General features: G+C 39.9%; 4 protein-coding genes across 4 annotated transcripts; 1 reads left to right on the forward strand and 3 right to left on the reverse strand. All coding sequences in view use genetic code 11, as the record gives it.

Moving 5' to 3' along the window:
* Window positions 1–10,294: 10,294 nt before the first annotated feature.
* On the reverse strand, window positions 10,295–13,979 carry EGR_02089 (hypothetical protein; the record flags this gene model as incomplete). The annotated part of the gene is made up of 4 exons (XM_024491338.1): window positions 10,295–10,305; window positions 10,861–10,934; window positions 11,946–12,262; window positions 13,902–13,979. The coding sequence occupies 4 exons, from the start codon at window positions 13,977–13,979 to the stop codon at window positions 10,295–10,297; spliced, it is 480 nt and encodes a 159-aa protein (XP_024354191.1).
* Window positions 13,980–15,329: 1,350 nt separating this feature from the next.
* On the forward strand, window positions 15,330–22,267 carry EGR_02090 (Lissencephaly-1 B; the record flags this gene model as incomplete). Its single annotated transcript, XM_024491339.1, has 8 exons — window positions 15,330–15,361; window positions 15,400–15,478; window positions 15,517–15,591; window positions 16,440–16,700; window positions 19,447–19,718; window positions 20,775–21,186; window positions 21,974–22,130; window positions 22,194–22,267. The coding sequence occupies 8 exons, from the start codon at window positions 15,330–15,332 to the stop codon at window positions 22,265–22,267; spliced, it is 1,362 nt and encodes a 453-aa protein (XP_024354192.1).
* Window positions 22,268–23,361: 1,094 nt separating this feature from the next.
* EGR_02091 (Guanine nucleotide-binding protein subunit beta-2) lies at window positions 23,362–24,936 on the reverse strand (the record flags this gene model as incomplete). Its single annotated transcript, XM_024491340.1, has 7 exons — window positions 23,362–23,412; window positions 23,515–23,681; window positions 23,877–24,114; window positions 24,193–24,463; window positions 24,537–24,646; window positions 24,677–24,813; window positions 24,843–24,936. The coding sequence occupies 7 exons, from the start codon at window positions 24,934–24,936 to the stop codon at window positions 23,362–23,364; spliced, it is 1,068 nt and encodes a 355-aa protein (XP_024354193.1).
* Window positions 24,937–28,367: 3,431 nt separating this feature from the next.
* On the reverse strand, window positions 28,368–55,664 carry EGR_02092 (Peripheral-type benzodiazepine receptor-associated protein; the record flags this gene model as incomplete). The annotated part of the gene is made up of 20 exons (XM_024491341.1): window positions 28,368–28,448; window positions 29,269–29,619; window positions 30,238–30,603; window positions 32,269–32,520; window positions 33,498–33,713; window positions 35,106–35,351; window positions 36,838–37,040; window positions 39,329–39,736; window positions 40,712–40,784; window positions 41,120–41,893; window positions 43,549–43,758; window positions 45,115–45,590; window positions 47,523–47,708; window positions 48,169–48,327; window positions 50,396–50,636; window positions 52,436–52,632; window positions 53,012–53,119; window positions 53,599–53,836; window positions 55,244–55,303; window positions 55,602–55,664. The coding sequence occupies 20 exons, from the start codon at window positions 55,662–55,664 to the stop codon at window positions 28,368–28,370; spliced, it is 4,908 nt and encodes a 1,635-aa protein (XP_024354194.1).
* Between the last annotated feature and the right edge of the window lie 6,202 nt (window positions 55,665–61,866).

Here is a 61,866-nt window from a genome sequence, read left to right on the forward strand (position 1 = left end):
GGGAAATCTAATCCCCATATCAGGCCAGTTTGAAGAATTTGTATGCAATGCGCAGCTGGACATGCCAAAAGAGTCCAAATTTTCCAAAGCAAAATTCTAACCCTTCAAACTAAAATAAACTCCCAATCACGGCTACAAAGAAGGGTTAAGTTAATCTCTCAAATTCACATCATTTGAAATATTTTTGGGAATTGTGAAAAGTAGGGTAAATTTCTAAACGCAGCAATACATTAATAAATCAGAATGCCCCCATGTGACTTTCAAAATGCAATGTACGATTAATTCATGATTTTGTAGAACAAAAAGACGATTTCCTGCGGTAGTGGTCATGACTTTGCTGTGAAATTGCTGAGTATTTTATGGGGCACAGAGTAGCCTTCGGTTTGCATCATAGGGGATCAAAGCCTGGTGGTGACTTCATTGTTGGTGGGGCAGGAGGGGCTTAGGGCAAATTTGCTTAGACCGAATCCCAATTGCCCGAAAAGACTTACGAATATAGGTACATAAATAAAAAGTACCATCCTAACGAACTGGTTATGCAGTTTAGCCTAAAATTTGTTATGAGCGAATTATCGTAAGGTTGTTTCATGCAGTTTTAAAAAAAGAAACATATTAGCCATATTTTAGTCTAATGTTTCCCTTTAAAAATTCACCCGATTTCACTTATTTGAGCCTAAGGTGTGGAGGACGTTCCCAGGACAGTGAATTCCCGATCCTTGAATGACGGATTCGTAAACATATTCATTTGTTTATTTCGCTTGGAATGCAGTTTACTCTTTTGATTCACTTTGACAAGAGGTAGAGGCATTCATGCAAATCACTGGCAAGAGGAATTCAGACATTTATAGGAATTTAATGGGGGGTGTATGTTCAACAAGAACAAGCAGCTTTATACAGCTGTTATCTTTACACTTTTTCACTCCAGAATGCATTCCAATATTCCCTCAGCTTAACCACCGCCTTCTTCAAAACGAAATGTGGAGCGCTGTTACATCTTTATAGCTAGAAGAATAGATTGTGCTTCACATTGCTTGTGTTGAAACTTCTTCATGCCCTCTGTACATACTGTAATAGTCAAAATCTCCTGAGTGTGCGAAATTGCCTAAAAATACCTTATGAAATTATCGTAATGACAAGGGGATTAAAGTTAGGAACACAGACGATGCGACCCAAATGTGCTAGTACGGGTCGTAACACAGTTGCCAGGATGCTTCATAATCCTACCTTGATTTGACGCGAAAATCAACATGCTACAAATAAACATATTTTTAGATATATCGAACAGCAGCGTTTTTCAAAAGGGCAAATCCACCCGGCTAGCCTTCAATGACTAGTTACCGCATTCACTCAGCCTAAGTGATGATATGGATGAAATCCCTACAACACATCAGCGACAAAACATGTAATTCGCCTATGTATGCAGCGATCCAAGTTGCGTTGAAGTTAAATGATTACTTGCAGGCAAAAAAGAAAATATTGTGAGGGTTTACGCATAATCACTTCCATGGAACAGTCGGTAGAATACTTCAAGAGAGCGGGGTCTCGACCATTTGGCTTTCGAGCATTCCAATGGTCAATAAAACACACAGCCTCGAACATTAGAATAGCAAAACAAAGCCATTTCATGCCAGGCAAATATCGCTATTCATTGAGTACTCTGAAACAATAATTCTGATGTACCATACCTAGGAAACATTTACACCTATTCGGAACTTTATGAATGCTAAATTCTTTAGGATCCTAAATTGTTTGAATCACTTTAGAAAAAAGAAATTTGGGGTTAAAATAATCCTTTACTAGATAACAGGAATATCGACAGTATTTTAATACCTACCAACACGTTGTAGCACGCTTTTTGTGTGAATAAACTGCTTAAGGGACAAACCGTCCCCCTTGGGAGGGGATCGGACTCCGATCGCCTTTAAATCTAGATAGCCTATAAACCTCCACCATACCTCTCAAATGAAAGATGTCTTCCTCTACACAATCTTTTCATTCCAAGGATAGGAAAACAGTGGTGGAAGGGAGAAGCACAGAATACGTCACAATATCATAATTACAAAGAGGTGTAAACATTACTTCTGCTCCGTCGTTAAATAAATGGCTTCTATCTAGACAACGGAAGGGTCTACAATCCATATTCGCATTTATATCATGCCGCAAATGCTATGATGTATTATATTCAGTTTAAAATAATGATGGCCTAAAAATAAGGAAAAACCTAGCCGCCAAGGCACGGTATTTGAGAATACTACTAGCCAACAGTCACAGGAATTATAGTACGCAATTATACATCACTACGTTCTCTTAACTATAACGCCTGTCGTTCCAACGAGTATAGCATCCGCTCTCCACAGTCAATTCATTGCCCACTTTCTACTGATTTGCTGGTTGCACACGTTTTCAGTAAATGGCGACGGTTACCTTCTTTTTCGCTATTGCCAGCAGCGTGCCATCCAAATAGGAGGTTCTTTGAAACGTGTAGGATGTGTTTAGTTGTCAAATATTAGAAGAAATTTGGCCATTATATCATCGCCATTACTTTAAGAGCATTTTCATCGCTCTTGGTCAATATTAATAAAATCCAAACCATTTTAACGGATAAATGCCGACGGAGTATCGTTGGCAAAATAACGGATAACGTTTGAATTTGAATTTCAGCAAGGGATTTTGTGAAGAAGCAAGTTAACACAATAGTTAATAAGTGATTACCATCAAGCAAGTACGATGGAAAGGTGTCTTTATAGCTGTGCTACTCGTAAAAATCAAAATATTTTATTTGAAAATACACTTGAATTAGACTTGTGTAATATTTTTGCATCCAGTTTCTGATCGTTAAATAAAGAAGATTGGTTAGGGGAGGAAGCCATGCACCATGGTAATGTGGGATTTTGAGAACGATAGAATTGCACTACAGATCGAGTAACTTGTTGGTGAGATTAAATTTATCACTCAAAATGAACCCTTGCCTTTAGGGTGGTGAAATTTGCGCTGTACCCTCAGAGGTGTAACGGGCCTATAGAGTCCCACTAGGCCACCTTTGTGGTTGACGTTGGGCTGGCTGAGGTTGCCATAATCCTGTATTTACGATTTCATAGGCATAGCTGTTTGCATGCGAGTAATCAGATCTTCAACCCTCTAGAGCCATGTAAGTTGATATTCACCTACACTCTCATTTCGCGGTCACTAAGCTTTTTAAAGGGTAATTTACCCATGGGTGTATGAACTACAGCCCTATGCGCGAGAACTGACCGGCTTAGGGAGGCTAGACGTCCATTAGTAGAAAGGCTGGGCAGTTTAATAAAAGTGAAATTCTTTCTTACTGCCTGTGTATTACCCTCTAGATGACCATGCGTTGTGCATGTCTCTATAAGACCCTGGAAGTTTCACAGAGTTAGCACCTTGATCGCTATAAACAGTTTCAGGAATGCTGTGTTGACAAATCCATTGGTTGAAGAAAACGGTTTCTTCCCTAAGTAGTCGGTAAATGGCCAACAATGTCAATACCTACTCTCTCTCTCTCCTGAAAATCATGTGGGAATATTCTAAAGTAGTGGAATCGCTGTATAGTGGGACATCTTGAATTTGTTGCGAATAATGCAGGCCTGGCAAAAGCTACATACGTCTTGGATTACTAAAGGCCACGAGTACCTTTTGCTTGAGGTGTCCGGCATCCTCTTCTCCTATATGGCTTAATCGCGAAGGTCAATCTTGGAGAACCGTTTGTACCAATGAGCCTGGACAATTAAGCGCTTAGGCGCTTTGATCCAACCCTAATAATTTTATGACCGCATTCCTTGAAGATAGTTTCGGCCACTCTTACCATAAACATCTGTTCATCCCATGATGACAGCATCCCTTTTACTGTTGATCCGCAAAGGGATGTAACGAAAACCCCGTACATTAAAGCCGTATCAGGGTCAGTGGTTTAGGTATTCCTTTATGACTTGATGTTAAAGGAGTCCGATGAAAAAACACATAGTTCTGTTTTCGTATTCCGTTGTTTCCATACTGCACTCATTATTAAGGTAGAAAAACTATTTTGAAAGGTACTAAAACATACAGAAATGAAGACCATCTGAAAGTTTAGTTCTGTTATTACTGGAATGTTTTATCATACCCAGCTAGTCAGTAAAGTGTCACGTAAAAATACAAAAGACAAATCGGCCACAAAACACAAATAGTGGGAAGTCACCGAAGTAAGGCGCATGGGCTGTTTAGATAAACTAATTTATTTGCTGAAAAGTTTGATTTAGAAGTCACCCAGCTTCTGGGGGAGATATAGCGACTAAGCTTGCCAACAGGCCAGAGGTCACTGAATCACGATCAGCTTTTGTGATGCATTTTATCAGGTCCTGTTTACTAAGGATGTGCCTGTTGCCAAGCCTCTCCCCATTACCCCAGACAGGATATAGTTCTCTAGCATTCAATTTAAGCTGTATGCGAGGGAGAGAGAGAGAGAGCGGTGCATTTGAAACGCGTAAATTCGTCATTAAGCAAATCAAATGATCCACACTTTAAAGAAACATCTCCTGTATTTGGTTACAGACTAGGGCATTCACACTAAGACTCTGTGGAGAATGACGTACAAAATGGTCCTCATCAGCGAGGAGTAAAGTGGGACAAGATGGGCCCATCTAAAATTTCTTACAAAGCATCTTTGGATTTCAAAAAGAGGTTGTTTTTCACTTGAGAAGAATATAACGATATGCAGCTCTGTGGTGGGCTAAAAATATCGTTCTGTGAGCATTTTATCTTAATGGCATGATTCTCCTCATTAGAGTCCAAATTTGGCTTAAAAATAAATTTGGTGCTTCTAATAATATCAGACATTCGGAAATGTTCTTCCTAGCTTTTTAACATGCAAAACCTTTTGCGGAGAAGACTAAATCAATTTTCTTTTTCGGACAATATGTGCAGAAAATACAAACTCCGATTGGCTGTAACAGTTGCATGAGGGGTCATTTAAAAACCTAAGCTTCAATCTTATTCAAAGTTTTGCCAAAGGTATTTTTACTTTGTAGCACAGTTGTGGCACATTCCATCAGATAAGACTCGAGCGCTGTATGCAATGATCATGTCTATTTGCCCCAGTCGCAGGCGACTCACTTCACGGACTACGCTGGTTATTTGACTGCGAAATCCGTAGATGCGACTGTTAAGTCTGGAAACACCACTTGCATGCACCTTGGTTACTCAAGTCACCTTTTATTTGGGCCCAATTTCTCCTCAGCTATTCAGGTCATTTAATTTTGCGGCTTAGCTCAAACTATATATATTGGAGTAAAAAGAACTTTCTTTTGCTCAAATTGCTCCTCAGTTATTCTAAAGATTTGCTTCTCCCTTTTGACATAGGCTCTGGTGGGTGCCACGTCAATATTGTAAATCCTCCTTTGATTATGACAGATTTAATAAAAACAATTTACACAATCGGTTCAAACTATAAAACCTGAGACCTTAATCTTAAAGGAGATTAGCCAGAATAAGCCTTAAATCTGGCAGAGGATAGATGAGCGACAAGTGAGAAAAAGTAACAATGTGTTCAATTCATGCAATCTTAGGTTAACTTCTTTATGCGTCTAAAAGATACGCTCCTGTTAAATTTCGGTTTAGGATTTTATTTTTTATTCTGAGCAGTCGCACGGAGAGTTCTTTTCTGTGATCTCAACTCTATTTCATTCATTCATCGCATGCCATCTAAACCGTGATTTTATTTTGTCCAGTTTTTAGTTGGCATTGCAATTTTATACTTATATTATATCCATTACTAGTGTTTGTAGAGAAGCGCCGGACAAAATAAGCAGAAACCGATTATAAAAAAGATTCCTCGAAGTTTAAGTACGGATTAATTTAAAACCGCATTCACTACTGATTGTGCAGAGGCGAATTCGATTCCATTACCAATCTTCTTGGTATAATAATCCCCTAATATCCCCAGAAAGACGAACTCATTTGGCATAAATGTTAATTATTTGTTTGCCATATTGCATTGAAGCATGCGGTCCGGTCAGGAACGTGAATTACAAAAGTTTTTCAGGCTAAAGTCGAATTAATTTAGGCACATGTACTACGGCAGATTGGAAATGACACTTTTGAGATGTTTAAAGGCAGCCATCGTCGCTGTTAGGATCAAACTCAAATCGGCTCTTTTTGAAGGGAAGTGTTTACAACTAAATATAAACTACCTGTATTCCCATTGCAGGACTAGCACAATCTAATAAACTTTAGATCTCCCTGTGAGGTGCTTTAGCCATGCACAGAGGTGGACAAAATTTTGTTTACTATACCCCTTACACTTGTTAGCTACCCCTTCTACTGCTAGCAACAAGTGCAATCTTGTGGTGATGCATGAACTACTTAGCCTTTCGTAGATCAAATGAAAGGCTAGGAAACAAACAACTCAGGCGGCAGGAGCAGGGCCCCGCACTGTTTCTCCAGTGACTTCCAAATACCTGACTAGCACTGCAAACCATGATAGTCTATGTAGATTGGCGTAAGACCTCGCAGTGCCACATCACCAGTGCGTCTAACAAAACTCGATGAAACTTATCTTCAGCTGTTCGCAATTCATGGGAGTGGGCAATTGTTTCATGTGGTAAACTTACTGCATGCTGGAATTGATTGTCTTAGGAATATCTATTTGAAAGTACAATTCGTTTAATGGGATTCGCATTTAACAGTAGCTTCCTAGAAACTTTTTATAATAATATTCTTCCTTCTCTTTTCACTGCAATTTCGATACTAACCAGGCATGGTTCTGAACTACTCTCCTAGCCTTGTGATTATTTCTCTAATAAATGGCATACCTTCATGGACTACGTGAGCCTAGTCAACATATACCACACTCCTTTACTCGCCATAATCCACGACCAGTCCTTCTGTCGAGTCTACATATTTATTCAGCAAAATTAATCATACTATGAAGTTATTTCCCACACTGCATCCGATAAGATTCTAAATGTCCCAATCTGTAAGTATCAAGGTGCAGAGGATTTGTAGGGTTCACGGTGTAGCTCGCAGCAATAACTTGCTTTGGCATAACTCGTAGGGACTTGCAAAACTCATTTGTTTGTTTGCAAGTATATATTACACACTATGGCTAAAATGCGTCAGTCCATCGGTATGACAGTCCTTATTTATGTAGAAAAAACCTGATTGACGTGACTTTATCTTGTCTCTATTACGAACAAGGTTTAGCACGGTTTCAAAGCTGCAAAAGCTTCTGGTAGTAAACATTTTTTTAGAATTTTAAGAAAGTTAGACAGTAAAAGACACTAACACGAATAAAATAGCTTAAATGAATAATTTAGCTCCCATGACGAATCGCTCAAAGATAGACGTACCACCTTTAGGAAGACCGACTATTCCCTACGAGAATAGAGGAATGCGTCACAACCGATTAAAATAGATAGATTGATAAAATTATTTGTTTGTATTTGCGTCAACCAGGAGAACCAAGGAAGCTTAGCCGAATGGCCCCACATGCATAAGTAGATGAAAATAAGTTTTGGAGCGATTTGTGATGAATAGTGGTTTTCGTATCTTCACATTGGACCCATTCACTAGACAACGTATACTTCAACGGTACGTACCACTTCACTACAAGACTACGCTAGGCTTGCTTGCGGTAAACTGTAGGTGCAATTTTTCGCTATTAATTTCTTGTTGAAGTCCAAACAACTACGCAAGGCCTCGTGGCACTTCGTCCGCGTCCCGGGATAGAGTGTCTCACCTCAGCTTCTGTATTTCCCTACCATTTATCCGCGCGGCTATCAACTGTTGTTGGCATTAGGCAATTACGACTACGGGTGGGACGGAATCGACAGATGGGGGCTAAAAAAGATGAAAACCGAAGGCGGCTAGGGATAGGATTTTGTCCGCGAAGACAAAAGATTTCATAAAAATGGTTTTTGCGAACTTGTATCTCGTTGAGAAGGCATTACAAATTGTGGTAATTTGATTTAACAAAACATTTGAGGATTTTTCTGGATTTTTGCAAGTAAAAAGCAAACAAATTTATTTGGTTACCCCAATTTTTACTACAAACCCTTATGATGATTGTAAGACCGATAGTATAAGTGGCGCCTGGGAAGCTCCCAGCCACCGCCTTGGGGATCAAACAGCGGAGATCGTAAGATCCCAGTTAACAGTTGAAACAACAATCAATCCCACAGATTCTCGTGCATTTAAAAAACCAGCGTGAATATGTTTTGGAAACATTCCAATGTACAGCACCAAACTTCATTTTATGGTCAACTGAAGTGTTTTTCATTGACCAGATCCATGATAGAAATGGAAATCATGGTAAATGTAAATAACTGTTCTCCATTTGAACCTCGAATACTACCTTGCTCACAAACCCAAGTGTAGGGGCATCGTGATGCGCGTACAGATCCACACCCATTGCAATCATTTACTAAATATTGCAGACGCCCAAGTTGTTTAAAGCAATCCGCCCGGCTGTTTGGGTGTTACTTCCTTCACCGCATGTGACAGCCAGCCCAACGTTCTACGCAGAACCGCACTGTTCCCCATTTAGAAATGGGATTTGGGAAGGTGACATAGCCAATCAGTGCTTTCAAGAGCTTCCCTTTCCCCACTTCAAGCCGTCTATAAGGCTGTAAATTCCGAAGTTCTTAACAAACGGAATCTCCAACACTTGGAATAACTGAAAACATTAGTCCTACATGCATTGTACATATACATACAATTCTATGTACCCCCTTCGCCGATGCCTTTCATAGGATTTTTCTTGGAGTTGTTTACGGAGCATTTTCGTTGAATTTACTAAAAAAATTGTAAAATTACTGCCAGTAACTTTGTTTCCATTCGGTTTGACTCCCTTTTTGCACAACACTCACTTAATTGGACTGCGTTTTTGTGGAACGTTTAGAGAATCCATTCGACATCTTGTGCTAAAACGACAATTGATTGAACACTGGCGCTGGATTACAAGTTTGTCAGGATAATCTATACCGTGTTAGGTGCTTCGCCCGGATTTGCAACGCGGCTAGGCTAGTACATAACTATTCCGTCAAATATTAAACATCTTTGTACGGATCTTCCCCCCAACCTATCACCACTTCGAAAGTTTCCGAATGCTTTAAGTACATTAAGAGTCAGTGGAGTACTCTGGTACCGCTTACTTAAATACATCTAGAAGTTCAGTACATTGTTTACTTTGACGCATTTTGCATGACGTAGAATTAGTAACCAAAAACTACCTTCTGTTCTGCTTCTATCTAATTTAACTCGTTAGTTTAGCAGCACTTTTTAATGAGCAGTGCACGAGGTTCCTGAGTAGCGCCTATGCAACGGTAGGAAATACAACTTCCCAATCAGCACTTACATGCGCAGATTTTAAGTCAATTTTTAGTTTTTTGGCCACTTCAGCATTTCTAGGTGACTCGAAATTATAATACATGATTAAGTTATTGGTCTTTCAGAAGAAACACCCAATAGCATCACGCACTGCGTTGTTTCCGTAAAAGAATCAAATTCACATCTGATGCAAAATACCTATACCAAAATTGAGATTCTTCATTTGCGCCAAAGCGCGGAAAAAATTGCACGAAAATGCTGATTTTCCTAAGCGAAAATTCACCTACAGGTAAGAACTAAGCCTTATCTTCACTTTAAAACACCCTGAAACTTGTGTGGTAGTAGCACAGATAAACTCAAGTTCATAGTTAATATTTATGGTGCTAAAATGCGAGTTTCAGGGCAGTGTTTGATGCATCACGAGAAGCGTGCATATTTACACTTTGCAAAGCATTTAAATAGAGTTTTATTTGTCAAATCAACCATAGTAGCAAAAATATGAGGGCCTTATTCCATACCCAAGCCTCCATTCTGGATCAGATAACTCTTCACGAAAATTGATTGACAGTGATAATACTTTCCAACTAATAGTGTTACTGTTCTTCTTGCGTATCTTTCAACAGAAAAATTAGACGAGCAACATGCTTTTGAGCTGATATATCATGCGACGGTGGTGTTTCCTACTCTTCAGCAGCTCCATCATTTGATTAAAAGAGGTAAATTCAGTAAGGTTTATTAATGAACCTCATTTTAAGTACACGAGGTTCCGAATCATCTTACTACGAATGGTGTGAAATGAAATAAGATAGGATGTACACCCAGCGCTGCAGTACAGGGCGCTGCGAACATTGTTTGCACTTCTATTTTATCAAAACACAGCGCGTCCATGAAGAAAAAAATAGGCAAGTTCTCATGTAAAGGATCCGGTATGAAATAGTTTCAAGAACAGTTGGACGATTTGCACAGAACAATTTCAAGTAGGACCTAAAATAGTAATGTGAAGGCGAAATAGAGTTAAGAAACCACTTACTAATATCTACTTCAGTAGCATAAAAATGTCCACTTTGAATTCCAGTAGACTCCGGTAATTCAGCTTTTAACTGACAAAAATTATTAGGTAATTAGATTTAATTTTAGTCACTGCAAGAGTGTAACTAATTTATTGTTACAAATGAACGAGGATAGAGATAAGCTAAAGATGAGTGGTTGAATAAAGAACCAAGGTGGTACACAAAGGGTAAATATATCAATTAGCCCACTGGCGCACAGGGAGTTAGTTCCGTGGCAACACCCAATCCTAGTAAGTACTATGTAATGCCAAATTGGTCAATTGATTTGTTCCCCTTTGACGCTCAAAGGTGGCTAGATGTGGAAATAGCAGTCCACTACTACACTAGTTAAGCCCATCCAATAATCCGCACTCTGAAATCCAGGTAGAGCTTTAGCGACCACGGCAGTGATAGGTTTTTAACAAGTTGTATGAAAACTAAGCCCCTGGCAGCTCTACGGCAAATAAGGTAAATGGAAGGCGCAGCATACCATAGTTTCTGCGAAACTGTGGGGAATCCAGCAATCGATTTGATTTAGGTGAGTCCTTAAAGGTGAAGCTATTCCTGTGTAAAAAAGGGAAAAGTCAAAAAGTAGTTGAATAAGTATAATGTGCTAAGACAATTTCTTCATGTAAAAAATCAGTCATAACTAAATACACTATCCCGCTTCTCGTCTAAGCAAATGATTTTGCGATGGGGAACTGTGCCAACAATGAAAGGAACTGGGAGTGACTCAACAAAACGAAGGATTAGGAAACGTTCAATCTCAACTCTAAAAGTTCGGCTCTGTTTGTTTCATGCGACTGGGTCGGCGATTACACAATGAAGGTTCGTTAATTAGCCCCTTCGAATAAGTTTCTCCGAAATCTACAAGCTTGTACCAAATTCAGGAGTCATTTTCCTGTGACATCTGATCATTAAAACACCTTCGCCTCCTAAACAAGGCGCTTTTCATGTGGATAACAGCAGTGATAAGACTTCCAAAATCAACGATATAGGTGGAACAAATCTGCACAATGTTCTACAGCATGTACGCCTCATATGCCTTAAAATATAAACCATATGTGAATTCCACATATCGCTTACTGTTTTAACATCAGCCCTATCAGTTCCCTTGTAGACGGATTGATCTCGTTCAAAGTAGGTGTTCTACATTACTGTTCCTGATTTCTCCTTCAGATTCCTATGGGTTGGGTAATTGGCAGCGATTACACATCTACTAAGGTACTCAGTCGAGCCATTTAAACGCAGCCATTCTCCAAAGCGTCAGCGAAATAGACCAAGAGCCTCTTAAAGGAAGAAAGCGTCGAGCACACTTAAAAATAACTCTCTGCGTTGCAAGGCATATAGGTGCAGAAGTAGCTTCATTTCAGCGATAGTAACGTAATTGGCAAGAACCAAATTTCATGCTAGATGACACGGAAATCGGACGGTGAGGGAATGAAGACGCCCAGAGAGCTTCAAATAAGACAGGCGTTTTGACAGTGAACGATCTGACGGGAGCTACGGGAGTAGACCACTATGAATATCGCTCTCCCTATTTTCAAGGTACTGCTTACAAATGAAGTGACACACCTAACGAGGCGTCTAGCGTAGTGGTAGGTAAGGGAAGGACGAAAATTGGGGGAAGAGGAAAAGGCGGCAGCAGTAGTCCCACCGAGATCAATACGATTACAGCGACGTCTGAGGACGCATAGAATGCAGACGCAGAGGAGGAGAAAGCCCACGAAAACGAAGATTGCGATCGCGAGGGCAAGGAAGTAAGCATAGGAAAGGTGGCAGCTGTACCAGTAGAGAGCGGAGAGGTTGGGCGGACAGGACGACCATGAAACCATGCCTAGTCGCGCCACCGGGAAGACCAAACACTTCTCTGTTGACTGGCAGTACATACACTGTACATGGATCAAAACAATATATACCATTATTCAGTCCAGGAAACGGATTCTACCAGACATCGAGAAAATGCTGGATTCTAGCTAATAAAATAGACAATGGAGAACACCAATGAACAGGCATACCCATGTTAAAAAAACAAGTAAAGTACAGAGACCCCTTGAAGTAGCCTTGATATGTTACATATTTTGTCAATAGATGCGATTGTGTCGAGAGTCAACTTTGAATCCTGTACTTCGTTCTTGGTGCATGCGGAATAAAACCTAGTGACCCTTACCATCCGTGTATATGCAGTTAAAAGCCAGTAATAGGAACACTGAACTTCTCACAATGTGCAAAATATCCAAATCTCAACGGCATCTGAGCTATGCACACCATGAAGTCTAACCAACTTCAAAAATTTTCACATATTCTTAAGTGGATCGCTTAAAAATAATCCACAATTGGCATGCGGTGCTGCACAGGTGAATACATTATTGTTGCGAAAAGTGAATGCTATGATTGAAAACAGTTTTTCCTACTGGAGAGGTTACGCGTTGAAGGGGACGATAGGAACTCAAACTTAGTGAACCTGAGTGAATGTTAGGTGAAAACAGTAGGCGGAATGGTGCGATCGGGGTGGTCAGCAATGATATATCAATACAATGATCTCTTGATCTAAAAAGCAGAGAACAAAGTTAGTGGAATTTGTCGTGTTAACGTTAGGAGAAAAATTGACAGGATAGATAAGTGTAAAATAAAATCGAAGTCGCTTTGCAATGTGACATATTTATAGTGTAAGCAAGTAAAGAGTGTTCATAAGCCTTTGTATGGAAATCTCAAATCACAATTACATGCAAAAGTGAGTGATATACTCTAAAATCTGTTTCTGGCGGATGAAATCTATTGAAATGGTTAATAGGTAAATCGAACCGAGAAGCAATCAGCATGGAGCCGATAGGGATATTGCTTGTTGTAGCATAGAGCCCTAAATAAAATGCAGTAGTTGATATGAGCATTTAACCTGGTTGATTCTGTGAATAGCCAGAGTCTACGCAGATCAAGGGATCATAGGAAGTCAAATAGATGATATGTTCGGAGATTACAGAAGAGAAGCCCAAAAATGAAGAAATCAGTGTGAATGACAACCAAAATATTAGATAATCTATGGGCCCATCTCTCGTAGAGACTAGCTGTACATCAATGATGTGCAGGTCGTCTTTGATCAATTGCGTACCGCACAATTGTATGGTGATAACGACAAAGCATTTGCACAAAAGCATGGTCAAAGAGTATCAGATTACAACACCAGAAACTTCAGCTTACATATATACTTATGGTTCAGTGTAAAATTTCTAGCAAAAGTGAGGTGTTCCCGTCTATAGTTCACAGCCATATATTAGTGCTATCTGTTTTTGAAGCATATGCTGGGTAGAAACAAGTAGAAGCGATCTCTACAGGCACTAAACTGTGATTACCATCAAGCCAACCCGAAAAAAATGAGTAAAATGTGTAGGCTACACTGAAACGATCGATTACAAAAAAACCGAAGGATGAGTACCAAAATCCACAAATCACCAATATTGGCTGACAAGTCCCATGTTGACTGATTAACAAAGGGCAGGATTTGTGAAATAAAAGTGGCAAAAGTAAACTTACCGAGGTATTGGCCAAGCATTCCTCACAACTAAAACTCCTTTCGCAAGGAAGTGCGCCTAGACCAGTTGCAGAAACCATCAGTACACTAAGGAAATCATATCAACCGCCGAGAAAATCAACGAATGGCCAGTGTCAGTCAAGCCTTGACTTCAGAAATACCTAGTCAAGTCGTGATCATCAAATCTGTTTAGTAATTTTAAGAAAAGAAAACATGAGAAAAGACGATATGGTGGCTATGTTGAGCACAAAAATGGCAAGTGAGGGCACATCCAGGAATAGACTTGACGCAACATTATATTTTACCAAATATAGTTTGTCCAACAAATTACCTAGATATATCGAATGATTGAAGCAATGTAAAAGGTGGTCTGGCCTCAAGGAAGTAAGAAAGCTGATACTGCGGCAAAACATAAACAAGATTTGCGTTCCGTTAAAGCTTCCACAGAAGGTAAATAGCCACATTAATCACAAAGCACACCGAATTTGAATATGATTTGATGTTCATACAAACGAAACTCAGGAAGAGCCAGCTTATTAAAAAAGGCAGGTGTGGCAAGGTATCCATGACAAACTCCCAAATATGTGCTTCTTATTCGCGCTAAATCTCATGCGACCATCTCGCTGAAGTATTCCAACTCGTTGCCAGATGAATGATTGGTTTTGTTCTGCACTTGTAAAATAACATACCTAAGTCTAAGGTGAGAAAACGCTTGTTCCTACTCCACCATAAGAATTCTCTATTTGGCAAAAAACCAGAGAACCTGATGTCACGTGCTTGGTATAATTCTTTGAAAATACTAATTAATCTGCTAGTTTTTCATAATTGCCTACATACTTTAGCCTTAATGATCTTGTTTGATTACTTGGAGCATTAAAATTCTTTACAATGTAAGGGGGGTTTTTTGAGTGTCCTTTCTCCACTGGAACTGAGGTACTTATGTCTTTCTCAACGTGGTTCCCAACATGATGCTCATGTTCTTACAGATTTCATGTGGATTTTATCATCAAATTTGATCTTTTTGCAAAAGTTGTCTTCATTTTGGGTCTGCATGGTATTTTTCCTTTTTCCTCATTCCGAAGTATATGCGTCCTGTTTGTAATTTTGCATTAATTCCCCTTTGACATCGCGACATAGTTATGGTTTCACTTGTATGTACTTCCTTTTTGTTTAGGTTGGAACTGAAGCCGCTTTGTTTCCTACTTTTTGTTCCGAAGGCATTTTCATTTTGCGAGAAATCCTAGCTACAATTGATAGTTATGGGTACAATTAGATCTTCCTTTGTTTTTACTTTTTGGTGTGGCTTTTTGGTCTTTTGTCTAGTACTTTCACTGGAACAGATTTAAAATTCCTTTTTTATCCTGTGCTCTTACTAACCCCAGTTTTTCCTTTTTTGGACATCAGAACTTTCAGTTACACCTCCTGGCTAAATGGTGCTGTCAGAACGTCAACGGGACGAATTGTATGTTTTTAGCTTACTTTATCCTAAAACTGATACAGGCATCAAGCGATTGCAGACTACCTTCGGTCAAATGGTTATGAACAAGCTTTGAATGAGTTCAAGCGGGAAGCTAGTTTAGTACGCTTGTCACATTCATTTAACATTCATACACTTAGAATTCTAACATTGAAGCCAAGTTCGCTGGCCTATTGGAAAAGAAATGGACTTCGGTTATTCGTCTTCAAATGAAGGTAACCATCAGCACGTATATCAAATATATGTTATTTTGAAGAGCTGTATTTAAATGTTCTATTTATGTTTATGTAAGACAGCGTAGCCATTTCCCTCCTTTTTGGATCTAATGGTAATCAATGTAATATTTTTCTTTCCAGTAAGCATTTTAAACTATTTTGATCAGACTATGGAGCTTTGTATACCTCATAAACCACTTTCTACTGACCAAGTATTTTTTAATACCTCGCACACATTCTTTAGTATTTGTAAAGTCAAATGAATCAAGCTTGACTAAGTAGCTATTTAAAGTAGATAGTACTCTTTTAGCTGGTCGGACTACAGATAATGATGCTCAAACTGGTTTTCTTTGGGGCGAACTATTTGGTAAACTGAGCGTCTGTTAAAAAATCTGATAAACGGGACTACTTGGGTGCGGTTATTTTGCCGAAAACGCAGTATCTTCATTGGTATGCTGCTAGAGGAACTCGCCCTAAAGGCAATGTATATTCTTATTTGTGCGTCCACAAAGCCAATCCGAATACTGCCTTGTCACTCTGCAAACTCAATTCGCACCATTTGTACTCATCAGAGTTTATTACAATTTTCCTCCTGCCAGGACTTTGACAAATGTAGTTTTTTAAACACGTTAAAGACCCCTAATTTCTCTTAAAAGTCGTCATTCGTATGATGAAGATCTTCACAAGGCGAGATAGTATAGTGAGTGAACTTCAATACCGTGTCTCAACGGGCCGTTTTAAAATTCATGCTTACGGCCTGACGTGCTTTTTTCGAAACGCATCAGACAGACTCTTCATCAGTCTTGAAAGGCTGACAACGGGGTCGTTGCCACTTTGCTTCCCTTCAGGTAATGGATCTGGAGTCGAAATTGGCGGAGGCGGAGCGTGAGAACAAGCAGCTGCAGACGAGTGTGGGCTACGGGCCGGTGGGTGCGGCACCGGGTTCCGGTCTGCCCGGCCGCGGCGGGGACCGTCGTGGTGGCGTCGATGCCATTCCCCGACCCCCCGCCAAGTACACCCTCACTGGGCATCGTTCCACTGTCACTCGGGTTAAACTTCACCCCCATTACAATGTTTTTGTCTCTGCCAGTGAGGACGCTACTATTAAGGTCAGTTTGGGGGCCAATTGCCCAACTTATGTTCTATCATTTTATGAGTTGTGCAAAATCCTTTTCTTTCATTTTTATGACTTGCCTCCTAGGTTAGCATGGATTAGTAAGCTCAGCGTTGCGCACTAACTTAGGATCATTTTGAACTTGATATTAGTTTATCCAGTAGGCCTACCTTAAATAATGTGCCTCTATCAGATAAAAAGTACTGGAAATTTCGCCTTGTCAATTTGGTCTATGTTGAGATATGGGATTATTATCACTCTAACGTATGGCTTATGGGTCGAATGAGGAATCTTAAGAATGATTCACTAATCCACGTCCGGTTAATTCAAAGCCTTTATTTTGTTTATGCTTCTGTTAAGATTTTTGCGTCGTCTTTTTTTCGTGAATGAGTTGGTAATAAGGCTGTGTATTTATGCCTTCGTGCATCGCTCGTTCTCAACCGCTGTAGACAGTGTGCCGGCGCACGTAGTTCAGCCGGCTCTTCGGTCACAGGCACTAGTCACTAGCCAGTGAAGACTATTTTAATGGTCTTGACGCTCTTTACAGTCATGCTGGCACTTGAGATATGATAGTTTCTTCCTTTCGTTTAATACTACTAGTTTTTCTAACTATTTTGAGCTTCCTTTTCAGTTGTTTGCTTTTACACTCTTGTACGAGTGCTTAAAATAGTACCGCATCATGCTGCAACGTTTCGCAGCATTGCAGAAGCCAGCATTGATTTACTGGCTGATTCACTGACTTACGGTTGGACTTTAAAGTATCGTCATTTTAGGGTAACCTTATAAAATGATAACAAAATACCTATGACTAAGCTTTTGGTGAGCGCGCCCAGTAATGATCTTGCATCACCTCCGTATTTCGAGTAAAGGGTTTCGTTCTGACTGGCGGTTTTTACCCTAAGTGAAAAGGATCCTTTGGAAAACTCCATTCAAAATTAGGCAACTTCTTAGCGGATGAGACATGCACTAGTTTTGGCAAATTCATTAGCTCTACGGTCATGCAGCATTTAGCTACTTGCCCTTTAAATCTATTTGGAAAAATAATGTGAGTAAACGGCTTGTCGCCCTTGAACTAGTTCATCGTGAAACAAACGGCTACTTCATGCACAGTTTGGAACGTTGATGGGTTTTTCAAATCATAGTTCGGGTAGCCTGACGATGACTTCTCTGATAATATTAAACCCTCTGGGGCAAGAATTAGTTCAACGACCTCGGCTCAGGCAAGAAACCTTTTCGATGTTTTTTTTTGGTCGATGGGAGATTTTCATGTTTTATGGGGTTTGTAAGCATTCCATTGGTACAATGATTAAGTATTGCGGCGTTTGCCATAAAAACTATGTAATTGAAATTTAGTTTACACAACATTTAGAATAAAGCTTTAACTGTTCATGGCTTGTTTGTGACGGTTTAGTACCAGGAATGAATGTGGCGCTAAATTAGTTTAAGATTTGATGAATGTGATTAGTGATAGACAGTTCCCAAGGCTAGGAGTGGAGATGCCATTCGAGCCTTATTGCTTATAAGCACTCCATCCAGATGGTGTAGTAATAATTAGCCTGCCTATTGATCAGGCTTTCCCTTTTTTATGTACGACACATATCTGCCAGTTGAGAATACGAGCAACACAAGCTAGAAACCAAACACATACCAGTAGTCTTTTGGATTGAGGTCCGTCTGGGCAATTTATCCGAGCATTTATGACTGTCAAAATGATCTGTATGAACATAGGTTTCATGCGACTTGTCTCCTTTATGCAGCAGTAGGAAAAAAATGAGGTGGTTTCTCTTCGAGCTTTTGTGGTTTGATAAAGGGATCCGAAAGTTAGGCCCAAAACTGAAGTAGCGGTGTATTTATCAAGTAATACTACCAGTAAAATATCCGTCTCACACTAGGCGTAAGTTAGTATCAAAGATTTGGCGCTATTATTCAAAAATGTTGGGCCGTCTGAAAGAAAAGTCGACAAGGTAAAGGAAATAGAAGAATTAGGCAGTCATGTTTTAGGCAAGAGGTCGTCTTGACGTTACCTTGTCAGTCTTATTGTTGGTGGTTTGTGTTCCACACCAACCCATTGACACAATGAATGGACGGGATTGAACGAAGTGCCAGAAAATTTCTCGTAATTACTTCATAAATAAGGTTTTGCTTAACTGGTGCAGATTGTCAGTTTTAGCTGGATGTTTCATAGCTTGCTATTAGTAGCCAAATCTCGGGAGGAACGAACGCAGTAGTCGATGCAATGTGCACTAGGTGGTTTCTAAGATTTACTGTTGTAGGCAATTTGATCAGTAGCGGTGTCCTCATAAGCCTGCTATATTTTTATTATCACCCAGCACACCTCCGACCCATTGCGTCAGACAAGTCGAAATATCCGCCTACAGTAGCTGAGTAGTACCGACTATTTTACTTAATGGGATGTTTTTGATTACCGGAAGTGAGTCATTTTCTATTATGCACGAGAATATTGTGGACTTGCATAGCTCACTGCCATTATTTTTACCTTGTGACGTTTACCCATTTGATTCATGCAGAAGGCGATATCCATTCAGCCATCCATGCTGACCTTATTCAAATGGCTCCAGCGTCGAGACTCAAAAGTCAACAACAGACTGAAGCAATAATGTTGCGTCTTTAAAGTACGGGTCAGTAAAAAATACCACAAGTAGTGGGGTATAAAGAGAAATTCCTATACATGGGTGGTTTTTCGCTCCATAAATGCTGTGCAATGACTTCAATTGGTGCAGGTGTGGGACTACGAGGTGGGCGAGTTTGAAGCAACGCTGAAGGGTCATACGGACGCGGTGCAAGACGTGGGTTTCGACCCCTCGGGCAACCTACTCGTCTCCTGCTCCGCCGACATGCAGGTGAAACTGTGGGACTTCACTACGTATACGTGCATCAAAACCCTCTCTGGGCACGACCATAGTGTTTCCAGTGTCTGCTTCTTACCCTCCGGTGATTTTCTCGTCAGCGCCAGTCGAGACAAGACAATTAAGGTCTGGGAGGTCGCCACCGGGTATGCCTTTATGTCCCTCATTCCCCTTCAATTTTGACATTGAAATAGGCGAAAGTAATCCCCATTGGTGTTTGATCGCAATGAGCCTATTCATCGCATAGTCACTAGCCTTAGTCTGCTTCTCTGAATCACTCCTGTTTATCCTAGCTGCGACTGTTGGGGGCTAGCCTTCTGTTGCAACGGGTCTTGCAGACACTCATGGTTTCAAAAGTGGGCTTTATTTGAATGCTCCAAAAGTTCATCGATGTGCCTTAGCATAGGTGTATTGCCTGCAGTCATTCTACAGTCTTGTGGGGATCTACTTTGCACCTCCTTTCAAAGGCGTCATTTGCCTATAGTATTAGCTTTCGGATGTCACTGCATACTTATTATTGTAATTTTCAGGTGCATCGAAACCTTCAAGTTACAGGATTTGTATTGTTGAATTTGCTGTGTTGTAATGTCCTTTAGGCTCTAATTCATCTCTTCTGAGGAGCTATAACTGTGCATTCGAAAATATCATATCGCTGTAAATGATGTCTACTTTATTTAAAGGATTTACTTATCGATGTCAATCTTCCTGTCTGGAATGGCTTCTTTTTAATACCGTGTAATTGACAGACTAGTCGAAACGTCTAATTTCCCAGAAATAACGTTAATAAATTTAAGTCAACCGCCTTATTTCATGGATAGTTTTGCATCAATTTATTGTTCTTCGTTTTTATCGAGGAGTAGTAATTTCTTGTTATTTTTAAATCACTGATTTGGTACTGTAAGGCCCATCGTTCATCCATCGCTTCGAAGTAATTTTCATAGGTGCCCATACTAGAATTATTTTTTCAATAATGTTTACTTCCCACAGAAAGCTACTCCATTTCACGATGTTCCTTTATGTATGCGCATTGATACATCTTTATATAGGGACTCCTCCAAGTGTCTAAATTTCAAGAATCTTGCTAAATGATGCATTGCTATTGTTTTAAGTTGCAGTTTTTTCCCACTTTGAGAGTTCACATATCATCGGTCTAGAACGCCAAGCATCTGGTGAGTTGAGCATTTGTCTGTACACTACCATAGGTACTGCGTGAAGACACTCACAGAACACCGCGAGTGGATCCGGTGCGTACGACCGAATCTCGATGGTAGTCTGCTGGCGAGTTGTTCCAACGACCAGGAGGTTCGGGTGTGGGCGATGGGCGGGAGCGCTCGTGACTGCAAAGCCCTCGCGGTACTGCATGGTCATGAGCACGTAGTGGAGTGCGTCGCCTGGATGGCGCCTAACAACCCCCAGGCTGCCAAAGCCATTGCTGCCGCCACCGCTAAAAGTGAAAACGGAGCCCTACAGCAACAGCAGCAGGTGAATGGTGGTGATGTTGTCTCAATTGGTGGCACTACATCTGAAGATGCTCCTATCATCTTGGCCTCTGGGGCTCGCGACAGGCAAATCTGCATCTGGGACGTTAGGGCTGCCACTTGCCTCTTCACACTGGTGTGTTCCTTTTATTGGAAAATTGCACATTCACTTCAACCTTTTTATTCACAGTTTGCGGGTGTTGAAGAACTGCTAATTTGTTCAATTGTTGCCTCCCAGATGTATTGGCCCACCTTTATTTTTGGATCATCAAACGTGACTCGTGATTTTGTATAATGTAATATGCATTGTAGTGTTTTGCCGCCATGCTTCGAAAACATTCAATCTCTCGACTACTTTAACTTCCATTTCCTTTATGATTCTTAGTTTTCTTTGTTACCCTATCGAATTTTTCCACTGTAGCTCTTCTTTATTTAGCTTATCCTCGGCTTTTTCATCTACTACTTTTCGAAATCGCTCATTAATAATCATTCGATGACGGCACCTGTTTTTAATTATTTCGAGTTCGTGAAATTATGCAAAGAATTGTGTGTTAATTTGTGCTTCAGAAAGCGGTGATGTATCCCCAATGACACCCAGAGTCTTCTAGATGAAATGCTGGGATAGATGCTAGTTAAGTATACTACCCAAAGGCATGCCATGTAGTGATTTGTTACTTCCTCTATGTTTGTAGACAGGGCCTGGGTGATGCTGTACGTGTACAGTTAGCATGAAAAATCGCGACTCACGTTGGTTTACATGCAGCGCGTGGTCTATGCAAATGACCTTGGCATCGTAGCACGCATAAGATTGGCGGAGTGCGCTCACACACAGGTATAGATGCACACAAGGTCGAGATCGATGCAGTGGCGCCCCTCTTTTCTCGCTGAAGTCACACAACTGATGCTTGTTTTTTGTCCCAAAGACTGGGCACGACAACTGGGTGCGTCAGTTGGTCTTCCATCCGCACAGCAGATACTTGCTCTCCGCATCTGACGACAAGACGGTTCGCGTGTGGGACTTGAGGAATCGTCGTTGCCACAAGACTCTCGACGCACATTCACACTTTGTCACCACGCTGGGTAGGTCTAACTGGAGACGGGCGAGGCTCATCTTCTTATTGGCTCCTTTATTTTTTGTTGCAGATATTCATCGAACGGCTCCCTTCCTCATTACGGGTAGTGTTGACCAGACGATTCGAGTGTGGGAATGCCGCTGATGTTTGCATGCTTGTGCGGGGTGTTGAGTCATTTCAGTCCTTCTCTTTCGTCTCCTCATTCGAAGCTCCCCCTCACACTCGCAGATGATTTTCACTCATTTCCACAGCAACGAGAACAAACATAACAGAGCAAAAATAAATCCCTTCTCTCCCACCTTTTAAGGAGTTGTGTGTACTGCTGTTACTACTGCGTTTGTACATCACTCAACTGCATCGTTACTTCTCAATTTCTGGTCTCATGTGCACGCGTGCGTGTTGATCAACCCACCATCCAATCCATCCACCGCACTCTGGGCTGACTTCTGTTTCGTTCAAGAGGATCGACTTCTCATTTAGTCCACCTCTATCTGCCCCCTCTCTCTCCTATCATGCCCTTTGTGAAGATCTTCGTGTACACTCTTGAGGCCAAAAGACTATCCTTGTACATTCTACGGTCCTCTGCCTCCCGTTTTTGGTTGGACTTTGCGCTGTACTCCCATAATATCCTCTCTTGCATCCTTTTTTCCTATCCCTTGCTATGTCCACTCAAACGTGTGTATGGGGAAAGTAGCCTCACTTGCCTCATGCGCGTCCTATTTTCATGAATTAACAAAGTCTTCTGTGGGTTTGTGTCTTCATCTATCTGTGCATTCATGTGTTCCTAAACTACTTCAGAGGCTTCTACTCCTAGGATTTTTGTTAGGATGTTTGGAATGGAATGTGGACCTTAGGTTCTCAACGTAATGGATTATTTATTGAAGAAAGGAATCAGTAGTTTGGTTTTTATTTATTAGCTCAGCATCTGTCAGTTACGAGACGAGGGGCTTGAAGTGTATTTATATGCCAGTTAATGAAGAAATTTGCGGATTGTCGTAGGCACGTCCTTGGGATGGCTTCCCTGCAGTACTTTATGCCCAGATCTGTAAAAAGCAAAAATCTTTGTAGTGCTCAGCGGTGACGTCTCACAATCATGCTCTCCGCAAACTTAGGGTTTTGTTCGTTCGTCAGAAGGATTTTAGTCACTCGGCCCTGTGGGCGCACTTCCCAATGTGAATTACCGTAGACACGTGTTACGGACATTTTCATGAACAGTTAGCACAAAACGTAGAGAATATTTATCCCGGGGCTCTGATGGCAAATCGCCCATTGGTGCTTTTTCCCAGCACCTACTAAACCAGGTGTCAAAAAGTGTTAAATTTTGAAGTGATTACATTACCAGTCCATGCCTTAAGAATCCCGCTCGTAAGGATTACGACTGGGGGACTCACGCGCAACGTGCTGTCCCAGCTTCCAGTGCAGATAGCATTGCCATCAGGGCTAGTACGAAGTGACGAAACACGATTTTCGTGACCGTAGAGGATGGAGACCCTTCTTACTTTTAAAGCATCCCAAACATTGAGAGAATGGTCGTTGTAGCCGCCGAATATCAGTCGACCTAGGGTCATGAAAAATTGGCAAATGTACATCCTGCTGACATTAAATCAAAAGTAGCATTGTTCATTTGCTATTGATACTGTTATCTAGTGCATCATCGTAAATTCTATTACCAGGTCTAGAAATGGTCTTTTAACAAGCAATCGTCTGAATAGCTTAACTTATATGGTTAACGGCTTTAGTGGATGAATCGTACCACTCAATGAAAAGTCAACTGCGTTACACCCGAAAATGACGCTGTCTTTCTTGTAAACACAGAGCTCACGGTCCGTCCGAAGATCAAATAACCGGATAGTTGCATCATCAGAAGCAGTTGCAAAGGCATCCCCACTTGGAAAGAATCTAACAGAATTAATATCTGATTCATGGCCCTGAAAAACCTGGACACACTGGCCACTGCGCATGTCCCAGACGTTGGCACAACGGTCACAACTCTGAAATCATTTCCAAAATCCATGAAAGGCAACAAGTGAGTATTTTTATGAAAACCCGTATCCAAAATTTGCACTCACTCCAGAAATAAAGACCTTTCCACACTCTGAAGGCGACCCATCGATGCACATAACATCACCCGAGTGACCATGGAAACTCTGAATCATTTGTGCCGATTCGACGTCCCACAGAATGCAGGAGCTATCGCCACTTCCAGTCAACAATTGATGATCAGACAAATTGAATAAACAACAAGAAAGATAGGAGCTGTGCGTAGCGACGAGCCTCTTTTTAAGAGTGGGATCTTCCTCAGACAATAACGGGTATATTGTGCATTTGTTATCTAGACCTCTGAACGATAAAATTACATGAGGTGTACTATCCTACCCGCAAGCTACAAAGCTATTAGAAGGACTGAAGGAACATGCCATGACCCACGTTGTGGGCATTGATATGCAAAGTTCCTAAAATCACTTTTAAGTATCGTAATACCTTCGACGGCGTAAATGCATCCCAGACAAAAAGTTTGCCATCCTAGGGAGTCAGGAGTAAAATACAAATTACCTGAGATGAACTGACAACATGACGTTTGTCTAAGGACCAGGCAAGGCTAAGTACTTTGCCTTGGTGACCTTTTAAAACACGCCGCACTTTGATGTTTACGGCTGGAATGATATCAAAATGCTCACTCATGAAAGTAACTAAAAATTATTTCAACAGTAACTGTTACTTTCACCATCATTTAATTTTGTTTTTTCCTCTTCAAGTCTTCTTTTAAGGTTATCAGCCTCCTTTAGAAGCTGCGGCTCAGGTGGGTCGTCCATCCAAAACGGTTCAAAAGATGCGTTAAAAATGGGTTAATTATATGGAATAATGTGTGAGTAGTATAAACAAAAACATTAGAGTCCTTAAAAGTGTAAAACTGAAAAAAATTTGACAGATCGTTTTTTGCATCAGTCATTTATTTTGTAATTATCTTACGGTTTCCTGAGCTCTTTGTGAAAAAATGTTTGGCTCACAAGTTTTAGGCAGTTGACAAGGTTCCGAGGTCACTTTACTTAGAGAAGGCATAATAGCAGAGTCCCTAAGTCACTCTTTATTAAAACCAATTGGCAAATTATCAACGTACTACACCATTCTATTCACAATTAAGCACAACTCCAGGCTTTGAAAGCAGAAAATGCATAGTAATGTTCATCTTAACGGACCAAGATGCCACACCGTCCTGTCATGAATTTTAAGTGAAGCCCTATTACACTATTTTAAGTCCAGAATAGCTCTTCGTGGACTTAGCATCTGATTGCACCCCTAGTCCAGGCTATATGCATTTCCACATTCCATCTTCGTACATATTGGTGGCGACTCATTAGAAAAATGCGTGCTCTAGAAATTACCTTTGTAAAGGTGAGGCCTCAGTATTTTTAAAACAAGTTCCTATTAAATCCTATGCTATCGTGGCTGTTGAACCACCTCTGGATAATCAATATCCCCTGCCAGTCTGAAACCATGCTCAGGAGTGTTTCGTAAGTGACGGGGATGATAATATGTGCCAGAAAGAAGCCCGTGTGGTTTAAATGAGCATCGTTTTTTAACACGCCTCCTCTCTTCTTGTAGTCAACATCCAGGGTGCGCGCTGTGGTTACTACCAAGATCAGCATCAAGCGATATTGTATTTTCAATTATCCATGAATCAGGAGCGAGTATCACGCATTTTCTCTCAATGTGAGGAGACATGCCTCTGTTGAGGGCAATGAGTCTACCAGATTTTAATAAATTTGTTAAATCCGCTCAGTTGACAAGAGATTTTGTTTGAAACCAAAACTAGTTAATAAGATACATAATATGGAGTGGCCCTGTGGACCTAATGTTGAGTTCTCATTCATACGCAACATTTTAGTACCGTTGCAAAACTATTTTTTGCCTCCGTAGATAGCTTCTGGCTTTTGGATAATTACAATGCATTTTAAGCTGGCTTTCTTCCATAAATTTACCCAATCATACTAAAACTTCTGTTTCCTTGGACCAGATTCACCTAATGCTGCTGCTACGGTAACACTTAAGACACCTCTGCAAAAGATGGAGGGCATGTAAATTTGGAATATCTATTATTCACTTGAAGGAGGGCTGAAATATTATGGGTAGGAATATAATGTCAAGGCACGATAAAGATTTCATTACGTATTCAGTTAGACTTTACCTTAGTCACCATAGGTAGAATGACAATAAAGATGTGATGTTTTGATCAAAAATGGGGTGTTTTAATCAAAAGGAAAATATGCTGTTGACTGCTTCAAACAATGGCCACCAAGGACACTAAAATGTTTGCCAACTGGGTTTCCCTAGGTCCGTTGCGGTAAAACTAAATGTAAAATTGGTTGTAAGCACATTATATCCCAAGTTTTATTGTTTTATATCATTATGGAATTCTCCAAAATTTGTTGGACTTTAGTTACATTTCGAAAGTACCAAACAGGATGCTTTTATGTACAATACGTCAGTTAACTTAAAAACGACTTTTTGAGGAGCACATTTTGAAAGAATCCTCTGAGCACAATATTAATGTATATTATTTAAGTAATTTCAATGTTTGACACTGGCAGAATAAACTGAACGAGTTAACGCTAAGTAAACTCTTGGATGAATTAAGGTGCCATGTATTTGATTTAGCATAAATCAACTTCATATCCTAGAAGTGGTACATTTCCGGATATGAAGTACTCGGGAATATTAAACGTGCAGCAGGCATTGCCTGTTGCCCCACAAAATTGCATTCCATAATACTTTCTGCCACAGTAGTTAAATGTGTCTTTACAGTTATTGAGAAATAAATTCGGTCATAAATTTATCCAGTAAGAGTTTTTACAAATCGGTACACACAGTAGGTGTTCAGGTGATGCCACCTTGGATCCATGCAATAGTTGCCTTTTATGCATTTACGACAAGGAATCCCGAGGTCAGAGTTTCGCAGTTATGCATTCATGACTTCGCACAAATAGTATTTGTAATCAAGAATTTGGCCAAAAGGTCGGGAGGACACAGCAATTACTTCGCTTAATCTCGTATCTTTGCTACAGGATGCCTTTTAAAGCACGCAATTCACCGCCTTTAGTCCTCTTTCTCTCTTGCTTTTAATGGAGTATAAAAATGCTTATGCCTCTCTCATGAATTCAAAAAGTACGATAGACTTGTTCTTCTGGAAAACAATCATTCGAAATAGTTCTCCAGCCTAAGTTTTTTGCATTATTCACAGCTTGGAACGGGATTTGAGACGCTTTAAATAAGCAAGAGAATTACTAATTAGGAATTAAAAATAAGTGGCATCCTTTGCCTTATACCATCCCACAAAGACATGTTAAACAGGCTCGAAAATATACATTTTAGTAATTATAGTAAATGTGGAATTAAATTGGGATCAGTTTTTTAGGACTCACCTTAAGGCAGAAAGGGAACATGTGGTACAACCATTAATTGAGGAAAAACACGTTTAAAATGTGCATTTGGTGACAAACTAGAATAAACTGCCTTTCAGCATGACACAGCCATGATCTACCAAGTCTGCACACCATTGACCTTTGCAATTAGGCAAATAAGTAGTTGCACATCGAAGTATTGATATAATGCATATGGGGAAAGTACAGGAGGGACTCATATAACAATCAAGTCTTACATGAAAATACATACCGAGTGGTATACGTGGAGATGGGGAGAGGAGGAGCATTCCTCGATGCACAAGCTGTGTACAGTGTGGAGTCAGGTTGGTAAATGGGCAAGTTAAATATCAAATAAAGGAAGAGAGGGTGGATTGGGCTATTCAATGGCATGGGGGATCTTTCTGAATGGGCTTCTAAAAACGGACCTTCGCCTGCCCTGTGAGTCTCCAGGACCATGGTCTTGGCTCTGTTCATTGCTAGAATTTCTCGATAGCGTTGATTTCCGGTTCTGGTGTAAAAAAACCAAAAAGTATAATAGAAGCAACACCAAACTACTTTCAATGATTTAATTCTATGTGTTTGTAGGTGTTGGTCATAAAAACTACTGACGATGCAGTAAACTAGCAGTTACTTTCAGACCAAAGGATTCGTTAATTCGATGTAATTTCAAACTGGGCATTTTTACTGCAAATACCAAAATGGTTTATTATTGAGACACTAGTGTACCACATATTCTACATCGAAAAGTGTACAAAAAGCCAGCGAATCTAATGGGTGAATTTTCATTTTCAATTGTATTCCCTGTGTCACTCACACCGAATTAATCACACATCAACGACGGCAGCCACACTTACTGGCAGAGCCAACTCAATGAGCATGGGCCTCTCTTCCCCACATCGCCAATACTATGAGGGCAGATATCAATGGTTCGGTAGACGGACACATGCACCAGTAATTAATAAGACGATGATGGACAGTGTAGCAGATTTGAGTATCAGAGCTAATTAATCAATCAACACCCGAAGAATGTCAGGGGATGAGGGAGCTGATAGTAAATGACCGCAGGAGCAGAACAGAAGAATTCAAGATGTCAAGTTCAGCTGAATAAAAATGGCCTAATATTAAGTCCTACATCATAAAAAGTGATGAAGTTACACCATTGTCGATAGTCCACAACTTTTTCGTGTTATGAGAGATTAATAAGAAAGATTAGTGAGCTGAGCAGTATCAAAATGGTGATGAAGTGTACAGAAGAGCGCAGTCATAATTAAACGGTCGAGAAAGCTGCATATCATACAAAGTCAAAGGGAGTTTGCTTTCCAAAGGATGCTCATACGAAAAATGATAGCGCATTAAATACGTTAGCTGTAGACCATAATCCAACATCATTTAATTAAATTCCTTCAATACAAACTTAACCAATGCTATGACAGGTAAACCTCTTAGGAATCTAGGGGAAGGCACCACTACTGCTGGAATCGAAAGTGTTACCTATGTGAAGATTGCGACTGCGGTGATGGTATTTATGGCTAATCCATAAAAACAGTGAGTGGAGCATTGAAACCTGCAATTAAAGCATGATGAAGACTAAACATCAGACAGAAATTCATTTTAATTAGGTGTAACAATACACGAATCCTTCCAATCTCCTCAAATTCGACCTCCCATGGTGGCTGAAAGACTGGCGAGTTTGGTAGAAAAGGAGATGACTTTAATATTGCCTACCTTGCTGTGCTTCTTGGAGTTAATGTCCATGTAAATGACACCACCCTGTCCATCGGAATCGGGAGAGTCCTTTGATAGCTCTGCATCACCACCACTACTCACTAAATTGCGATTTACATCAGGATCTATCAGCGTCGGTGGCTCTGGGGTGGGAGTGACGGTGGTGGTGGCAGCGGCGGTGGTAGAGAGGGGAACAACGGAGTGTAATTTCACCGATACCTCAGGACTATCCGGCCAGTTGGAAGGATTCGGAGGAGGCACTGTGGAGGTAATCATTGAATCTTCCTCCTCTTCTGCATCTTCAAGATTATCGGCCTTAACACGACCTCGGGAGAGTTGTTTCGACATTTTCTGTTGAGTAAGAAAAAGAAACATTAAGCCAATTCTACTCAGTTACTCATTTTTAAAAAAAACGGTTTTTGATTTAGCAACATCTGTCTCAATAAGTTCTTAGTTTATTCTTGCAAGTTAGACCTTGATGATGTATCCGCGACACATCTTCAGTCCAGACAATGCCGATACCAAACTGCAATTTTCATAGGCAAAAGAAGAGAATATATGACAAAGCCTCTCGGAGTAGTAGTGAAGGGTGGTATATAAAAAACACAACATTTAGAGGGTTGCTTGCTTTCTTATTATTTCGAAGTAAAAATGAACAATAGCTATCGATACCGATTCAAATGCAACGTTTTGCAACTTGGTAAAGATATTAAAGTTTCTAAGTTAGAAAAAAAAAGCAGTGTTGTAGCAAATATTCCTTTATTGCAAAGGAACCTTGCTTTCATTTTGGTACCCTTCCCCTTAAATAAAAATATGGTTTTTAATCCGTCAAGTTCACAAAGTCAACATAAATTACCCACCAATATCGAAAGCTGGTACAAAATACGCGTCCCCATATAGTCATGATGGTAACTGCTTGAAAATGAAACCGTCTTTGATATTCAATTGTAATTTTAATACCTCGTTTACCTCTCTTGTTCTACCAGAGGACCTACGTCGCCTGGAAACAGGGCCAAGGTCATCACTGGAGCGTAACATTGACCGGTTCCCATTGGCGCCCCGAGTGTGGGACGGCTTCGATCCATGAGTAGGTCGACTACCGGACACCCCATAAACCATTTTGGGTCTTGAATCGTAGACGTCGCCTCCGTCACTGGCACCACTATTGATTAGGCTGGTGTTTCCCTCAGCAGCGACGCGTGGCAGTTCGCGCAGGAAGTTAGAAGGCACCAGACCACATCGACCCGACGACTCCAACCGTCCCACGTAGAACCCATCGTCATCCATCTCACTGAGGATGCGGATTCGGTCTCCAGCACGAAACTTTAGCTCAGTCTATTCAGACAAAAGTGAAATGATATTCGCCAGTTCATTTGGGAAATCAAATGTAGCTGCTTGATATCATAAAATCCAACGCTCCTACTAATTACGCTAAATAAGTCGACATGTTGGACTTTGTAAATTTAAATTTGTACAAGTCAAAACACTAGGTATGTAAGGTCCAACTCTCTTAAGGAGTAGGCATCCCCACTTTGGTTTTTACATTGTTAGTAAAACGCCTCACCCTCATTGAACCAGCATAATGCCAGCATTTGCTTGGAAAAATTTGGTTCCGACAAGCGATTTTAATCCTGAGAATTCCCTTCATTTAAAACAATACATCCCAGCCAATTCCCTCCGCATAAAATTACTATGCGGCCAATTTTTTCTCACTTTGTACTTTCTCTTATTTTTGTTTATTTTACTATCTACCTTTTCTTATCCTTGATTTATTCGGATAATAAGACGGCATTTTTTAAACAAACAGGTTGATTAAATACGTAAAATCCAAGTAACCACGGGATTAATGAACAAACTGTGCACCATAGAACAAAGTGACTGTTTTCTCTCAGATCCCGTTGGAAACAACCAGAAGTAATGTCCATACCTAAATTATAATGATATACCAAGTCCAGTCCTTGCGATACCAATTTTAAATTCCATCTCCGTTAAATGGACACATTTCAAAGGTTGAGCCTTGAGATGGATGTTTTTATTTCAGGCAAAAACGTTTTTTCTCCATAACTTCATAAAAAAACAACGACGTATTTAAATCCACTCATAAAATGAACCGGACTTTATTTCTCAGTTGTTATTCCAACGATTTTACAAGGCGCATCCAATAACCTTCCAAAAATCCTCTCTTTGAGTTTAATTTCATTTTGATCCTTCGTTTTAGGTATTTTTGGGTAATATCTTTTATTTCTGCTTCTTTGGAATAAATCTACTCGAAACGAGTAAATATGTAGAGCCCGGAGTCTTTTCTGAAGTCGTAAGAAGTCATAGTACTATGAGGGAAGATATAAAACACGAAAAAGCTGAGGCTACTGGCAAGGCCCAGAGGCCATGCTCCAGAGCGAGAGTACAATCTGTGAAGACTTAAGTGCCCGCATAGTCAAACGGAGTTAAACAATCAAAGCACTACAAATAAAAGGGGTTTCAACAATTTCGTGTGATGAAACAAATGAAATTGAGCCTACTTATGATTTGCCATCTTTTCCAGCATTTCTTACGTTGCTATAAAAAGATCTCCGGAATGTGCATGTGTTCCATTACGTTTTTTCTACCATGAGAAAATCCTTCCCACTCAAAATGTCACTACGTTAATCAGTAGACAATGAACATTGTTTAAAAAAACGCAAGGCGAAAATTGGTTCATTAAGATTTTAAGTAATTCTACTAATATAATTAGTTTTTATCAACGCATGGCAGAGTGATTTCCTTGGGATCTTGGGACGACAAATTCTTTCATGCGGAGCTAGCCAAATATGCTTCATAACTGACATAAATATTTTTGTAGGAAAACTGAATCCAACATTTTTAATTAACAAACAAGCACTTATCACTGCTGGACATCGACAAAATGTCATAAAAGGTCGTTTCTTATACAAACTAGGAAATAAGTGTTTAAACGAGCGCAGACAGCTTTGTCTGTTCTACTTAAAATAACTAAGGGCAAACCTCCACATCGACATTTGGGCTGTAGATGTGAGGATCATAGTCGTAGAGGGCCTCCATGATACAATGCAGTGGTTTCTGACTCTCGCCGCGTTTTCGCCCAACTGTTTCTGCTCCCCCTCCGGTGATCTGCTTCTCCTCCGCACAGGCGCTCCTCTGCAGTCGCGTCCGTCGACTCTTCTCACGTATTGGACGGCCACGACCCGCCCGTTCACTGTGTTGGGGGTAGTGGTAGTACGCAAAGTTCTGTTCCATCTAAATGGAGTAAATGCTTTGATAACGCAAATAGCATCTGTGTGGTGATACAAGTTTGAGCTGGAATTACCACGTTCACAAATTTTATTTCCGCCTTTTTACCCCTTTCATAACAAACTTGCTGTTAATAGCTGAATATGCGGAGATTTGCATCAAGTCTATTCCTTGACACCAATGGAGGGCAACAAAACGCGACCTAGATTGAAAGGGTTAAAATCGGCCTTAACAAGCGTCCTACAGTAATAGTTAGAAAATCTGAGCAATGAGGGGAATTCGGAGTTTTGATACATCCCTATGTAATAAACAAGGGGCTAAAATTCATCAAGATGTTAATTAAGCCGAAAGGATGAAGTCAGCATTTATACTGTGTTTTACAAAACGGGTTTCGCTTTAATGGGAAAAGCAATTGGCGTATGGAACGTGCTCGCAGTAAAGCAGATCCCTTCACTACAGCTTGTAAATGGGGGCTGTGACAGGTAACCGTCACCACAATCGACGAGATACACCACCAGAATTGGCAATTAGAAAGTTCTCCATTTGCATTGAAATTTCGATTTAGAAACTGTGTTAAACTGCCCCAGTCACGGAAAGATTGATATATGATTAGGCGTAAGTACTTAAGATGCCAGAGTTTACGTTCAAGCAGGGTAGATTAATTAATAATATTGTAGCGTTTATTTTAAATACCTATTGGTGATGTCTACGAACCCAGGAAAACATTCATTTTCAATTTTACAGAACTTTTCATACTTGTAGATACTTTTCAGGTATTCTGGATATCGCATCCTTGCCCATTAGCTTCTGATTCGCTGAGACTACTTTAAGTGTGGTAATAGTCACTCTAAGTCCAAGGTCAATCCATTGCCATCGAGTGACCCAGACCCCGACGCAGTCACCGGCTCAGCCCCTGGCAGTCTCCACAAGTCAGCGACTGGGCTGGGACAGTATCCGCACTCCACACCTCTGTGTTGCCTCACCCGCGTCATCGATAGACATCTGTCCTGAAGCCTTGATCCATTAATTTCCTCGGTTTTTGGAGCCGACAGGATCCAGACGACTTGAGCATAGAGGCTCCAGTTCATAAAAGTTGGCACCCGTTTTATAACAGTAGCAACTCCGTTTATAACAATATGCACCTTGCTGAACTGCTCAGTCGCCATGCTAATGGCATGGAACTGCCCATGCCGCCTATGCTAACAGTCTCAAGGTCTATCTGTCTTAATAATTAATGCCGCTTCCAGCATCAGATATTCCATAACATCTTAAGGAATAGGCTCGTTAAATGACATTATCAATAGATTACAGGAGGTGGACATTCAATGAGACTGATCATTACTAAGCAGAAACCACTTGCAAAATGCCAGTGTCGTATATTCCTCGTACAAGTAGCGCTAATCCTACATGTAATTGGAAAAGGTAATGGTATACAAGTCCTAATTTCAAAATCCACGACTTGACTGACGACAATAAGCAAGAATAGGTTGGTTTCGAAGCTATCACAAAAATTTCAGCTAAAGAGAGCTGATAAATCATTATTTGTTTTAAGGCATTTACGAACAAAGCACATTTGAGGACAAATGGACCGAGGCCATGCTAAGAAGCTAGAGTTTTTCCACTTCAAATCGTCACTTCCTCTATACTTCCTTTTTCGAAGGTCTTGAATTCATGATTTTGAGTGGGATGGGAATTTGGTGCTGGACTAAGCTTGTCAAGAATCAATAGCTACTCTTGACATAAAGATCTCAGGAATAATCCGAGCAGTGCATTGTTTTCATTTTCACAAATATCTTGTCTGAACAATAGATCAGACCTTGTCAACTGAAAATAGAAAAAAATATAGTTCTGAAACCTCCTTCGAACCCGCGGCAGCTCAAATGCATTTTTTTGTGACGACAGCAACTGGTACCAACTGAACCCCGAATATTAATGAAATAAGGGACTTGATAATCGTTTGCATTGTTTTACAACAATAACAGTCATTTGCATGCTCTTTTATACGGCAAGTCAGTAAATTCAACAGAATCAAATCAGGCATGCCTGGTGAAACATGTCTAGTCATCACTAAACCGCTAATACTCGTCTTTATCAACCATTACTACATTTTATAAAGTCCTTTTTAAGTAAATTTATGCATTAGTCTAGAACGACAGATTAAAATTGCGGAATTTATGCCAAGGGCTACAAGTAGAACCACCAGAGACGAAATAGCTAAATTACAAGAAGAACCAATCTTCCGCGATACGTTGTTACAACAAACCGAAAGGCAACTTTGAAAGATCCCTCAGGCATAATTTGAATCCCTTGGCGTCTGGTCTAGTTTTTCTCTTCAAAGCACAGTGAACTTACATCCTGTTATCGTTAGACCGATGTTAGTGAAAAATTAATTTGTGTAGAACAAAACTCGAGCCATTTGTATTGCCCACTTAATAATAAAACTTCTAAAGCATGAGTGAGTTATCAATCAATTGTGTGGGCAGCCCTAAAACCAACTGAGCCACAATGGAAGGAATTGGGCTCCTTTGCCGCTCTGCAAAGAAGAATCTGCGCCCTCTTCAAATGCACACTTTTACTGTGTCCAGACTCACATGACCAGCGGATCTTTCAGATGGTCCAGTGTGCTGCGCAGCTGTGCGATGCGGCTTGGTCATTTGGCCGGGGGGCAGGCCAGTGGAGGTGGTGGTGCAATTTCGGCCGTGGTGTCCGCCACGCCGCCTAAGGAAGTCAGTCACCTCGTCGGCACTCGCCTCGCATACCATGTTGGACGGCACGAAGCCCTTTCGTCCGTTGCACTCGCCGAAGTAGAAGCCGTCCTCATCACGGTCTCCGTACACCTTTGCAAAGTTTTCGCATCGTGAAACACATTCTTTCGATAGTGGACCTTTACAATGTTTAGGTTCTTGATTTGATAAAATAATTAGTTTCAATTAAAGTTTACTTCTGAAGTAAGAATGGAAAGAGGCGAAGTATCCTGGCCCAGAAAGGCAAATTTGTATTTTAAATTCAGATCCACCGTTAAACATTAAGTTTATACTAATTTACAGGCATTACTCCGTTATTGTTCATTTCGATGACCCACCGGCTTTAAAGGGATCATTTTTCGTGAAAATCGAAGTGTTATTTAGATTATTTATGCTTGCATTTGTGTGGGGTAACAAAGTCCCAAAACGGACACCATCAGACTCTTAAATACGTGATTAGCATTGGACAGAATCTTTATCTTTTACACCAAGCAAAAAGCCTACAAATCTAAATTAATGATACCACATTTTAAAGAATGGGTAATTTCAAAATATCAATAACTTGGAATTGAAAAATACATTTGTATAATGAAATTCATGTAAGGTTTAGTAAGTATCACTTGTATTGTTTCCAGAGGCTCATCAAATACGACAACTACATCATCATAGTCATTAAAAATATTATTAGAAGGTATCCTAGCCCTTCTTCGGAATAATATGTGATAAATTCAAGACTATAAATAGGCACCTTTGAATTCACTTAAAAAACTGCCTCCGATTTTGTCCAAAGCCCTTGTTTAAAAATTTTGTAAATTATAGCAAAGGATAAAAGTGCCAATGATGCCGCAAACTAACAAAGATAAGTTAAATTGCCTTTGTCGTACGAAGAGCAAAGACCTCGTACTGACAGATAACAGGTGGAAATGCTTTTCGACAAGTAATGTGTGACCAGGTGATATACTGCTTGGTAAACAAGTTTGTGAATCAGCTCTGAAACCAGTGCTTCGAGGCCATATTCTGCGTTCATAGGGTCATTTATGAGTGCAAACCACTGATATCTTAGAAATTTAATGAAACCAATCAAGGAGGACGTGATTAGAATAGACGAGTCAACCAAAATTTGTGTGTAGTGTCAACTTTACCAATCACCACGTCCAAAGGCTTATTTTTGCTCATGTAGTAGAAATTTAAAACATTGGATTATCCGCCTTATACACTGAATAGATTAGAAATTCACTTTGCGCTTTTGAAATTGGAAGGACTAAGGGGTGAAATAGGCTGTGTTAGAGTTAAAAGTATACTTCATTTACAGCCTACCAATAAATTGTGTAGCAACCAGCCAAAGCTGTTATTTAAATAAAGTTTTTTTTTTCTAATTCGATGTGAACGGTGAACTTCTGGCCAGACAAGCTGGTGAGAAAACATTTTAAAATACAATGACTGGTTCGCCCGGTTGGCGTAGCCTAAACAGCCAATTGAATCAAAACTTGCAAAACGTCACTGTGTTAAAATAAAATAACTGAGTCCATTAAAGGCTCTGGGTGTGTGGATAAAGTGGAGAAGGATTTCAAATCTATACCTTGATAATATCGCCCTCCCTGAAGGGCAGTTCATCATCGACAGCCCCGGGATTTGGTGACATTGTAGCTGGATCGTAGTCATAGAGGGAGACGAAAAATCCACAGTCGTCACCCGCGCCTGTCGGCCTGGGTGAAGGCGAACTCAAAGGTCTTCGATCCGGCGTCTGGTTGCGCACCTCCAACTGGAAACGCCTTCCGGGCCCTGTTGTGTTAGTCAAACATGCAGTTGCCCAGCCAAATTGTCTTTCACATTCCATTTGTTTACCTTTCGCGTTTATAGCATCAAGCTTCTAGACACTATAGTAAATCCTTTCTCGTAATATTCCTCTTATGAACTTTTTTGGGGATAGCTTTCATCAAATATCCATGAAAACGGGTCTCTATGACAACCCTTATAATTCAAGCATTTTCTTTTTCGTAACATACATTTGCCCATTCACTTAATCATACTAAACAAATCTACAGCTGAACATAAAAATATAAAACTCAAAGCGCTAGTAGGTGATACCTCTACCCAAATACGACAATTTGAGGAAACAAGGTCATGCTTAGCTCCTTTTACACGAGAGTACAATTTCAAAAACCGAGCAAGTAGGAAGTGGTTTCGTGAAATACTCTTTGTACACTGAGCGTCTATCTAAATTAGTGTGCCAGTACCTATACAAACTTGTTAACATCTTTGATTGCACTAATTTGCAGAGCCCTCATGCAGAGGTTTTAGGCTCCGAAGTCCGAAAGGTTCAAAGATTTCACCCTTAACTATAGACCAGCTCAAGGTACAAAAGTCGCAAAAATTTTTTCCTACATTGTAATATTCATTTTGAAAATTGTGAAGGTGATGGTTCCATCCATCCTAAATGTCGGCTACTTTTGCGGTTTCAAAAGCGCTATCATCTTGTAATAACAACGACGACGAAACATGGTTACATGTGCGCGATGCATAAAATTTCGTCTTATACTTGCTATTGGCTGTAAAAGGTGTACTAAGAGCACAAGTGCCTTAAAGGACATTAGATGGTTCGAAATGGCCGTTCTGGCCAAATGTATATTAAACGCTCTGCATTCTTATTTGAAAAAAAAAAGATTATTAAAGAACTTGGAGGTTGATGTACGGAAGCTAGAGAATGTAAGCTGATACTTTTGCGTGGATAAGGAATACACAGACTTCAGTTGACTGTGGCTTGAATCATGTCAACCTTAAGCACCGTGATGGTGCGCATTTGGTGGATGCCTTAGCAACTGACAGACGTGTGGGAACCCATTCAATGAGATGTTTACTTCCAAATGCGGATTACCTTTTCTGATGAATGTGGCTGATTAATGCAACAACTAATGATGAAACGTGCGCTCTCTATTGCAAATTTAAAAGCGAGCGATAAAACATTAGAACAGATAAATATGGGCAAATGTATTTACAGAAGTTTGTTTGAAAGTGCATCTAATTTGTGAGCGTACAGCTTTCCTTCAATTTCTTTGGTTATTTTCAAAATAAGGTGATAAGGGGTCTGGACTCGCCGTCTAGACTGTAAATAATACTCAAGGCAAACCATTGCTCCCTTATTTATGTAAGCTTTACAAAGACTATACAAGCTAACGTGCAATGTTTATTTAAATTGCTCAAATAAGCTCCAAAAATGTTCGTGCACTCTTCAACGAAAATGTAACTTATTCTAGTTACATTTACGACCGTATGGGTGGCGTTAGACAAAATCTAAGCGCAGATGTAGTCATTTAGGCGTTATCACATCATCTTTTTTTGGACATTAAGTATATAAACAATAGTGATCATAGAGATAACACTTTGGGTATTGGATGTAAGAACGCTCAAACGTACGGTCATTCACAACCCGCAGAGCTAGTTTAGACTTTTCTTCTAACGAAATTTTCCATCTCCTGACTTAATTTAAGATTGTAATAAGATATTAGCATTAATAATTTAACAATATTGAGACAAATAGCTTTTAGGAAATCTGTCACAATCTTGTATCCCGAATAATGAAGGGACGAATATAATACTACGGCGGATGGGCTAAGCTATCTATTAACTTGGGCGTAATCATTGCTAATAACCAAGTGTACATGTGGTTATCAGGACAGCCTTTACTATCATACCCCCGAATTCCTTTATATCAAAACTAAAACCTGTAAAGAGCACCTAATTTCTCAACAAAATGCAGAGTTAGTCATGAAACACATTAGCAGCAAAGAGTTGGGAGAATTATATCGTCACTTATTTCGCATGCTAGCTTACTTAACAAAAAATTGAGAAATTCCCCATAACTTTCCTTCTTCTCGTAGTTCAATACCGTGTGTGTGTGGTTTGGTAAATTCAACTGAGATGTTAATTTCACACGCATTCTATTCGCACTTATTTCACAGCAAAAAAGGGAGAGGCCTAAAATTTCAAATGTCTTCCAGAAATTCACCTAATTTCTCTATTGAGGCGAAATACCCAATAAGGATCAGTGAGTTCAATGCGTGATATCTCACCTCGTTTGGGATTTTTGTGCCCCACACCTCGCAATCGATAGTCGCCTTCGAGACCAGAGCTGACGGTTCGCCGTCCAGAGGTCACCATAGTCTTTGAGTTTCTGCTAATAAGGTCAGAGTGTCCTTTTGGCCGATTTTGGGAGGAGGGGGGGTAGACAGGACCCTCTGACCAGTCGTAGGGTCCGTCATCGGGATCGTCAAATCGATAGCTCATCACTGCCGCATTATCGTCTCCTAGACAGCCCTCATCTTCTTCCTCCCTCCACGACCTTTCACGCCGTTGTCTATCTCCCATGGTCCCACTGAAACGGTGTTGACAGTGTGGGGAGTTGGTGAATAGCTGGCGCTCACTAGAGTGCATGCATCTTCGCAAGTGGTCGTCCGAGTCCGCATGGCCACGACTCAAGTCTGTCGGATGAAGAATATGAAATGCTGGGTGAAAGAACTGCTATTGATGCCCGTTAGCCTGTACACGTTAGATCATTAGGCATGGGACGCACGACTTCAGGCAATAAAAATTGCGCTTACCAATCACGTTAATGATGGCCAAGATATCTTGGGCCTGATTGGGAAGCGATTAAATCGCAAAAGGCCATCATCATGACGAACGGCTGCAAGTCAGTGTCACAAAATGCAAGCAGAGAACAAGAACGTTTAGCTAATCCGCAACCGTAAAAGGAGCCAATTCGGTGTATGCCCCCGTTTCAGTATGTTAGTATCCAAAATCAAATTAAATCAAACTTCAAATTTATTTTTGAAGTTAAGATACACTTATTGTTTTAAGATAATAAGTTGGTGAGAAAAAATGCATTCATGATCTTAATACAGTCGGACTTTTGAAGGAGTCACTGCAAAACGCAGTACAAATGGGCTTCGTTTTGTTTTACCGGTTTGTGTTTTGCGAATGCTGATAACTATGTTGATACCTCGCTGATTCCCAAACGCCTGACTCTCAATGGAGGCAGAATGGTAAGCATAATAAAATTAACAATGTTTAGGTTCTTTCACTAGATTGCGAAATAAATGTGTAAATTACATATTGGAGGTACGAAATCTAAATGAGCTATCGAAAACTGCTGGCTTCTAGGGAAGCGGACTTGATACATGTCTACGTGGTGCCAAAAACGCATTTTCGTGTACCGACTTCCATGTTTACAAGAAGTTTAGAACGACCATAGACCTTCTCTCCCTAATCTAATAAAATGAAATGAAAGAATCTTGAAATGACGCATTAAAGTCAGTGAAATCAAACGGATTACTTTTTTGCTCTTTTTTAATAACTCGGACAATTATAAAACCATTGCTATCTTGATTAACGACAGAACACCAAACGCTCAGTTATATGCGATTATTAGTAGTACAGAGGACACGAATAAGACTTACGAATCTCCGGAACAGAAGTTATCTTTTGCAGCCAGCGCTTCGGAGCCGACTTTGCAAAGGACGATTTTCCAACCTCAAAGGAGGAAAATTCGTGTAACTTTTTTGACGAAAATGACTGCGGTATATAAGTGCTGGGTGGGTGCACTCAGCTTTTGTAAATCAACCTCTACATCTGCGTCAGCTAAGTGGTTTTTTGGAAACCCAAGAGGAAGTATGAGTTCAATGAAATATACATTTGAATAGTTATGGTATGTAGAAATATATGTGACATGATTACAGAGATTCTTCATTCGTGAATAAGTGCTGAAGTATTTGCTGACAGTCTCTAGATGCCTAACAAATGTGAGCATGGTTTCATATATGCCAAGTAAAACAACAAATTAATGAAATATTCATTCATTAGTATACCCTCAACTTGTCACTCCTGCATAGTTCCTTTTGGTTCCAGTTGGGGCTGCAATCCATAGCACTGAGGGGAACCTTACACTGGCGCCACCTTCGCGAAAATCTCTGACCCGTCACATCTCCCACTCCGGAGAACTGATTCTTCGACTGTTCTCGTTCCTGAAGACGCTGGAAGTAAGCCTTCGAGATACCCTCATCATTGGAAGAGGAAGACATGAGTGTCAAGTTGTGCGATCGTCCGAGAGACTTGCTCCTACGCATAAGAGAAACTCTTGAGTTGGTGTACTGGCGCAGGGGGGAGGATCGATGCCACTGACAGACGTGGCAGCCCCTTCGATGAGACTTTTCAGCCCTTAGGTCGAGAGTAGACTTCGTAGAAGAGAAAAACGGTTGATATAAAGAGTTTTGGCGCCGCTCCGATTCAGTGCTCTCGGTGGAACAGGGAAGACGGATCAGTTTCTCTCTACCCTGGAAGCAGTCGTTCTCGTCGGACATAGAGCGCGTAGCCCGGAGGTGGCGTCCGGATCGGCTGCGACGAGGGTAATATCGAGGATGGACGGTTTCTAAAGCTGCATCCGGAGGCTCCATATCGTAGCGATTGCGGTAGTTATGATGGCCATGTGCTTGGAACATATCCTCTCGTGGATGTCGAGCATGGTGTGAGGAGGGTCGGTTACCGGTAGACAAAGTTTCGCGGCAATATTGCGACGGATGTTGCTGATACTGATTCGAGTCACTGTACTTGTGTTTCTGCAGCTGACGTTCACGGAGTAAGGCCTATAAAGCCATTTAAACTACCATCATGGTTGATGCAATCTGCAGTTTCCAAGACCCATGGTTGACTGATACCCTAAATACAGTTTCATTATAAGATTCACGTTTTTTTAAAAAAAATGAATTAAAATTGGCCTTAATATTTCCATTTTTTGCCATACTTTCACCAAAAATAAGTTACTATCCAGAGAATTTATTACTGAATGATGTTTCATGCAAAAATTGTAAAAAAACTGGAAATGAACGAGTTTGAATTGTAGCTCCATGCTGAGGCTCCAAAGAGCTATCGTAGGTCGGTTCGTTGCCACGCTTTACCATGAAAAAATGTCATCCAAGACCAATTGCTTAACAATGAAGATCCTTATTTTATGTTGGCTCTATTATCATTATTATGGATGAAGAGCCACGCAAAGTATAGTTGCCCTGAGTTTTAACACATTGTTCTCACCCTTTTGGACTAAAGTAAAACCCTTGAACAAAACAAATACAATTAAAGGATTATACCGTTTATTTACCTGCTTAAAATCCGGAAATGGCTTTAAACCTCTGGTTAAGAAAGTGTGCCCTATGGGGCTCTGGATGAACTCTATCCAAAAAAGCACCTATGGAAAGGTAATGCTTTTCAGGTCCGGATTGGGATCTGCTGCAATATACATTCTCTTTTCAAGAAGTCAGCACAATTAGGATGTGAGTAGCCAAAATCTTTCAATGACAAGGTAGCTCCTAGTATTTGCCCACGTAGATTTCAGCGTTGGTTGCCACTGTGCATGCCCACAATACTAAGGCCTTACTTATGCTACAAATGAAAGTTACCTGAAAAAAACAGGTTTATAGTGGCAAATAATTACCACTTCAGTTGATAGTCCTTTGGTATTTTCTAAGAGGATTTGTGTATCCAATACTAAAACATTAGATAATTTGTTATTTCGCAATAAATTTTTTTCTCAAATATCTCGCCTCACATTTACTAGAACAACCATTTACTGGCTTGGTCGCACACTATTGTTTATCAGAAGGCCTCACACATTTTAAAAATGTAGCAACTATCATTGCGCACTTATCTCCGTTTATATACCTAGATACTTCGTAAGTTCAAATTAGGCGAAACTAAAGGGTTGGGGCCTTTAATGCACACTAAGTCTACAGCTCTCTTTCGAATACTACCATACGAATGCCCACTTTTAGCCTTGGCGGATGCATCATAATACTGTTAAATAATCAAAAATTCACGATCCCAATTTTCTCAAAATATAAAACATTGTTTGAAAATTAATGGGATGTTCCCTGCTGATTGCGTTTGCTATAAAATCGCATTTTCTTACGAGGATCAAATTTAAGATTTCACCAGACACTTGAGTGTGCAGCTCGCCAGAGGATACACACGACGAATAAATTATTTTTGCCGAGGAATAGTCGTGACCTTCATTGTGGTAAAAAATAGCCTCTTTAACAGGCTAGGAGCTCTATAAATAGTTTTAGCACTAGACCTAGTTCAAGACGAAAGAATGCATTTGAAACTTTTGAAGTCTATCAACAAATTAATAATCAAGACTTGTAATATGAAAATTAAGTCCAAAATCAGTTGCCTTTATGTAAGCTTATACGTATTAAAAATGCTACTTGTCTCTCCAACTCACTGGCACTAAAAATGGAATTACCTCAGCTGAATCGAGAGCATCAGAAGTTGGACTACTGGTTTTTGCTATGCCGGGAATATTTCCCGCGTGGATGTGGACTATTCCTTGGTCGTCCTCAGCTGAATCAGCATTGTCAGATCGCTCAGCATCCATTCCGGGTTTTTCAATTGATATACAGACGGGATTTGGACGCCGAAGACTGACACATGCTGCCACCGCATTGTTCTCATTCTGCAAAAAGAGAGCAAAGCAGATTTTTTTAAGAAACTGCATTCAAGAACTATCATTAAAATCTTTGTTGTTTACTTACTAGTAATGCGTAATAGCATTTACTGTTTTCCAAATAAAATAAGGCCATTAACTTTGATTAGATGCTCTATTTTTTGGAGAATAAACAAGTTGATTTGATTTTGCATATACCCAGCCATGCAGAGCTTTGACTATTTTTGCACAATTTCCTACCTCTACTAGATCTTAATGCTACTAAAAGTATGTCCAATAGACTTGAATAATTCCCAACCGTGTATTCTAATGCATGATAAATCTGTTGAAGAAAGTAGAAATCAAAGAGACTTTTAGTTAAGTAAAATGAATTTATGCTTCTATATGAGTTCGAGGTTGCAACCTTGAACAAGCAACTCTATTTTCTTGATTGTTAACCACGGCAAGTCACTTGCATTAACTAGAATCTCTCTATTGGTGCTCTAAAAAGTGCTGGTTTTTTGGGAAAGTCCTACTCAATGCGTACACTTTGTCCACCCAATTTCTCAAAATGACCAAATTAACAATAATCCTATTTATACGGCAGAAAATCCGTTAGTTTTGCCGCATAAATCTAATGTTTCTCTAAGTGAGTTAATCACTTCAGCGTGAATGTACTCTCATAGATTGGTCGCAAAGTTGAGAGGTTAATGGGTGAACTTGTCTGCGTACTTCATTCGTAAAAAACAACAGATCCGACCAGCCAGCTAATAAACTTTGGACATGGGACTGCCTCAGTCCAGGTGACCATAACTTGCGCCAGACAAGGTTACAGATGTTCAAATTTAGCGCGACCGCACCTTTTCGCCGGGAAATGGAAGGGACAATAAACCATAGAGAAAAAATTCACTATACATTTTAAAGGCTTGATATATTAGTCTATTCTACTGTTTGCCTTGTAAAAAGGACGCAGTGTTTCGAGTTTCACCCAGAAAAAGCTTTAGAAATACGTTTACCCAAAGATATTTAGAGGACTCAGTTCTTCTTAACGTGTATTAAAGCAACGCTTAAGACAAATATTAATGCTTAAATTCACGATCTCTGTGTAGTATTTGCTCAGAAATAGGCAAGGAAATAGATTCAATCATAAAAAAACAGAACGTTTTGATGTCTTTTAAATATTTATTAAGCAAAAGCATCCATAAACTCAGCCTTCTTTGAAATTCATATCAATGAATTTATTAGAATGCACCTGGGGATAATGGAACTAATCCTTCTTAGCAAAGCGCCTTTTATGTTTAGCATTCAGAACCTTATTAAAAAAACATAGGAATTATGGCGCTCTTTGCCCCGCATTGACCCAAGTATTCTGCTTCGGGGACTTACAAGGCCCAGACGCTTTGAAAGCCGTTTACCAAAGAGTTCAACAGCGCTTTCTAATGAGCCGGCAGCAAGGAGAAGGAGGTTGGGAATTAATTTTATGGGTGGAGAGGCAGGTCCAGAGGAACCCTTTTTTTCTCCCGCAGTGCCATTTTTGTTCATTGAGAGGGCGGTGTTGGCGGAGAGGGTGGAGTAGACGGTGAGCCAGAGCTCTTCGGGGCTCGGGTCGCTCCTCGCCTCCTCCTCTTCCTCCTCGTTTCGAAGGTCAGAGAGGCTATCACCAGTGGACTGTGAGGAGTCTGCCTCCGACGCGTCCTCCTCGGTCGTCGTGACATTCCTTGAATGATGGGACTGAGGTAGGAACAAAGGGGGAGGGTGTTGACGTTGACGCTGAAGCTGTCGGGCTCCCCGAGTGGCTAGTGTGAACTCAGGACTCTTTAAAAGAGTTGCTAGTTGTCGCAGTGGAAGGAGCACGTGATCACCTGTAATGTGTAAAGTAGACGTATAAAATCACCCACTTTTCTGCTTACTTATTTTAATTAGCACGAAATGTCATGTGGATAGGTTAAAGCGGAACTAAGGAGAACTTTGTAAATACTAACAAATAATGCTACTCTGAAGCAACATCAAGAATAGGCAGATTTGCGGAACTTTGCCCTAAATGTAATTAGAATATTTTTACTAAACATCTTCAATTACCGTACAAATATTTTAACAAAAGTGAATTTCAAAATCTTTAGGAATATTTCTAGTAAAGCCATGTCCTATTTATCTGAGACAGATATAACATAAAACACAGAATCATTCACTTGTCCATACAACTACTTCATTATGCCCTCAAGAAAAGTTCAGTGGAAGCCAAAACATGAAAGTCTGTGGGTCGCTATTGCCACCGCCACTCTGAACTGCCGTTGAGAAAAGATGCTTGGTAAGACCGTGTGTGCTTGTAATACCCAATTTCAAACCTAAATCCTAAATTGGGGTTTCACCCAACAATGGCCAATGTGTCATTTTAGAACGAAATTTTTAACTGATAGAAGTGAATTTGTGATTTGGAGACAGAAGTACTATACTTCCACAATGCTAAACAGAAAATTGTCAAATGCACGAAGAGCCAGTAGGCAATCACATCTGAGCATTCCATGCATCTACTTCATTTTGGAAAGCCTGGTGCTCTTGTGGCTTAAGATGAGTTGCTATCCTGAATGAAAATGGCCGGTAAATGCACACGCAAATGTTAATGGACTAAGTGTTTTACGGAGAACGTGTACCTGAAGCATTCGTTCATCGCTCCCAGAATGCTAGGTTAGTTTTGAGGATAAATGCTCAGTTGCAGAATCAACTAAAAAGACTGAATAAGACGACTTTAATGTAATGATGAGGAGCACACTGAACGTTCATCAGATAAAAAAGTAAAACCAGAAGGAACGGCAGAAGAGCTTGGGAACTGAGTCTTGACAACAGAAAGACAAAAGCTGAAGAGGTCATAAGAAAACTAAAAATGGGTAATCAGTCAACCTATGCTTTGATTCTTGACATCCCTAGGTTTAGTAGGAGAGGAGCATGAGTTACTTTAAGCTAGAAATTTACGTGTGCGGGAACATTTTTAACAAGTCTGCAAATCACAGAGAGGATTAGTCTATCTCCATTTAATAACTAAAAAATCTGAAGTGCTCACTCATGAATAATTTACACTGTTATCATAAAGCATTACGAGATAGACAAATATGAATGAAGGAAAGTGGTGGCAGAAGAACCCTTGAAGTATGAAGCCATCAGGATATAAAATAAAGACCATTTCATTACCACTTTCAATGCGATAACTGACATTCTAGCTTTCACTTCTTAAAAGAAAAGTATTTTGTCTTAACCTTTTCAAATGGGTTTATAGGTATGAAATTCATATTCATAAATTGCTCCTAGATATGAAATCTACATAGCAATTTAGCTGCTACTAGATCTGATCCAGTATCTCTACACATTAATCTGGATTACTGAAGATCTACAAATTCGCCTCGAAATTATGGCTAAATCTATGCCTATAATCTTTAAGATAGTGCATGTGATCTATGTTGGATGGATTAAATTGTGTTTTAATAGAGGAACACTTCTTGGAGGTATGATAGAAATGCGGAAAACGGTAAATGCATTACACTTTAAGTCAGTCGAGAGTAACTACCCTAAAGCAGTTTGAGACTTTTTTTAGAGCACCGCGGCACAAATTAAATCGCAGCGCCAACAACAAAATGCTTAATAGGTTCTGGGGAGGAAATGTGACATTTCGCTAGGGAACAAAATGGACTTTCCGCATCACAGCATCGATGCTACGTCACGGATAGAGGGAGCTCAAACGTAATGCGGAATGAAAAGGAAATCCCATCTCGATACTGAATAATTCGGTTTTTCAGACTTACAATCAACACCAGGCACATCGATGAGGGGCTTGTCGTTAATGCACACAGTATAGCCTTGGACGAGGGGTTCATTTTTACAATTGGGAAGAACGTGGGTTGCCTGTGGGACTGGTCGCCATGATACAAGAAGAACGCCATCCTGGGGGCCGGCCTCCACTTGGACGTTCTTCGGTGGATCCGGGAGGCCTTTTAACGATCAAATATCCAGTTAAAATCACCATCTTGCACGAGCATAATCAAAATATTAGGATAGACGATTTGGCATGGTTCCAATTATGTCGGATGAATGGACAACTCTTCCATATCTTTCAGCTTTTTCCAGAGTGGCATGCAATTCAAAATGGTTAGTTGAAACAAACGTTTACTGATGACGTTCAGATCAACTGTTAGGGTTTCAGGTAGGTCAACCAACTTTAATACAATAATCAGGAAAATTGTTCAAATGAACCCTAATGGTAAGTATATAGGCTGATGCTTTAATGTTCCCTTTTTCGCCTATCCATTTCGTAGTAGAAGGGTTGTTTGGTTAATTCTCATGTATATCAATTCCAAAATCATTCATCGAAACATCGTGCTTAATAAGTATCTTATTAACTAAAACACACAAGGTAATACTTCACTTGTCATGCATTTATTTTTCGCATACCAATAGGAGCGGTTTGGAATTCAATTGTATCGGAATTCCTTTTGTGGTCGTCGGAGGAAGGGTTCCCTTGAAGGCATTGGGTGTTCAGTGGAGGCTCACTGGATCCACTCGTGCGTCTTGCTTCAACCCGGACACGATGAAGGGTGTTTGGCGGAAGACCTGTAATGACCCAATTCCTTCTTAAGTTTAATGCGGATCAAAGAATTCCTATCGCTTTGTAATTATTTTCTTTTTGCCAAGAAATGAGTAATTAATAACTAGTTAATGATTAACAAACATCCCCACATTCCTCCATACATATACATTAATCTTTAACACCTTCAAACTCTCAAACTCCGCCAGATACACGCCAAAACTTGCGATGAATCAGAGTTCCTGCAGTTGTTACACTTTTTCATCCTAAAATGGTCTATCGTTATACACTTCAAAAGATCTATTGCCAATCCAACAAGTAGATTCAGATATCATTCGAAAAGTTAACACTCAAAGGTTTTCCGTTATGCCTCCGAGCAAACAGGTTCTATTTGTTTACAGTTATTGTCATTAAACAATTTAAGATTATTGGATCGTTTGCAGCTATTTTTTAGGCTGAAATATGCTTTAATTAGATACATGTATACGCTGATCAACGCAGCCCCCACTACTGGATTTCCAAGAAGCCTGGATGAGGCTCTGCACACACTGTCCTCACAAGCCTGCCTTGAGACGCCTATTCAGAACCACATCTTCAGGAGTGATCTAGGTGCCTCACCTTTGACAAAAATAATTGAATGATGGTTACTTCAACGTTTATTTAGTTAGACCAACTGAGGCACACTCTGAACCTATCTATTAAATAGCACCAGTTGAAACGGGAATATTGTATTGTGAAGCACCAGGTAAACAGAAATCGTATGGTTTTTGATAGGCTGGTTCTACATGGCTATGGGGAAAATAAGTATACCACCTATAACGTTATGACGCTGGAGGGAATTGGAATAATTACCAATTTGTCACGTAAAATGGTCTCCAGTACAGCATCAGGAGTGTATTAATGGCATCTAGAAGGCGGTACGTTTTGATAAAATTTCCAACCCAGTGCATGCACGCTGCAACTGCATGCATTTGTGAACCGTGACAACTCACAAGAAGGTAATAGTGTCAAGGGCGGGGGTAGGGGGGGTCATTGACGTGCTGTTGCAGGTTGGATTTGGTGGTCTCACGCAACTTCCTATACCAACATTCATGAAAGCCCCCTACCGAAACAGCAAATAAATAGTGGAAGGCACTAAAATTTGGATTATATTTTGTAGGCCATTCCAGCCTTAGAATTTGGTCCCCTGTAGATAAACATTAATTAAGGAAATAAAACGCTCGCGAATTTAGGCAAGACATATATTAGGAAGGAGAGAATTTGGCCTGCAGAACAAATTTACGTGGTTTATTTTCTTATGCTCCAATTCCCATCAATTTGTCTAAATATACCCACAGACCCACTAATATACCCCTGAATAGATGTGAATGATACTCTTTGTTGGTAAAACCAAACTTTCCAAAAAGTGGACAGCTCGGAAACTTTTAGCACTTGGTTGTACTTCGTGGGGGATATAAATTCAAAATTTGTCATTAAGTATGCCTTTAGCCATCTGCAAAAGAGGATGGAATTGACTATAAGATTGCTTTAAGGGGGAAATTAATAATTAGTACCCCCGGCAGAGTTGCATTCAAGGGAAGGGATTTTTTAACCTGAGGCAGTAAAAGAGCGATTGCCTTAGTGGTTTGAAAACAACACTTGATCGCGAACAGAGAAAGCTCTTTTGGAGGAATGCCTCTCCTAGTTTTAATATCGTGAGGAACTCACTTTCTTTTAAAAACTCTAAATTCCTTTATTTTCCTACCACTATGACATTCTTGCTAATTTTTATCTTCAACTCCTGTTGCACCTATTTTAAGCATGTACCAAAGGTTCATGTTAACGATTAAGTTTAGGGAAATGGGAATAAAATGAATTATTTCGGAAAAGCTTAGCAAATGGTTAAGTTCTATGAAGTGGCAGTATAGAGGCTGGAAGTGAAAAGACAATGGCAAAGTGCAATATTATTCACCATATATGTGCCAGAGGAATAAAGAAAGCGTGTGATTAAACAATTTTAGGTTATTAAGCCACTCGTTTTAAAGTGCATCATTGATCTCGCAATCCGTTAAAGTATTTCCAACGATTCGGTGATTACACAGAGCCTGAACGTACCAGTGAGGAAGAGTTTGTAGACGCCGGGTGGACAGACTCGGAGCTCGTGATCGTTGAGGATGACTGCGTGGTAAAAGTTGCTACTGCCAGGCAGCCAGGAAAGTTTTGCGGAATTGGTGGTGATATGGGAAGCCTTGAGACGTGAAGGCGCTGCACTTGCCCCTTTTCCCACCAGCAGAGTGCACTCCGCGTCTTTCGATTGACCCCGTCCTGTCACTGTCCTTATCGATATCCGATGTTGCTGTAAGGGGATAGCAGGGGGGGGAAGGTCCCACTTGCCTTGTCACTCAGCTCGACCAAAGCCCATTCATCATGATAGGATAGTGAAATGATTTTTGCGTTGATTAGTGAGGCTAAGAATCGAGGTCTCTTAAATCCTTAGTTATTCTCTGCAGACCGCTCATAGCGCTGTCTTCCCACTTCTGCTTGCTTCACATAAAGCACTATAATGCCATTAATAATAATTCAAGAACTCCATTTTTGATATTGCAGCAGGGTATGCTGGAAAGTTTTCACTTATAGAGCTTACGGGAGCTCTCGTTGGTGCCTCAAAGACGACCTATATGTAAGTGGATCAGATGTTTGCTGCAAAAGAGTAACTTGGATTTTCATTGACTGAGGACAGCGGAACGTAAAAATATGTCAACTATTTGGCGGTCATCCAAAATTAAATCTTGAACCATAGGGAGTAAACGAAACCGGCATTGAACGAAAGCAAACCCCTGTTTAAAAACCTGTTGCAAATATGTCTTCCAGAACGATTGTGACTTCAGGGTGTGCTTGCTTGAACTTTGAAGACTTTAAATGGCGTCTATTATACAAGGAATTTCGGCTCTTGATTGCGGTTCCGACCTCGGCTTACTGATTTGAAAATACCGATTTGCTCTTAGGCGAAAATAAAAGCCTTTGTGCTGAATTACCTACAACATCTAGACTGATTTTGCACTAGGTGAACTTATTCAAAGTCAATAGAAAAGTGAAAGAGTGATTCAACTCTTTTAAAGTAGAGCGATACCGTTGATTTCTTTCAAAACTTCCTGCACTTTGACGCCATAGAAGCTACTAAGGTGTAGTTATACAAAGGGACACACCCTGGGGAATTTAGACGAAGATATTTTTGAGGCCACACTCCGATGCTAAACGCAATTATTTATGTTTACCTGGAAGGTTTGTATCACTGCAAGCACCCCAATTTCATACACCGGCCTTTACAACTGGCTCAATTCCTTATAACCATGTAGCTTCGGTGATTTCAAATATGAATTTACGATCAGCGTATCTTTACAACCTTGTTTGGCTGAAATAATCCTCCTTCTGAAGTAAAATGGGAAAAGTCTTTAATCAAATTTGCACCATGGACAGATTCCTGATAATCATCATCACAATAAGTAAAATACTTCAATATACAAAAACAAGAAGTCTTATGGACAAAACGTGCTTTTTCATAGTCATCAGGGTTTCTGCCACTGTAACATAGGCACCTGGATCCACTTGCTCTCGTCATGTACACATACTAGCATTATTTGTTTTCTAACTTTAAATCGAAATAAATTAGAAGTAAAGGAAATTTCGCCGAACTATTGTGTCAGGTATGATTATAAATTATGGGACAATCTCCGTAAATGGAATCTTTCAAAAGTGTGCATATTCGAAGATTTAGCATTTCAGGAAGGGACAGAACTCATTCTACTTTTCCAAAATGGATGTATTCATAGACTTTCTGCCTTTAATTGTATTGCTAACACAAAAAAAACGGTGAATTTTTTGCACGATATTTAGTAGCGATGTTAGGACGCTGGAGACATCATTGACCCATATCATTTCTATTCCAAAATGAATTGTTTATAGCTGTTTGAATTCTCTAAAGTGTGTTTGACCCTTAGAAAAATTTTGAGATAAGAAAAGTTTTGCTTTCGTGTTCTACGTTGAAGTAACAAGGAGCAAAGCGTTAGATAGTAAAGGCACTCTACTTTAACCAACCTCATTACCTAATTGAAGACAACAATTATTTTCAAATTTTGCTAAAACTCGGCAATGCACCTTGGAGCTATCAATATTTTCAACCAAGGCTCGACACTTCTCATGTCCGCCCACGGAATTTCGAAATTGACCATCGGCGTAGACATGATAGGCAGTCACTTCCTCCTCCTCATTCTGGAGAAATCCTGGTGGTTTCCAACTCACAATTGCGCTGTGAGTTAGTTGCTTCTCCAACGCTATTCCTCGGGGCGCAGGTACTATGCGAAAAGAAGTCGAATGTTTTAGAAGTTCTCCAAAGAAAATGGAATGCACATTCTGTTAATAAATGATAAATCTTTTTATTTTTGACTAACCTTCTTCCACCAATGTGAGGAACAAAATGCAGCACATGGTCTTTATTTAATTTAAAGTGGCCAAACCTCTCTCAGATAATGAATTCTAGATAGAATTAAGGCCGCAAATCGCTAACATTTCAGGCTCCTCCAAAAAAATGTGTTTTCGGCTCAGCATTAAAAGCTTTTATTCGTGAAAGTGTGGGACAATAATTAGAGGTATTTAGGGGATAATTTAAAGGGCGGCAGAATGATTTGAGGCCTGAGTAGTTTTGCATAATGCTCTCTACGACTTAAGACGCACCTCTTTTGGGAAGGTTCCACTCCCCGTCGACTTGAAAATTTCCCACTTTCGATGGGTACCAGTCGTGATTCTGTCTGTCTTCTGCAAATTCCAATAATTTACTCCTTACTAGCATAAAAAGACAGAGAAGCACAGTTGATTCGCTCTAGCAGAAGTAGGTTATAATATTTGTAATATAGCAATTCCTCAACAAAGTGTTTCATTAGTATTTCAAGGTATGGAAAAGTCAAGGTTTCTGGAATCCATTGAATCACCATGCAGCTCAACCCCTGGCGTAAGTGCACAAACGAATAGGCATTGTTTGGGAAATATGGTTGTGACGAGCTTTATGAGTTTGCATTTGAAGCCAATTCATATTTAAACCAACGTTCTTATGACAGTAGTGTATTTAGCTAATGTAAGTGGTTATACGGTAGAAACTAGTATATTGCTTAAATTTCAAGAAATATGATCTCTAGGTGCGATCACTTTTAGCCAATAAACATTTGTACGAGAAAATTTTAACTGATTTTTATTGATTTCCTCAATAATTGGGTGCTGATTTTTAGTAAACTTCCCCTCATTAACCAAATACCCTTAAGACCTACCAGGGCAGGAATGCTTGAAGCTGGTGGTGTCAGTAGAAGTGGTTCCTTTCCGTGAAATTACGTATTCCAGACCGTTGGGGAGGGTGGTGGATGTGGCGGAGGCTGACGAGTGAACACCCCCAACGACTTCAAGGCTCTCGTACTTTTGTCGCATTCGTGAAGACTCGAGCTCTAGAAGCAATTCCTCGTAGCGCAGCGTTTCGAGAGCGCAACGTCGCTCCGAATCACGAAGTCGCGTCTAATTAGTTAGGTGAATAACCAGATGAGAACAAAGAGGTCCCGACCACAGGAACAACTATTTTCATTGGCCAAGCCTATGATTGCAAACAGGAGACTCCTTTCGTAATGATAATTTGCCTTTTAAATTGTAGGATTTCTGAATATTGGAAGCAGATTTAATCAGGTAGGATTACCACTTTCTCTCCTTTTTAAATTGATCATAGTTTATCTGAGAGTTAACTTACGACAGAATGGAATGCGCATTAAGCAAATGAATAGGAGATGATTCCCTCCTCTTGCTTATTTATGGATTAATCAAGTAGTTAAATGGCAATAAATTAAAACATACGCACAAAGTATACACAATCTTAACGACAATCTATTAACAAAAAGCGGGAGTGAGTGAGTGAGAAGAAAATGGGGAGAAAGAAACTGCAAAAAGTCTATGGCAACGCATTACTGATTTTCTCTCCCTAGAAGTTCTCAAACCATTTCTGTTCTAAGAATGTCCCACCTAATTTGCATTAACGTTATCCAACCATTCAGGTTGTTTTAATGCTTCAAAGTGGTTGAGCAAGTGGGCGTTAGCGCCGGAGCCTGCTGCTGATTAGCGCCTAGAGTATGGCGCCACGGCTCTATCTTCCATGGTCGTATCAAGGTTTCTTATCACAGTAGCTCATTTTAAAAATTGAAATCAAACACCGATACAGCCTTTCACTAATCCCACTCTTTTCACGCCGAATGACTCTTCTGTTGATATCGTATGCCACCTGTACTGCTACACTGGTTCCACAGCAATACTCACATTTGGGAACAAATTGTGCTCCAAAAGGGGAGAAGTTTAAAAGGCAATCCTAAGTCAAAGATACGCTTATGAAATGGCACCAACATGCCTCTACAAAAATAAGAATCAGGGTTGGTTCAAATGACCTTTAAGATGTTTTTTGTGCCTCACTTCGAGTGCATGGTGAACCTGAGCACCCCACCATGGGGTTATAAACGCTTCCACACATATTAGTCGTTATTTTAAAACCAGTTATAGTATCCCCATATGTCTAAGTATTTTGGAGCTTTTAACTAAAAAATTTATTTTTAGTATAAAAAAGGATACTCCAAGGTCAGTTATACTCATTGAAGTCTGGCGATAACACATGGAACAGATATAACGCCTGAGGAAGATTTGTTTCATCTGTCCGTTGGTAAATAAGGCGACAGTTTAATGTACCGAGAGAAGTTTTCACCAAATGTCTGAAATTTCTTCGCCAAAAATCCACTATCAAATCAGCCATGTAAATTGGTAGGTTTGCGAGTGACAGCTTTTCCAAACACCAAAGTGGTTGTGGGTCTAGTTTTAAAATAGGTGGGCAAAAGGAAAACGAAGCTTGACTGTCTATAGACCCACGAAAGCGCCCTCTTATCCAAGTACCTGACTAAATTCCCTCACCTTGAGATTCTCGATTGCTTCCTTGAGTTCAGCAACCGCAGGCTGAAAAAAAAACGAGCAATTTAAACGAACCCATCTGGGAATATAGTTGATTAATTCCAATTATTTAGATATTCCCTTCTCAAAAGAGAAGTCTCGTGCATTTTACGGGACTCTATTAATTTACTCCCTGACTTAATCTAATTGGCAGTGGGTACATTCATTTGGCGAATCCATAATATCAAACCGCCTCATAAAGTACCTTTTTATTTAGTGTTTAAATTACCGCTCTGGGAAAGTAATATTAATCTTTAACTGCTCATTATAATGAGTTTATGTTACCAAATTCTAGGATACGTACCCCTATGAATGCAGAGACTTGGTACGGCTCCTTCACTGCGCAAAGATTATAGCATTCACCCATAAAATATCCCCAAACTGACTTCGTACAGGCAACAGACAATACCTTAATTGTCAATTTGGAAACGAAAATGCCCTTATAGGTCATTTAAAATCGCATTCATCGGTGGTTAAATATGTTGCCAATTACCGCGTGTTCGGGAAATTCGACTTCGAAATGCGACTCCGTTAAGGTACTGGATTCGAGGCTTTGCGGGAGTTGACCAATCTTCTCGGTTATTTGTGCTTTTATTTCCGAATTTTCAAAGCTGAGCTGTTGACGTCGTTCAAAACTTTCTTGTAGCTCCTCAAAAAATCAAATAAAACAAGTTTTCACGGTAGTCAAGTCGATCTTCCCATGTAAGACTTAACTGTAAAGCACTGGTCACTGATTTCACCATTTCTATCCCTCTTAAACACTCCTTTTTGTCTAAGTAAATGATATTTTTGATTTGATCAAGGTGTTCTCCTATTGTGGACAAAAAATAACTAGATGTACTTAAAATGAGCCCCGGAGCCTCCTGCGATGAGGCAGCAATTACTCTGTTAACTCGCATGACATTTTGTCGAATATTCTGACACAAAGGCGCTCAGTTAAACCGAAAATGAGTTGATTCTAGGCGATGTGGGAAGTAATGCACTCCTCCTCAAAATAAAATCGTTTGTATTTTGTAAAAGAATTTTACCACAAAGTACGTAACAAGACTCCAGTTGAAAAAGTTACCAATTTGCCCGTGACTACTTTTGTTTGTGTGCTACGAATGCTTCCCTAATCAACAGATTTATTCATATCCTCGTCTATTATAGCAAATATTCAAAGTCATTTAAATGACCTACCTTAAGGAGAGTTTCCATTAAGAGTGCGGGAGGTGGCCTCCTCCGATGCAGCACATTGGACCTTGTCGATGTTGGGAAGACAAGCCCCGAAATTCTACGCCTCTATACAGCACTTTAAAAAAAATATGCGGCAATTCAGGCCTGCGGCGTTATTAGCCAGTGTGTTTGTGGTAAACTAGAGTGAACGGCCACTGCGGTGGAGACATTTTTCCCTATAATTACGGCGGGTTTAGCTGGATTAGGCGAGATGTTTGCTTAAGTCCCCAACTTTAGACATTTTTGCTGTGGGAAAAAACAAAACACCCATATTTTTTACCTTGGTGACGGGAGTGTATTCCCCAATTCTGTCATTTTGGAATGAAATGAAAAATATTCTACAAAACGATGTTTTTGTTTTCAACGTAACATCAGAATTATCTATCAACGACCCTTGCAAAATGACTCAATTTCTATTTTTTAATTTGACTATTCACCCTTATAAAAGGTTACTTGGTTCTTACACTTTGCCTACTTTGCCATCTCAAGCGCAAATGACTTCATTAATGACATATAACCAACACGCCGTGCTTTGTTGATTTAAGGATGAAAAACGATGTTGGTAACACTAAAATTTTCTCCAGGTAAAGGCTCCAATTAATCACCAGCCCATACCTGCAAACTTATGGAACGTCGGGCTATCGTAAGGCAAACTTGTCATTCTAAGTTAGTAAACAGATTTTTCGAATTAGATAATGCCATTATTCGAAACCGCCCGTAATTTTAACATTGAGTAAACCAAAACAACAAACAAACAAAACCAAAAATATCTTGCTTGATAATATTAGGGAATATCTCTACATACTGGATCAAATTAACCTAGAATTGCCTACAAAAGGAAGTCGAAAAAATACTACATTTTCTCCCCAGTAGCGCTATGGTTTAAAATCCATTATTGCAAATGTCACGAGAGTGCCAGTGGTTGTAAAGGATCGCGCAAATTTAACAGGCATTCTTATTAAATTAGTGAAGGGATTTTAAGAATCGCTCATATTTCCTGTGATGGCAGAAATTTTACGCAGTAAAATTATCGAAAGTGTTATTTGTCACAATTATGCTTAGGAGGTCACTATTATGTAAACTGGTGATTGCATCGATGTTAATTTATTTGCTGTGATTATTTAGTTTGGTTGCTCATAGCAAGGAGAATAAATTATAAAAATAAAATTGCATCCAACATATGGAGAAGTCAGGTCACCAATCACTTCCTTCCAGCTAATCCAAAGTACAAAAAAATAACCAGAGTTTGTGTGAGTGCTCACGCTTGGAAGGTTTGAGATAATATACAAACAGGATTTTTGGTTCCCTTTGAGGTTAGATTTGATTTGGAATCATTTTCCTCCAATACTTTCAATGCTTCTGATCAGTAGAAACAAATCCCTTCTAAATATTTCAAGAAGAAGCTCTAATGTGTACTATAGAATAAGTTATAAAGGAATTAGCAAAGTCAAATTTGTACTCTAAGACATCCCACAATGATATCATAAATGAAGTGACTAATTAAAGTGGTGGTGAAATTTTAGGATGAAGTACTACTTTTTCAGTGCGCAGAAACGACACGAACCTGCTAAAATAAAGTTCAAACAACAAAAAAATCGTAACTCGTTTGCTAATTATTAGAGATACCGATCGATCTTAACGAAACCATCCGGACAAAAATAGTTCAGGTAAGTAAACGTTTACATGGGGTAGCCCAACTTGTCCCCGACGCGGGTATCTCGACTCACGAACACACTGGGTACTCGATTTTCGAAAAACATGAGGACGTAATGGTTACCTGATATAATGTCTATTTGACAGCATCTGAGTGTGGCATCAAGATACAAAGTGAATGCAGTTCTTTTTAATGGAAAACTTCATCCAGTTTCCGAAAGCACGCTTGAGTTGAAGCGCAGACAGACTGTGTGAACAATTTTGGCAATTATTAATTTGGAATCAAGACCTTAAACAGTGCGTTTGGTTATTTTTAACTCACTAAACTATACAATTGTATTAAAATTTATGCTATCTGCTTTCTCCAAACAGTTCATCTGCCACTTACCTGTTTAAACAAAAGTTTGTGCTTTAATTGCTCTAGCCGTGTTGTTTATAATAGGCTTTATTTTGCGAGCATATTTCCCGTATAAGAACGTAAAAAAACTCAACACTTTTTCTAATCATGTGCTGCCACAGCCACTACTTATAGCGAATTTAGTCTGTTAACTGCTAAATTTTACAAATTCAATCTTACCTTCGCCCAAGTATCAATTAGTGAATCGCATTAAACGTGAACGCTCGCCTTTTTGGACTGTTCGTGGTTTTAGCATAAAGATGCTGTGAAGGTACATTTATTTTGTGGAAAAAAAAACATTTCGATTCTCTCAACTTCGGAATCGAATTTATTCCATGTTTGGGTAAAAAAACCCGTCATTTTTGGATGGTTGCAAGAAAAATTAAGCCATCGTTACGATTATCATTGTTATCAGGTGATATTTTACGACGTGGATACTCTTAAAGCAAATAAATCAAACTCATTAAGAAAAAATTCCATCTCGCTTCATTTTGGAAACGTCTACACTTATGCTACGATAAGGGAATCATTTATTAACAATTTTTGCATAAAACACCTTTGCAGGTTCGAAATCCGGTGACTTTTTTCCTAAAAAGGTGCTATTAATGCCCTCAAATCAATTTTGGATGGATTTCAGAGCTTTAAAAGCGGAATTCATGAAGCTCCATATGTCACATGGGGATGGTGGAATGACTAAATGACAATTAGTTGTCAAAGTAATTATTTTTTTCCCAAAAAAATCAAAATTTTATTAAAATTGCAAAGAACGCGATTTAAAATATAATATTTCGGCCTCATACCACTGCTGCCATAGTGATGCAAATGCCATTATTCGAAACTGCTGGCCTCGTGAATCTAGAGTCTCCCACCAACCCATAGCAGGGGTGCTGAATTTGAGCATCTAAGGCACTAATGGGTTATTTCAACCCGCTTGCATTGTCAGCAATGGCTGGTAGGATTTTAGCTATTTCATTGTTGACGTGTGATTTTTATGTCCACAAGACACCTGCATGAATCATAGTCTGCGATCCAGAGAAGATAACTTCATGATTTTCTATCAGCTAAAATGTATAAATTTCTAATGACCAAAGATAAAAACCTTTTTAGTGAGCAAAAACAATTTTAATGATATCCTACCTTAAATAGAAGTTTTAGATAGCAGGAGAGATCGAGTTGTGAAGAGCATAATCCCGCCGTGATTAATTTCCGCAATGAAGGCATGTAATCCGTGGGATTAAAATTTTTTACAGATCAGCTCGCGTTCCTGCCATCTCACTTTCCTCCTCGAAGTTCGCCTTATTGGGAAAATAATTTATTGGAGTGTCACCACACGAAAAAGCCGGAAGAATGCGCGCGCCAGAGCTGAGTAGGCGATGGCAAAAGGCACACGCATACACAGAGTTTGCTCGTTCGCTAGCTCTCGCTCTCTCTCGTTTGCTCTCCGCCTCCCTCTGTCCGTCTCACTTGCTCCTGCATGCGCTCCCTTCTACTCCTTCGCTCACTCACTCCCGCCCCATCCCACCAGACTTGGCCAGCACGTGTCGCCGTGGCCACGTGGGAGTCAGCCAATGAGACCACTGCTGCTCCATCGACCGTCCGTGATGTATTTTGCCCTGGCCCGTGCGGCTCAACCACCATGGTTACGTGCTGGCGTGCATGATTATGTAAGCACTCGGTGGACATGTAAGAGAAAGTTAATCCTCACGCGCAGTGTACCAGATGAAGTTTAACACTAGCGTGTATTTACTGTCCTAGTTACCTGATGGCCAGGTACTGGGCTCCTTCCTCCTCCTAGTCGATCCCGTAGTGGGTGGAACAATCCTCCATGGTATCCCTGCTCTTAACCCCTCACCAAAAATTAGCTACCTGCAATCTATCAGGAAGGACCAAAAATCGCCAACAAATCCAACCTTCCATATTGTGAACTTGAACACTATAACAAATATATTACTTTGAAGTCACATCACTTGAAACAATTCATACTTTAACTTGCGATTTGTATGCATCTTCTTCCGGTGATCAAATTGAAGGGCCTCCGACACGATGTTGAGAACTGCAAAGAAATATTTCATTTTGGCATCCAATTCTCACTGCCTTCTGTTCAGGTAGGAATACTATAAGACTTACACAGATCGCTACTGCATTTATCTTGCTTTGCTTAACTGTGGGTCACAAAAAAGTGTCTGGATGTCGGTATGACCTTGTTATATATACCTCACAAATAAACCCATCATTTACTGCAGTTTTGCATCGGGACATGAGACCTTAATTTGTTGAAAATCCCGAGGGAATGATAGTATAACACGTGAAGTTGTTGGATTATGAAATTGGAATGGCGCCGCTCCATTTCTAGGTTTCATTAATGGGGAATTTAAGTCTTACATAGTCTGCGTACAATACAAATACCTGATGGCAATACAGGTTTTGCACACCTTATTTTTGCAGTTCTGGTTTATTTTTAATGATTGCAATGTCGAGGTTTAAAGCAATGACACCAACTTTCATTAACTATAGCTCGAATCGCACTCTCAACATCGCTCAAGAAGATAAGAAATGAAAATTTGGATTTGGTTGCCTTAAATGGCTTAGTAAAAATGTGAATTAGTATTTTTTTAAAGTGGTAAACACGAAAGCGCAGAAAATTCTCCAAAATACAAGTGATTTCTTCGACCGGAAAAGGGTAATCTTAATAAAATGACCAGCGTTGCCCCAATTCTTCCCCTCCGTCTTTATGCTACTTACGGACTCTAGAATTAAGATGAAAAGCAGTTCTTACCCAGTATTGATATCAAACAGGAAAACTTATACGAAACTACACTATTTCAGTCCTATTTGCATAATTCACTGGCCTAGGACACAAACTAACTTTCCTACAGCGTTACGCGGGATTAGAATAATGTTAAATAGGAATTGTGGATTAGAGCGGTTGACTACTTCCCTTGCTCACTCACCACCAAAATTTATGAAGATAGTGAGCAAGTGTATGTGGCCACATTTGGCGAAAAAAACGTTCTGCGCCTAAGCGAAGGGAAAAGTTAGTGCCTACTTAATTTATATTTTTTAAATTCAGAATTAATCGTTGTTCCTGAAATTACGAACTGTACCTGCTGCAAAGAAAATCCTATTATCTGACTAATTTTGGCTAACAAATATACTAACGTCTTATTGATTTAGATTCACCATTTAATTTTGTATAAACTGTGACAAATAATTAATAAAAATGCAGATATTCCACTGTCACCAGGATGCTCTCAATTTAAGCAACTTTACTAGCTTCAGATTTCAAAATTGCTGACTGTCGTTG

The sequence above is a fragment of the Echinococcus granulosus genome, assembly GCF_000524195.1.
Source record: "Echinococcus granulosus chromosome Unknown EG_S00009, whole genome shotgun sequence".
NCBI classification, from domain to species: domain Eukaryota; kingdom Metazoa; phylum Platyhelminthes; class Cestoda; order Cyclophyllidea; family Taeniidae; genus Echinococcus; species Echinococcus granulosus.